At 37.5% G+C, this 72089-nt stretch overlaps 5 protein-coding genes, 1 non-coding gene and 1 pseudogene across 6 annotated transcripts; 4 read left to right on the top strand and 3 right to left on the bottom strand.

The window, feature by feature from the left end:
- The first annotated feature begins 1062 nt into the window (after positions 1 to 1062).
- On the top strand, positions 1063 to 3520 carry LOC113778535 (G-type lectin S-receptor-like serine/threonine-protein kinase LECRK3). The gene has a single exon (XM_027323973.1). The coding sequence runs from the start codon at positions 1091 to 1093 to the stop codon at positions 3437 to 3439; it is 2349 nt and encodes a 782-aa protein (XP_027179774.1). The 5' UTR covers positions 1063 to 1090; the 3' UTR covers positions 3440 to 3520.
- A 3585-nt stretch (positions 3521 to 7105) lies between these two features.
- Positions 7106 to 8233, bottom strand: LOC113776903 (annotated as a pseudogene).
- A 4087-nt stretch (positions 8234 to 12320) lies between these two features.
- LOC113777824 (translocase of chloroplast 159, chloroplastic-like) lies at positions 12321 to 16525 on the bottom strand. The gene has a single exon (XM_027323035.1). The coding sequence runs from the start codon at positions 16294 to 16296 to the stop codon at positions 12583 to 12585; it is 3714 nt and encodes a 1237-aa protein (XP_027178836.1). The 5' UTR covers positions 16297 to 16525; the 3' UTR covers positions 12321 to 12582.
- An 11291-nt stretch (positions 16526 to 27816) lies between these two features.
- On the top strand, positions 27817 to 30268 carry LOC113777519 (G-type lectin S-receptor-like serine/threonine-protein kinase LECRK3). The gene has a single exon (XM_027322634.1). The coding sequence runs from the start codon at positions 27836 to 27838 to the stop codon at positions 30173 to 30175; it is 2340 nt and encodes a 779-aa protein (XP_027178435.1). The 5' UTR covers positions 27817 to 27835; the 3' UTR covers positions 30176 to 30268.
- A 19237-nt stretch (positions 30269 to 49505) lies between these two features.
- On the bottom strand, positions 49506 to 50072 carry LOC113776902. Its single transcript, XM_027321951.1, has 2 exons — positions 49700 to 50072; positions 49506 to 49636 (listed from the first exon to the last, which is right to left on the bottom strand). The coding sequence occupies exons 1-2, from the start codon at positions 50070 to 50072 to the stop codon at positions 49506 to 49508; spliced, it is 504 nt and encodes a 167-aa protein (XP_027177752.1).
- Positions 50073 to 54211: 4139 nt separating this feature from the next.
- Positions 54212 to 54318, top strand: LOC113778956. The gene has a single exon (XR_003469418.1). It is a non-coding gene; the product is annotated as a small nucleolar RNA R71 (small nucleolar RNA).
- Positions 54319 to 59891: 5573 nt separating this feature from the next.
- On the top strand, positions 59892 to 63399 carry LOC113776901. Its single transcript, XM_027321949.1, has 3 exons — positions 59892 to 60369; positions 60611 to 62664; positions 62782 to 63399. Exons 1-3 carry the CDS (start codon positions 59892 to 59894, stop codon positions 63397 to 63399), a joined length of 3150 nt encoding a protein of 1049 aa, XP_027177750.1.
- Positions 63400 to 72089: the final 8690 nt, after the last annotated feature.

The raw sequence follows: 72089 nt of genomic DNA, 5'->3' as shown, positions 1-72089 counted from the left end.
TGGCATTGATTAGGACCCCTTAATTTACATTCAATTGTTTCTTTCACACTCAAACTAATTATATTTAAATGCAGAACACCTGATCTAATAATATAGTTCATAATCTCAGTATCTCAAGTATAAAGGCCGTGCTGGTGGAATAAGAAAAGTAGGGTCAGAGGCTAAAACTTCAACATCAAGTTCAGCATTCGAAGGTGCAAAATCGACTCTCTAACGCCTCTCACAGACTTCTAATTCTTCAGAATTGACCCCTCTAACGTATGTAGTACAGCTTTAGAAGTATTAATAACAGCGGGCAAGGGTAGTACTAGGATGGTTGACAGCATCAGAAGTCCTTGTGTTACATTCCTTTTTTTTTTTTAACGAGAAAGGGCTAATAAATCATTCAAAAAAGTTCGCTCACTAGGATTGTACTTTATTTTGTTTTATATTTGATAAAATATCTCTCACGTAACCTTATAGGTTTTTTCTCCAAAAAAATATACCATCTAATATGTTAACAAGATTGAGTTATGGTTAAGGTTTTCAAAGGCTTCAGTAAGATGGAACTGATTCTTCAGAATGCTAATTGTGGACCATAAAGGTTGTTGGAAATCAGAAATGGGTGGCTTCCAGATGATATACTTAATGCGGAAAAATTAAATCCAGTTTTGTATAGTTAAAAGAATGGTAGTGAAAGGTTCAAACTGAAAATAATGCACAGGAATTAGGATCCGTTGAAGAGCAATTTGTAAGAATTTTCGTAAGATCCAGTAAAATCTGAAAGACGATTAGTCCATCAAAACTAGGATTTCTGTGGACATTATTGAAGGAAGATCCCCCAGTCTTTACTCTGCATGGTAAGTTCTCTATAGAATTTCAGTACAAATGGTAGTTGACATTGTCAATTGTCAACAGAAACATTTATTGCTGCTGTAGAACTGCCAATACAAATTTTTTCCCGGAAGACCTGAGTCGTTGCAAAGACTTGAGGAGTCAACCATGCCAAATCTCGACGCAAGTCTTATATTTATACTAAGAAAGCAAGTAGGATACACAGAAAAGCAAGAGAAAACCGGCTTCTCTTCTATTCCATCTCCAATTTCCATACATGGCTGCTTTTTTGTTCTTCGTCCTATCATCAGCATTCTATTCAGGAATAGCAGCTCAACAAAGCCCTCTTAACATTAGCTTAGGTTCTTCTCTAACACCCACAGGCAACTCATCATCATGGTTGTCGCCATCTGGAATATTTGCTTTTGGATTCTATCAGCAACGCAATGGCTATGCTGTGGGCATTTTTCTTGCTGGAATTCCTGAAAAGACTGCAGTTTGGACTGCCAACAGGGATAACCCCATTTTTTCTAGCAATGTTTCGCTGATTTTGTCTACAGATGGCAGGCTCATCTTGCGCCTGCTAGAAGGCCAATACATATCAATTGCTAATCCTTTGGAACCCATTTCTTCAGCTTCCATGTTGGATTCTGGAAATTTTGTGTTATACAATTCTGAAAAGGAAATCATATGGCAAAGTTTCGAGAATCCAACTAATAGTTTATTGCCCGGTCAGCGATTGGCAGCTGATCACGAGCTCATATCCAGTGCTTCAGAAACTGACGATTCAAGAGGAATTTTTCGTCTGAAGATGCAAACGGATGGACACCTTGTACAGTACCCTGTGGGCACAACAGATGTAGCGGAAAATTCTTACTGGGCATCTGGAACTAATGGAGACGGTCCAAATATAACTCTAAATCTCCAGGATGATGGGCATCTGTACTTGATCAATTCAAGTGTTAATATAGTGAAGAATCTTTCTGATGGAGGACATCCTCAGAACAAGATGATCTATTTGATGAAGATTGATGTGGATGGTATTTTCCGATTGTATTCACATTCGTTAGATCAGATGGGCAATTGGTCGATCCTATGGGAATCTTCAGCTGATAAATGTGATCCTAAAGGCCTTTGTGGGTTCAATGGCTTCTGTACAAAACTGGATAACTTGGTTGAATGCAAATGCCTTCCTGGATTTGACTTTGTCAATCAAGGCAATTGGAGCTCGGGCTGTGAGAGAAGTTTGTTTGCAGGTAGCTGTAATTCCACGGATCCAATGGTCAATTACACCATTGAGTACTTGGAATCTACTATATGGGAAGATAACCCCTTTTTCATATTGGAAACAAACACGAGAGAAGATTGTGCAAAGATTTGTCTTGAAGATTGCAACTGTGAAGCGGCATTCTTCAAAGATGGACAATGCAAGAAGCAGAGGCTCCCATTGACATATGGAAAAAGAGCAAGTGACTCCAATATTGCTCTAGTCAAGGTAGGAAAACCTGCAACTAAGGATGAAGGTGTAAGTGAAATTCACAATAATCCTCCCAAAAAAAGAAAGGAAGAAGGTCGTTTGTATATCCTGATTATTGGGATTTCCCTTGCTGTTTCTGGAGTCCTGATCTCTGTAACTGCTGGAGTTTATGTTTGCAGAATTAAGGTATCAGCATATAAGCAGATATCGCAAATTGGAAATGTTGAATTTGTGCAGAATGTAGCTCCAACAGCCTTTAGCTTTGCTGAACTAGATCAAGCAACGAAGGGATTCAGAGAAGAGTTGGGCAGAGGAGCGTCTGGGGCTGTGTATAAAGGGATTTTGCCAAATTCCAAGAAGGTTGTGGCTGTAAAGAAACTCGAGAAAGTATTAGCAGAAGGGGAAAAGGAGTTTCAGAATGAACTCACAGTGATTGGGAAAACACATCATCGTAATCTTGTCCGGCTACTGGGCTACTGCCTTGATGGCACTAAGAGGCTTCTAGTTTACGAGTATATGAGCAATGGATCATTGGAAAATATCCTGTACAAACCAGAGAACCGCCTGAGTTGGGATGAAAGAATTAGAATTGTCCGTGACATTGCAAGAGGTATTCTTTACCTTCATGAAGAGTGTGAGACACAAATCATCCATTGTGACATCAAACCTCAGAACGTACTCATGAATGAAAACAGGTGTGCCAAGATTTCTGATTTTGGGTTGGCAAAGATATTAAAACATGATCAAACCAGAACTTGTACTGCAGTAAGAGGAACAAGAGGTTATGTTGCACCAGAATGGTTCCGGAACTTGCCCGTGTCAGTAAAAGCAGATGTTTACAGCTTTGGAATTATGCTATTAGAGATCATATGCTACCGAAAAAATGCAGACTGGACCTATTCTGGGGATGAAGCTATTCTTGAAGAATGGGCTTATCAGTGTTTCGAGGCTAGGGAGCTATATAAATTGGTTGGTGATCAGGAGGTTCTTGAAGTGAGAGAACTGGAAAGAATGATCAAGATAGCTCTCTGGTGCATCCTGGATGAGCCTGCTCTTCGTCCATCCATGAAGAAAGTCGTTCTGATGCTGGAAGGAACTGTTGATATTCCAGTTCCTCCAAGTCCTACATCTTTTCTAAGTGCCATATAATTGTAGTTTGTGTTTGGTTTTTTAGCGTCACACTATTACCTTAAATCCTTTCATATCGTGGCAAAAGAAAAATTAGTTGTAGGATTCTGGATAAGTGTTTTTTCCCCCCTAAGGCTTTTGGATTGATATCCAAAAGGTTACTATTATTTTACAGTTTATTACCAGTCTGTCAAAATATGAGTTTCTGATTGAAGATTCTATACCACTCTGAGCCAAAACACTACGGCATCTTAGACAACCATGTTTCAATTAGCCGAACAAGATTCAGCACACCAAATTAGCCCATCATGCTGAAAAAGTGGAAGTGCAAAATAAAGAAAACCACAATTTAAAAAATCAATTGGAATTTGAGGTATAGTTTTACAACATCATCGTTTCTTACTCGGGCACTGTCTAGAGCTGCAGCTTGAATGTTGGTAACTGTTGGACATAATTGCGGTTGACTATTTGCACAAAGAGAAGTCGATGAAATCTTGGTTTAGTGATCAAAATCTTGAAGAGTTATTAAATACTACGAGTTTTTTACTAAAGTATTACAAGTTGCGAGTTTAGACTATTCTAACTTCATGATAGTGTTTAGGTTAGTGGTAATTGAAGAGTTGTAAGTTAGGTTATATGAGTCTTATACATATTTAAAAAAAAAAGAAGAAGAAAAAAAAAGAAAAAGGTTTCTTGAAACTTCTCTTTGAGCGTGCTGATAAAGAGATTAAAGGAAATGTTTACGTTAAAATGAAAAATTTTCACAACCATATTGTTATCTCTTTGACGGGTTAAATTTTCAAATTATTTAGATTCCGAATTTGTTAAAAGGCAAAAAAAAAAAAAAAAAAATCTGCCTATAAGGTGCTAGTTTCAAGGCTTGGTGAAAATTTCAATACATTTCAGGTACTAAATTGTTCAAATTTATTACTGCAGTTAATGTTGCTCATAATATAATAATTCGAAAAATGTTCACCTACTAGGATTGTACTCTATTCCAGTTTTATATTTGATAAAATATCTTTCACGTGACCTTATAGGTTTTTCTCCAATAAAAATATACCATCCAATACGTTAACAAGATTGAGTTATTGTGTGGACTAAGGTTTTCAAAGTTGTCATGAAGATGGAACTGAATTTTCAGAATACTAATTGTGGACCATACAGGTTGTCTAGAAATCAGAACTGGGAAGCTTCCGGGTGATATGCTTAATTTGGAAAAATTAAATCCAGTTTTGTATAGTCAAAAGAATGGTAGTGAAAAATTGGAACTGCAAATAGTGTGTAGGAATTAGGATCCGCTGATAAATGGTCTGTAAGAATTTCCGTAAGCTCCATTAAAATATGAAAGATGATGATTAATCCTCAAAACTAAAATTTCTGTGGACATTATTGAAAGTGGATCCCCAAATCTTTATTGCTGCGACTCGCTCTGACCCAACCGATATTGACCAATTCGAACCGTGATGCATGGAATCGTCCAAAATATCCGAGTCCACTCGAAATCCGATATTTTTTTTCAAATTATGCCTTTTTTGATATTTACTATTTTTAGTAATATTTTCAGATTTTTGAAAATTTTTATGTGTTATAATGTGCGTATCACCCGATATCCCACTGATATGCTGTGACGGATGTGAAATAATCGTGACTGTGACCCGCGACGGTGAACCATGGTTATCAAGCGAAGGTCGGGTAATTTTGCAGCAACCATGAAGCAATGACATTATTATTGTTAATGCTTCTAGCAGTACTTCCTCGGCTTCCATGTTGGATTCAGGAAATTTTTGTCATATACAATTCGGATAAGGAGAATAGGAGATTGTTTGGCAGAGCTTTGAGCATCCAACGAAAACTTTGTTACCTGGCCAGAAGTTGTCAAATGGTCAGGAGCTGTTTTCTAGTGCTTCTGAAACTGATGATTCTGTAGGAGCTTTGATCATCCTTACTTGATCAATTCAACTATATCGTTAATCTAACTGACGGAGGATATCCGCAGGATGGAAATATATATCCCCCAAAACTTGATGTGGATGGTATATTTAGACTCTGTTCGTACTCATTAAAACTGGGCATAAGGTTTGTGTTAGGAAATTGGCTTAATTTTTTTTAGGCAGGATTCTTGTTTTGTGTGGAAGTAACTAGTTTCCTAATTAGTTTTAGTTATTTGAAGTAGTAATCAAGAAATTTCCTATTTTGTTTAGGATTAAAAATTATTTTCTATTTTGTATAAGCTTAGGAATCAGAATTATTTCCCGTTGTTATTTGGATTTTGGTCAAATAATGTTCCTTATAAATAGGTGGGTTGACATACTACAAAGAGACACATAAGGGCACACAAGAGACGACATGTAATTTTATACATGGGTGGTGAGAGAGGGTTCTTAGGAGATGAGAGATAGTATACAAGGGTTTAGGGGAAGGGAATGATCAAACAATGATTAACAAAAATTATCAAAACAAATGATGTGCTCTAATCTAAAATTAAAGTCTTAAAACCAAAGTTTAATAGGTGATAACTAAACACTAAATTTTTTTAATAAGAAGAGACAAAATATAAAGCAGAAGATGAAAATTAGCTCATGGACCAAAATCATATAGTCATTAACTAAATTCAATAAATAAACATTAACCCAATAAAAAATAACTCAAGAATTTTAAGATACAGATTTTAGATTAAGAACAATTGGCAAATTAATAATCATAAAAAATAATCTAAATCACAATTTTAAAATAAGTATCTGTGTCCAAATAATGAATGTTTATGAATCAAATTATAAAGGAATTGTAAAGGAAAAAAATTAGACTTGCCTTTGAAAAAATGGAGTTTTGGGAAGAGTGGATATTTGAAATGAGTTGAAGGAATGTGGGAAAAGATGGATGCTTGCTTGTTGGTTAGGTGTTGGCTTTGGACTAACATATCAAGTCGATCGCAAATAAATATAATTCTAAATATGATTAAATTTCTTTTTTGTTTGTCAATTATTTGTTTCTTTACCTTAACTAATATAAGTACATACTAAATACATTAAATTTGTAATAATGAAATTTAGAGTATGTATGTTTGTATGTATGCATGCATGCATGCATGCATGTATAAATGTATGTATGTATATGTATATGCGTATGCGTGTGTGTCTATATACTAGAATGAGCTAAAACTTGTTGAGGGGACAAAATGATAGAGGTCAAATTTAAATATAAAATATCAGAAGTTTAGGAAAATTTTGCGGGTAGGGCGGCTGGCTGCCCCTGCCTACCCTCCCTATGTACATCATTGCAGCAGGGGACAGGGGAATTTGAATTCAAGATTTATGAATTTTTATCCAAAAATAATATTTAACTATATATCTATTGTTTGTGGATCAAACATAAAGCATAAAAAGGGTTCGTTTAGTTGCATACATAGTTTGAAAGGATGTTTCTATGCTGTCTATTATTTAGAGGGAAAAAAAAAACAATTCTCAGTTCTCTTCTTTCATCACTAATTAGATTAAGTGCAAATCGTTCTAGTTTATGAGCAAGCATGTACGGAAGTGCTACATGTAAATGAAGTTGTCGAATTTATGCTCGTGGCCAAGTCAGTATGATTAACAAGTCTACGAAAATTTATGGCAACTATTCAAGTATTAACAGAATTTAAAGCCTTCAAAGAGAAAGTGTGTTGCAAAAAAAAAAAAATTAGAATTATGTGGAACTTAAAAATGATGTAGGACTGGGAGGATCTGGAATATCAACAGTTCCTTCGGGCATCGGAAGTACTTTCTTCATGGATGGACGAAGTGCTGGCTTATCCTGGATGCACCAGAGAGCTATTTGCAACATTCTTTCCAGTTTTCTCGTGTCAACAACATCCTGATCACCAACCAATTTATGCCGCTCTCCGGCTTTGAAACAGTGGCAAGCCCAATCTTCAAGAACAGCTTGATCCCCAGAAAAAGCTCCAGTCTAGACTTTTTCAGCAGCATATGATCTCCAACAGCCCAATTCCAAAGCTGTAAACGTCTGCTTTAACTGTCGCAGGCATTTTCCTGTGCAACATAGCCTTTAGTTCCTCTAAAGTTTGTGTAAGTTCTTGTTTGATCATGCTTTAATAGCTTTGCAAGCCCAAAATTAGAAATCTTGGGACACCTGTTTTCATCCATGAGTATATTCTGAGGTTTGATGTCACAATGGATGATTTTGTGTCTCACATTCTTCATGTAAGTAAAGAATACCTCTTGCAATGTCGCAGGCAATTTTAGTTCTTTCATCCCAACTCGGATGGTTCTCTGGTTTGAGAAGGACGTCAGCCAATGAACCATTGCTCATATACTCATAAACTAGAAGCCTTTTAGCTCCATCAAGGCAGTAGCCGAGCAGCCGGACAGGATTGCGGTGATGTGTTTTCCCAATCACCGTGATTTCATTCTGAAACTCCTTTTCGCTTTCTGCTAATACTTTCTAAAGTTTCTTCATAGCCACAACCTTCTCAGAATCTGGCATAATCCCTTTGCACACAGCCCCAAATGTTCCTCTGCCCAACACTTCTCTGAATTCATTTGTTGCTTGCTCCAAGTCAGCAAAAGTACAGGCCCTTGGAGCCACATTCTCAAGAAATTCAACATTTCTTGATCGTAGTAATATCTGCTTATAAGCCCATACCTGATTTCTACGAACATAAACTCCGGCAATTACAGATATCAGAACTCCTAGAACAGCAAGAGAAATCCGAATTACAGGGACAGAGACACGAACTTCTTCCTTTCTGCATTTTAGAGGATTACTTGACCTTGCCAAGAGCAATATTCGAGTCAATTGCTCCTTAAGGTTCATAGCACATCAGCACTCCATAATTTCTCAAGTCATGATGACTCATCCAAGAAGTTCCTTAAATTTGCAATTATAGAACCTTAAACTCTATTTTAAGATGATATTTGAGAAGCAACTTCATCAGATGACAAATCCAAAAAAAATTCCTTTAAAATTTGCAATTGCAGAACCTTAAACTCTGTTTTAAAAGTTCAAACGTATCACATAGTAGGCTTAGTTTGCAAATTCAGGAACAAACTTCAAGAATTTCTGTGCAACTCAAATATAGATCAATAACAGTAGTTAAACAAAGAAAGTTCATAGCTTTCCTAACTTATGTCACAAATCCAAACAAAATAAAGAATAATACAAAAAGAATCCAGAAAGCGGAGGAGAGCCTTCCAGATTCTGAGAAACAGAACTGCTCTTAAATTCTCAACTAGCTTTTCTGTTGAATTCCTTCACGTTTGCAAAGAGGGCAAACATTCTTCTTCATTAACCACCTTTTGATGCAACCGGCATGGTACTCATGCCCGCATTCTAGAGTTCCAATTGTCTCCCCATTCTCGTACTCGCACTGGCAAACTACGCAAATTTCAGGTTGTTGATCAGCAAGTGTTTGATAATTTCTGATTTTCGGATGCTCTGAGATGGCTGCTTCCGGCAAACCACTATTTTTACTAATCCTGTCTTCTGGAACCAATTGTTGCAGGAACTCAACAATTGGGTCATCAGCAGGAATCAAAGTCGTGACGCTGGCAAGATTTCCTTCCTCATTGACGAACTCTACATCCAACGCAGGTAGGGGAGTATCATCTTCTGGTGCAAAGCTCGCGCTCAATCGTAAGTGACTATTTCGTCCATGATCAGATTCTTGAAGCTGGTTCTCAAGTGGGTAGTGCTCCTCCGCATCCAAATCAAGTATGACAGTCTCATCTTCTGGTGCAAAGCTAAAACGGGAGAGGAGTTCCGGTCCCTGATCAGATTCTTGAAGATGGCTCCGGGGCAATTGGAGGTTTTGCTCTTGATTAACATAGTAATTGTTATTCTGATCATAGTACATCGCTCCAGCAGGATAACTGTAGTAGTATTGCAGAGGGCCAGGAAGAAAAAAATCGCGAGAATCGTAACCTGGCTGAATGAATTGAGGATAAACTGGGAAGTCATAAGCTGACGGAACAGGGTAAAAAGGAGTCTGATCAGGCAAGGCGAAGAAAACATAATGTCCGTCGTAAATTCCCATGTTTTCTCGAATCCTTGGCGGATAAGTTTGGTAGTCATGATAATGCTGATGAAGAGCAGGTGAATAGAACTGCTGTTGCTGCATTTTTCTCGGAGGGGGTTTTTTCAAGAATGATACTCCAGTATGAATCATGTGAAACTAACGTTATGAACTCTAATTCTTATATAGGAATTGCAGACTCCAGATCTGGTTAGGACATGGATTTGATTTGAATTTTAACGGAAAAGTCGAAATCAATTCGCTTAGGATAAGGAACACAGGTTTTGGAAACTTTCCTTTTTTTCTCATTACCGTCAAAGAAGAAAGCGCGCTTATGAATGGTGCTCGCGGCCAACGCCTTTAAGTCATCCAACAACACAATGTTAAGAAGGCCCATATCAGATTGGACCTCGGGCTGAGGTTATGCACTCAAACTCAAAATATTCTAAAGAAAAAGAAATATTTGGCAATTCTGCATATTTGGTTAAGTGAAATTGGCTCTTGCTCTTTCCTTAGTTTTTTTTCTTTTTCCCTCTTTTGTATCAATTAACCTGTTAGGTAGACCCTTTTATTAATTAAAGTTTATTGATATCCTATAATAAGGTTTGACTTGGGTCAATATGTTATTTTGACTATATTATGCTGATGAATGTTTCTTGCCCTTTTTTTCGTATAATTTTCATTTTGGTTTGAGCAGTAGAATTTAGGGTGCAAGAGAGTAGCTCGATGCTTAACTTGTGAAATTTCGACTCAAACTTGATTACTTGGCTCAATTTGATCTTGTTCGAGTAGTAAATTGAATCGAGTTTTAGCTTTAAAATGCTATGTTCGCATGTCCCTAATCAAATATTATTTGTTATTCAATTTGAATTTTTATTTTCAGTATTATTTAATTTTTCATTTGTTAGCTTTTATAGACTCGATTACATTTCTATGTAAAATCATCGTAAGGATAAATTACAGTGTATTATATAGTGTCTTCAATACCAAATTGACAATTTCATATATCTCTAGATGATTTTTTTCAATTTCAGAATATATGATAAAAAAAAAAGACTTTAGGAGATTGACCCGGAGTTGTATCCATCGATGAAGGTGTAATTCCTAGTAATCCTCCCAGTAATCCTTCGAAGAACGATAAAAAGAAAGTTCATGTGGGTATCCTAGTCATTAATTGAGATTTCACCTGCTGTATTTGAACTCCTGATGTCTGTAGTTTTGGGGGTTTATGTTCACAAAATTCAGGAATTGGCCTATAAAGGATATTGCAAAATGGGAATGTCAAATTGTTGAGGATGCCTCCTAGGGCCTTCACCTTCACTGATCTAGAGCAAGCAACAAATGAATTCAGAGATGAGTTGGGCAGAGGAGCATTTGGTGCTGTATACAAAGGGATTTTGCCAAATTCGGAGAAGGTATTGGCTGTGAAGAAATCACAGAAAGTATTAGCAGAAGGGGAAAAAAGAGTTTCAAAATGAGATCAGATAAATATTGAAGAACACACCACCGCAATCTCATCCAGTTGCTTGGCTTCTGGTATATAAACATACGAGTAATGGATATTCTCTTCAAACCAGAAAATCACGCTGGTTGGAACGAAAGAATCAGAATTGCTTGTGACATTGCAAGAGGAATTCTTTATTTACATGAAGAGTATGAGACACAAATCATCCACTGTGACATCAAACCTCAAAATATACCTATAGATGACTGCAGGTGCGCGAAGATATCTGACTTTGGATTGGAAAAGCCATTAGATCATGACCGAACAAGAACTTATACAGGGGTAAGAGGAACAAGGGGTTCCGTTGCACCAGAATGGCATTGGAATTTGCCAGTGACAGTTAAAGCAGATGTTTATAGCTATGGAATAGTGCTGCTAGAGATCATTTGCTGTGGGAAAAAAGCAGATTATAGACTGCCTGAGGATGAAGCAATTCTTGAAATGTCGGCTTACAATTGTTTCATGGATGGTAAACTGCGTAAATTGGTGGGAACGAGGAGGTTGTTGACATGACAAAACTAGAAAGAATGATCAAAATTGCTGTCTGGTGCATTCAGAATGAGCCAGCCCTTTGTCCATCCATGAAGAAAGTTCTTATGCTCGAAGGCACCCATGGACATTCCAAATCCTCCCTCTCCAGCTTCTTTTATCAGTGACGTATAATTCAGGAATTGTATTTCAAGTTTTATTATCTGTTTCCTTCGTGTTGCATAATTACCCTGTTCTGATGAGAATAAACTTCTGTTCATGGCCTGCTATTTTTATGTGTTGCTTTAGCCTTGTGCATTGGCTATTAAGGATCAACATCTCCTAGCAAGTTGGTCCACCATTGCGTAGATCATCTCAATAGGAGTTCACCAATTATTATCTTGGATGGTACTAACTTCTGGACAATCTTCCCACGAAACTGTTGCTTTGACCAGTTTCCCCATAGGGCATTTTAATCTTAGGGTTAAAAACAAAAAAATCTCCTGTGATACATGTAATACACAGAAAAGCCACCGTGGTTTCAAAACATACAAAACGACATCTCATGTTTTGAACTAAATTATAAATTAACAGAATTCGTTAAACTTAACGAAATCTGATAAACTTAACGGGATTCGATAAACTTAACGGTAAACTTAACGAAATCCGATAAGTTTAACGGCTAAAACCGTCAATTTCATTAAATTTAACGAATTTTGTTAATTTATAATTTAATTCAAAATATGAGGTGTTATGTTTTGAAACCACAGGGAACTTTTTTACATATTATGTACACCATAAGAGGCTTTTTTGTTTTTAACCCTTAATCTTATGACAGTCAGCATACCAAAATAATTATAAATTTATGATATTACTGTGATCAGTACTTAGCATCAGAGAGAGGGACGAAATCCAAAGAATCATAGCAAAATTCATGCCTTCGATGATAATCATAATGAATTCTGGTACCAAATTTTCGGAGTTGAAAAATGAAATTATACCCTCTTAGTTCCATCTCATATTCAACATCAAGCCAAAACATATAAATTCTAGTAATGAGCTGCAGTTCTAAACTAGATGACATAAATGTTACCCAACAAGATGACAAAAAAAATCTGCAGAAGCTCCAAAATGAAGCCGTTTGGTATTGATCAAGGCAACACCAAGTGAAAGAGCGAGCTAATACATCAATTGCTTCTCGCCAACACCAGGACACAGTTTCTTGTAGATGGAAATTACAGTCGGGATGACAGCTGCGAGTGCAAGAGAGAGATGTTCTGAACTGCTCGCCCTCACTGTAACCTGTCCACTCAGCTTATTATTTATTCCTGCACGCACAGCAACTTTTGAACCACGCCCGACAGAGAACTGAGCTAGACTGTTGAAACCTAGAGCCAAGTCCCCCCTCCATTTGATCACTGACATGCTGAATGTGGATTGGACCTGGCCAATAGGAAAATCCTGCTCCCTGCGCTGCAGCTCAAAGTTGGCTCCATAAGCAGTGTCCTGCTGAGCTCTAACAACCCCAGCGCTGCCTACCAAGGCATACTGCTTGCCCAATGTAATCTGGTCTTCAATCTTGATCCCAGGGACCACGTTCTCCCCCAAGAACGTTATAGATACCCCACCAGCGGTCCTGTTCTTCTTCAAATTTTTGAATTTGGTTTCACCACGGACAACATATGCAAGCTGCTTTCCAATACTTTGGATATCAAATCCTGCCATGCTTGACACATTCTCGCCATGCTTAGCAGCAATAGAGGAGTCCAAACTAATGCTGAAATCTTTCTTATCTTTTGTGACTTGAACAGTGACAGCTGCTGGAAAGCGATTCAGAATAGCCAAACTGTTTTCAACATTGACACCATCATACCCGCAATCATGATCCCAGCTATGGGTATCCAGAACAGGCCTGGCTAGAAACTGTGATGTTGGCTCTAAGAATCGGTATCTGTAGGCAGGATTATCACCATCGAAAGAAGGAGGCAGCACCATGTCAGGTAATGGAACTGCCACGGGAGCTGCAGCTGCTGAATCTGCATCTTCTTCTGTGAAACCATTGACAATCTCAGCATCCTTTCCCTTTGTTTTCATCTCTTTCATTCTCTTCAGTTCCTCTTTCCATTGTTTTTTCTGAAGGAGCTTCACCCGGTAGTCATACTCGTCAAAGTAGGCCTTCCTCTGCTCTTTGCTGAGCTTTGCAATTTGAGCTTTCCTAAGAGGCCTGAAAGGAGGAAGCTGGTCATACTCATCTTCATCATCATTGTCTATGTCTGACAAATCATCCAGGTCGATATCAGAATCACCAATCTCCCCACCCTGCTCAGTCGAAAGCTTTGGGTGTGCACGGGACTGCAACATTGAAGACAACATATATGGAAGAGGCGGTGAGCGAACCCGGAATCCAAAGAGCTTGCGGTGGTCAAATGGATCTTGAGGCTTTGAGAGGGAACCTGCTTCTGACAAAATCTTCATTGAATAGCATAACAACAACAACTGAGGTCTCCAAGTTTGGCCGTTAGGTAGCACCTTCTGGCCTTCCCTGTTCCTCCGACATGAAGGATGGTTTTCCACAAGTGAAACAGGATTCATAAGGCTTGGACTCATCATGCGGAGATCACCTACAGCTTGCCCAATAGAGTGCTGAACAACATGAGATCTTTGAGTAACAAAGGCCTCATAACTCATAGGGGAACCAGATGGTCCATCTGGAGGTGCAGACGCAGCATGCGTGAGGGTCACTATAGCACTTCGCCAGGTTGAGGATCCAAGAGAGCCAGATATGGTCCTCAGTAGTGGCAGATCATTGAGGTCTCTTGTTTGAGCGTCCAGCCTGTCCACATAAAGGACAATGTCTGGTGGATTTTTCTTGGTCAATTTCTTCACTGAGGACAAGATACTGCGGTTGAAAGACTGTTCCATCGCTGAGCATTTGAGGCCAGGTGTATCAAAAACCCGAAGCTTCACTCCATCCACAAATCCAGATATTTCTTTCACAGTAGTTGTGGCAGGCTGAAATGCGTCAATCTGAGCCTTCTCTTCCCCAAAAATTGAGTTTAGCGTAGCACTTTTTCCCACTCCAGATTTGCCAAGAACCAGTATGTTCAAGGAGAAGTCCAAATTATCTTTCTCCTCTGCTTCAAGCTGCAGCGCCATTGCTTTGGCAGCTTCAGTGCTAAACAGTTGACCGCTTTGCCTTCCTGCAGCAAGAGTTAATCTGTAGATAACTTGTGCTGCTACTGATTCATCAGTTGAAAGCCCTAGCCTGTGCAGAAGCCTCAAAAATTTCACTTGGATCTGCTGTAACCTCTCCAGCTTCTTCTTCTCCTCATCGGTCAAGTTGCTCTCAGATTCTCCACTGTTTGAAAAAGTGGACGGAGTAAAGATGTTGGGGCGGTTTGATCGGGGAGTAGGTCTCAAGGATCGCAATGAAGACCCCAGACCTGCAGGGCGCTCTACCGAAAACAGCCTAGATCCATCTTGAGAGGTTATTGTGATACTTCCCCCATCTGAGTCAGCACCAGTCGCAGCTTTCAAGAGGGCTGCTAAGGCAGCAGAATCAAATAATTCTTTGTTTTCTCCTTCTTCATCAGTGTCCACTTCATCATCAGAGTCTGTGACAATTTGTCCATCAACTCTCTGTGGCTGATCCAGAGAAGTATCAGCACCTGAAAATGAATTACCACCTGATCCCCGCTCCAACTCCTCAATGAACTGTTTAGCTGCTTCAGAGCTTCCAAATATCATACCATCATTATCCCCATCTGAAATTGAGCCTTCAAGGCCAGCTTCTTCCCCCATCTGAATCTTAGCTTCATCTTCTGCTTCTACTATTTCTGGAGCATCATGAATTGATTTCGGTTTATCATGCTCAGGCCAATGAGAAATGCCAGACTCACTTTTTTCCAATCCATCATCCTGAAAGCTGACGTACGTTCCTTCGTCAACAGATTTGCCAGCCTGAATTTGATCTCCACCTAGTAATTCCTCAGCATCACCACTGCTCGACACAGTGCCATTTTCTTTAGCTTCTGATACAGCCAATTGCTCCATTCCAGTCTCAGGAATCCCTTCAACATTCTTCTCTTCCATTGGTTGAGGACCATTTTTGACGGTGGAGGTATCAACCGCTGCACTATCTGACTTATCATGATTTGCAACTTCACAGGCATTGGTCACAAGTGACGCTTGTTCTGGTTCCTCTCTTTCACTGTCATTCACTAATAGTTCCAGGTGTTTTGATTCCTCCTTTTCACCGGCACTAGTTCCACTCCTTTCCCCAAAACTCTCTATCGTGCCCCCTTGACTATCACCACCACTCCCATCCAAATTCGAGACCGAATCCCCAGCAAAGACAGGAGGAGCTTCAGGCTTCCCCTCCAAGCCCTCGACAACACTTTCATCCAAATTATCAGAAAGACTATCCCCTACACCAACAGCTTGAGATTCTTTCACCGGCTCGCCCTCACCTCCTTCAACATCCTTCCCACCCTCTAATTCCCCAACTTTATCAACATTTTCGACATTATCACCAACTAAAACCTCAGAAGCAGCCCTATTATCATCGATTGGGACAGATACTTCCGACGAAGCCGCAAAAGGGCCGTCAGAATTCTCCCCCGCAAGGCCGTCGGATTTTTCTTTTTCATCAGGGCCCACCACAAATGGCTTCTCCGAAGCCATATCAAAATCCTCCTCACCACTCACAAACCCCTCATCATCAGAAGCACTACTAAAATTAACTTTACCATTGCTACCACTACCATGAATATCAGTATTCAAATTACTACCAACCTTAGGAGCAGTATCAATATCAATTTCAAAACGAGTATTATTATTAGGAGAAGAACCTGAGACCGGAGAAGACGCAGCAGCCACTTCCTTCGAGTCCATTGGAGCTTGAGAGCCTCCCTTGGCTTCTGCAACTAATATATTGAAGGGTGACAAACTTTGCCCACCTTTCGATGGTGGGTTCTTGCGGGTTTCGAGTTTAGGACGTTTCTTGATAAGGGTTTCCAGGAATGAAAGGAAGAAGAAAACAGGAGACGTGAAGAAGATAAGGAGACGAAGGATAAGGTTGCTGGGAGGACTGAGGAGAGGAGAAGGGGTTAAGAAGAAGAGAATTTGGGGTTTTCAGTTTTGAGATTTTTGGTGCCCGATTTTTTTTTTTGGCGTTTTGAGGAAATTCGGAAACGCTTCCTTGTGGGACTTTTGTTCCTATTGATGCTGATTTATTTTTACTCGGAGTTACTGTCAATTGGGTTAATCACGATTTGCCCCTTGCAAGTTTTGGGGAGTCACATTTTAGTGCTTTACATCTCTCACTTTGCCACTTTGGATATAAATATATATATATATATCTATATATATATATGAGTAAATCTTATAAACACTGGATAGTGTATACACTATTATCGTTGGATTTATGACATGTGTGTAAAAACTAAATTTTAAATTTAAATTTTACATAATTGTCATTTATCCAATGTTGACAGTATAAGATATATATATATATGTATATGTATGCATTTTACCCAGGGATTTTGAAACCTTTCGAAAACGCGAATAATACATTTGAATACTTAATAGTTCAATTATTCTTATGGCAAAGTGTGAATTTCTATGAAATTCAGAGGAGCTATTTGTATATTTCTGAGATTTATAGTAGTGTAGTTCTATTATATATATTGAGAATAAAGGGTCTAGTAATATAAATGCCCAGCATTTAATTTCTTTTTGTAGATTTGCAGTTCAATTTGGGTTTATGTAGGTGATTATATAATGGTTAAAAACCAACCATGCTTTATTTTAATCATTTTTTTTTTTACAAATATCTCATTTATTTCTTGAAAATAAATTTATATAGTTTCAGAATAAATCAAATGTTATTTCTTGAAAAATGCTCTAGATGTTATTTTAATAATCTATGCTTTTGAGAAGGAGCTAGCGACTTGTATTGGTAAATTTTTTTTTCACAATTAGCCTTATTTGTCTTAATCTCTCAATCTCTTTTTAAAGTTATATGTATTAACCTTAAGATCTTTGATCTCAAAGAATAAAAAGGAAATGATGTATGCCAAAAAAAAAAAAAATGGTGTCAAACATTTTTTTTTCTTGTGCAATGTTTCACACTTTTATGTTTAAAAGCACTACTTTCAAATTTTGTATTTCAAAATGTAACGGTAAATGAAATATCACCAAAATTGGGAGTAAAGTGATCGTTTATAAAAACTTTAGCACTCTCTAACCCTGAAAACTTTTTTTTTTTTTCAAGGAAGCTAACCCTGAAAACTTACATGAACATTTCATACGGACATAATAGTTGTAGAAAAAAAAAGTTAAAAAAAAAGTATAGTTGTGGAAAAGTATGATTTTTCCTATAATTCACGATAATAAAGTGTATATTTTTTACATTTATGGTAGTGATAAGTTAGTACTATATTCAAAGATTGGAGGAAGATTAGTGACATAAATACCAACATATAATTTCCTTTGTGCTTAATAACTTGCATTTCAAGTTAAGAATATGTAGCTGGTTATATCATGCTTAAAACCAAATATTCTTTGTTTCAAACTATATTTGACAAATTCCTCATGTAATTCTTGAAAACAAATTTCATATAGTTTCACAAGAAATTCAAAATTCTCTAATGTTGTTTTTATATTGTCTGTTTTCGAGATGGAGCAAGCGACTTATATTGTTAATTATTTTAACAATGCTTTTTTTTTGGACTAAGTTAACTATTTTTTAAACATTTGACCAGTCTTTATAGGGGTCAAAATATAAATTTTGGATAGTAAAGCATGATCACTCCTAAAGTTTAAGGGATAAACTGTGATTATCACTTGTCACTTTTGCAATTTTAGGGTATAAGTAAGATAAAATGAACCATATACATTTTTCAATCTACAATCTAGTAATTGAAACTACACTTATTGTTGTGGGTTATGATTTGGCTATCAAAACAAAAATTTAAATGTAATGTTTGAATATTTACATCTCTCTATTATTAGGTTGCACAAACTATTTGTAACTGTTGAGTGTGTTTTTGTATCCCACATCGGAACTTTTATAAAGAAGTATCCCTTAAATTACTTTACCATCGATCAAGAGAGTTTTGGAGGGCCCGCGGCCCAATGTGAGAGGAGTTTTGGTTTAGCATTAAACCAAAAGAGCAAGTCATGGCCTTTGAGCCATTAAGCATCTAGTGTTATTTAGGCTCTTTTGTGTTTTTAGTTTTAGGTACTTATCTGTTACCTCTTCGTCCGTGGACGTAGGTCAATTAGACTGAACCACGTAAATTTTGTGTTTTCTCTATTTGATTTATTTGTTTTGTTATTGTCATTATTGAGTTGTCAAGAATCCTATTATTCTCGTTTATCAATTTTCTGATACCAGACCTAACAGTAACAACATTATGAACAGTGCTGGACACCTATTAAACAACCATGTAGATGACCAAAAAAATCAACAATAACAACCGGTGTTGCAATTAAAAATTCTCAGCTTGTGAAACTCGCTGGCTGTCTTTTCCATGCTACTTTGTACCTACATATATGTTATTAGGATCTGGGGGTTAACAATTTATGTTTCGTACAATTTCACAAAAGTTTACCTCTGGTATAAATTAATAAGATTTTCGTATAAGTCAGGTCCAGTTTGATGTAAATAAGGTGCAGTTCAGTGTATGTTGATTTCTTATCATTTGGTGTAAATCAAGTATTGTTCGATATAAGTTAATTATTATCATTTTGTGTAAATTAAGTATAATTTAGTGTAAGTTGAAAGTAAATTATTAATTTGCACCAACTTATATGAAATGGAACTTGTGAGCCCCGTTTCCACGTTAGTAGATGTTTCCTACAATTTTTTTTTTTTTTTACTATATCCCACTAATACTAGTGCATTAGGTGTCATAATGGGAAATTGGAACCCTGCAGTTCCAATTCTATTTAGTTATATAAACTAATAAAATTTCGGTGTTAAATGATACAATTTTAATATAAACATGAATTATATAACTAAATTTGTGAGGAACTCACAATTGTGCCAACAGTTATTAGCTTACACTGAAATTATGCCAATTTATACAATTGGACGGAATTGGATAGAACTTCAACCGGAGAGACCCAAGATCCATCATAATTCATAATGCTCGATTTCCTACTTGGACAAACCATTGTCAATTGGCAAATAAATCTTAGCATTTGACATATTATCAACTGAAATCCTGTAAAATTGACCAAATTGTTTTACTCAAGAGATTAGGAGTGTTTTCTGATCGCTTTTTTTCTCAATGAAAATAAATACTTAAACCCTAAAGGCAGTTTTTAACGTAAACAAAATTAATAAATTTTGCTAATTCGGAATAGCAGCAGTCCTAAACTTTAATAGAAAGGAAAAAGGCTAACCTCACAAAGAAAAGGAAAAAAGAATAAAGAAAAGCAAAAACGAAACAAGGAAACAATGCGATAATATATTGAAAAATATTTTTATGAAAAAGTAGGGACAACAGACTTAATCGATAGATAGTGGAACGAGAAAAAAAAATGAGAATAAAGAATGATACCTTCATCTCATTATCAACATAAATCAAGTAGATTTTACGATCTCTTTTGGGTATCATACTCGTGAGAGTCGTAATCAATTCTTTTTGGGTATCATACTCATGAGTCGTAACCGTGTAATTTATCTTTTTTTCAAAAGGTAAACAGCAAAGGGTATTCTGGCTTCATTGGTGTTGTCGACATTATACTGAAAATGCATTTTGTTCGTTTCTTAGGGGCTGAGAGTTTGAGATTGGGTTTCCAAATGCCCATTTGTTTTTTAGTTTGAGGTGTCCAATGTTATTCTATCAAATGCCAAAACCCAAAAAAATTACGTGTATTTACTGGTTCCCTCTCATTTCTCATCTCTAACGGATGGCCAAACTTTTATCCTCCTAGGATTATCTTCAACCTTCAACACTACATAAAACCAGGGAAAAAATTATTTCAGTCGAATACAAGAAAGAAATCCTTGATATTTGTTTGCCTACTTTCTGTTTCCGCTTAACCAGACGGGGCCGATTGCTTGAATGCTGTTTGCTTAGGAGTCTTACAAGCCGGTCAAAGAATAATAAGAGTTTTCTTGCTTAAGAAAAAAGAGAAAGCAAAAACTTTTGAGTAAAAGATAAAGAATAAAGAGAAAAAAAAAATTCAAGTAGCTTTAAGATTTAAGGAATAGAAAGAAAATCCAAAGCTGGCTAACCACATAATTCATAATCAACCAATGTTTTCTTTTTTGACAAATCATAAGCAATGAATCCGACAAAAGTGTGATTAACTCAAGAGTTTTGTTGCCTTAAAAGAAAAAAAAAAAAAGAAAAGCAAGCAAAAACTCTTAAGTAAAAGAAAAAGAATAAAGAGAAAAAATTCAAATAGGTTTAAGATTTAAAGATTGAAAACAAAATCCATAATCAACTATTGTTAAGTCCCTGGTCAACTAACCATATAATTTCTTTTTGGACAAACCAAAAGCAACTAACATAAGAGACCCTAAAGGCTTTTACTTCACTTAAAAGAAGACGGAAAAAAAAACTTTGGCCACGCAACCAGTCAGTGGGAGATTATATATATTAGAAATCGTCATAAAGCAAAACCACAGTTTGGAAGCCGTGGCAAAAGCTTAATAACAGCTTTGTTGCCATTGCAAATAGTTTTTGCCAGGAAATTATGACAATTCTGAAACAGTAGTGATCAAAGAGTCAGTGTTATATATATATATATATCATGAACCCTTTAGCAATGGAAAATACAACGTCTTGGTCCCATGATAAATACCTTTTGCTAATGGTTTGGTCCTGTTGTCATAAAACATCTTGTTCTCATGACAAATACCTTTTGCTTCGATGACTCCAACTTGAAATTGGTTACAGATGAAGCATTGTATCAATTACGCTACACTTCGTTGTCATTATTATATTTTTTTAAAAGCTATTTTCTATGATATTTAGACCTGTTCTTACATAATCAGCAAAGGTTTGCATAAATGAATCCTTTACATAGTGGATACATCATTCATAGATTAATTCAATCCATCATACTAGTACCAAAGAAAGAAGTACTAGAAGTGCCTTAAACTAAACTCACAAAAAAAAGTATCAATCTTTATAAACGAGTGGCAGTCATTAACGCTATCTCAAGCACATAATTAAGTTACATAGAACCCAAAAAAAAAAAATTACATAGGAGGAAATAGCTTCCAAGCGATGTTATCATGCACGGACCAAGCATGCACTATGCTTTTTGCCATGCCACAGTTGTTCTTGACATTCTGCGGAAAAATACAAGGCAAGTATACATTGAAGACAACTAAAATATCAAACAAAAGGAAATGTGGTTATTTTCTTTTTAAGTGTAACTGTGTAAGTGGGAGGTTTCGGATTCGAGATTTTTCACTTGCACTCCTTCAACCTCCCATACCAATCAAACCATCCCTTCCTCCAAAAGGAAACGTGGTTATAAATTGTAAAGAGCATAATGGTCATAATCAATATGCACTCCAGAAATTTAGCTTTAAACTAGTGATACTGCTCATTTGCTTAAGAACTCTTAACCATAAGATAAGATGCTCCAAAAATGCAATTGAGGTTGGTCCAATAACCAAAGGAGGGTTGTTAAAGTGCTTATCACTGTTTCGTTTAGGGTTCGAGTTTTGAGATTGATGGTTGGAGATGAAAAACACATATGACAAAAGTAAGAAGAATTTAAAGAAGTAAAAAAAGGTGCCCTAAAAACACAAATACTAAAAAAGTTGATGGCCCAATCTCTCTGTCATATAAGTAGGAGTCATCCCGGCCCACAAGGAATTGTAATCTCATGCCTATGAATTAGGGGTGGGCACGGGTCGGGTACCCGACTCATTCACCATTTGGCTGACCTGACCTGCACCTTGCGGGTCAGTCATTTTCTGACCCTTACCCGCCCAGCATATCAGCGGGTACCTGATTATAGGGTACCCGCTGAAATAGGATCGGGTCAGCGGGTACCCGCCCCGCCCCGCCGCCCCATTTATCATTTATTTTTTAAAAAAAAATGATTTATACTAATTTAATTTTATATTTTACACAATCATCTAAGATTTAATAATTTTTTTTCTCAAAAAAGGTTTCCCACTAAGAAACAAGCATGTGAAGAGACTATAAGATAAAGGCAAAAAATTAAAAGAATTTAAAATCAATAAAAGTTTGAAATAAGTAGCACAATTTTTAATATATATGTTCCACATTAATTAAACTTTTTTCTATAAAATATAAGATCATGACATCTATAGATGAATTTTGTAAATAAACTATAATCTCTCATATTTGTAATGCAATTTGTTCAATAAAATTACTTATTTAGTTCTAAATTATTATTTTATAGTGTGTGTATAAAAATAAAAATAAAAAATATATATATGCAGGGCGGATCGGGTACCCGCGGGTTTTTAATTATGTGACCCTAACCCGCCCCACATCTTAGCAGGTACCCGACCCTCTTTTAACCCGATCAAATAATAAAAATCGGATATCTTAATTTTCGGATCGGATCGAATCGGATATGACGGGTTTTCGAGTTAGCGGATAATTTTGCTCACCCCTACTATGAATACAAAACAGAAATCAGCAAATTGGGAGAACATTCTTGAAGAGAGAGTTGATGGCCCAATCTCAACGTCATTTAAGTACCTACTCCCCACCCCACAAGGAATTGTAATCTCGTCCGTAATGATAAAGTAATCAAACCTCAGATACTTTTAATACTTGCCACATTCACTATTCCATAATGAGACCCTAGACTTGAATATTTGTTGAGATCATTCATCCAGTCGAAAAATGTATTAAGTTCCAACAAATGACACTTTCTTCAACTGAAGATTGTCAACATAGAGCTAATAAAATTGACGGATGAAGGCCTTGGAGTTCTTGAACGTGAAGAAAACGATTTCTAGTATGTGCGTGTATACATAATGAATATTGATTACTATTTAACTCTAAGAAAAATATACTTTTGGTTCCAAATGTTTGGATTGTGTGCTGAATTGATCCTTAATATTTCGATCAAAACAAATGTGGAGTCAAAATTTTCTAATTTCGAGCAGATTTAAAACTGTTGCCGAGAAAGTATAATATATAATGGTCAAAATTAAATTGAATATAGTTCAAAATTTTGACTTTGATTTTTGGTCCCTAATATTTGAAGTTTTGATCAATATGGCCCCTTATATAAAGTTTGCAAATGAAAAATGTGAATTAAATTAATTGCATGATCAAAATGAGTGTATAAACCTTGATATTAAGGATTTAAAAACCCCAGCTTGAAATATAAAGGAAATACAGCAATAACACGTACACAGAAACTAGTGAATTGCAAGCACTCTGCATTGTAGTCTTGTTTTCGATTGCTTCAAATTTTGTAAAATTTGATTATGGAAAGTGATTATAGAGAATAATTAAAACCAGTAAAAGCTACTTTTTTTATTAATTATGAATTTTAGCTTTTTGGTTATTAAAAATCTATAATCTAAATAAAAAAGCAAATGAGAATATCACAAAAAACTAATTATCCAAAATCATAATCTACAATCAGTTAAAATAAACATAGGCCTTGTTTTCTGTTACTTTAAATCTTACAAAATTTGATTACAGAAACTGATTATAAAGAATAATAAGAATCAGCAAAAGCTCCTCTTTAAGTGGTTATAGATTTTAGCTTTTTTTGTTATTAAAAAATCCATAATCATAATATAAAAGTAATTGAAAATATCACAAAAACTGATTATCCAAAATCAGAATCTATAATCCATTAAAGTAATCAATTGACAACAAGCCCAAATTTATCAATCCATGCGAAATCAGTTTTAGTGCTAAGCATTAAAGGGTATACATTATAATTAGTTCAACGATGACCAGGTGATTATCATGGTATGCTACCAGTAATTATAAACAGTGACCTTAATAATAACTGTGGAGGGCTTAATTTGGTGACTAATATTGAGACCTACTGGACCAAGAAATCTTGGGATCAAATCCCCCTTCTGCTCCCCTGCTAAAAATTGTCTTTTTTAAACAAAAAGCAATGACGTTAATAAAGTATTTTTTGAAGACCTAGAAATAAAGTTTGTCAGAAAGAGCTATAAATCAGAAGTATGTTTATAAATTATAATCATGCCATTCTGTTTCCGTCCATGCATTGCGGAGAAAATATGCAAATATAAAAGCTTGAATGATGGACCCTAGGAGCATGAACTTGACTTCCTCTAAATACTTCCAATGCAGGGCCAATTAGCAGTAAAAGACCAAATTAAGTAGGAGTTAATTAACAGAGCAAAGTGAGAAGGAAAAAGAAGAGAGAAAGAACTAACAGAATGAAAATTTATCCCGCTCCAATTCCCATATTTGCAACCTTTAGGAACCATTGCTGTGCTTCCAAGACTTCTTTCTTGTTTTGAGCTGTTTTTAATCTAAAAAGTCAACAAATTGGGATTTGGGACAATTACAATTGAGGTTTTGATGTGATTACTTTGTTATAGCGTGAATATTGTTTATGTACACCAGCCCAATATATGAGTACAATTATGATTATACGCATATACTAAATTTTAAAAGAAATACAATAAATTCACTAATTGCAAAAAAAAAAGAAAAAACCAACCATATCGTCCCAGTGGCCAGTTCCGATGTCAAGTTCAAGGTTTGAATTCTGAACTTAATAGTTTGAGATGAGAAGGGTATAAGGAGGAGTGGGAGGACGGAAAGGACATGGAGAGAAGTGGAAGAATAAATTAAACGAAAAAAAGGACTCAATTATATCTATCTTAATCCCACTGAATTCTTGCATTGCTCTTTTGTCAATGACACTATCCCCAAAATGTTTCTCATGTTGCAATGTTCCTTCGTTAAAACATGTTACTAGTGTTTAAAATAGGATGAGAAGGGTATTATATTTTGATTTAGCAATATGTTAACCACAAAACCATAAATTCCTTATAAATAATCACATTAAGCTAAAAACCAGAAAATAACAGCAGTCCCAAACTTACTGACCCACACATAGGCCTTTCAACGGTCCGGGTCTGGATCTGTGAAATTATTGCGGGTACAGGTAGGGATTTAATTCCGTTACCCGGACCCGGATCCAGATCCATTTTGTCAAACAAAAAAACGGGTTGGATACGGAATAAAGTATTCCGCCCCGTATTAGACCCATATCCGGATATAAATGGATTAATAATTTAAAATATTTATATTTATCAATATAATTTGATTACGGTGATGTATTTGAGTAAAGTCAATTTGATTTCTTTTCTTATTTGATTTTTTTTTTGTATTAGTTAGAAATTAGTTTACAAATATATTTTTTTCTCATTTTTATTAGAAATTGTAAGTTTTGATAATTTTTTTCGGGTAGACTCGACCTGGATCCGGAACATAGAGTAGAAGACCCGTCGGGTAAACGGGTCGGATCCGGGTCCGTGTGTGGTATTCTGAGTCCGGGTCCGAAATAATGAATTCCGGCTTGAATCCGGCCCGTTGACAGGCCTACCCACACACACACATTGCCATAAGTTTTGAGTTCCAATGTATCAAAGGCATCCTATTTATCAAAAAAATTCACATAAAATGAGTACAAGCTTTTTTTTTTTTTCGAAATTACCCTTGAATACTCGTAAATTCAACTAATTTCAGAAAAAGGCTTGGCAAATGCAATAAAAAGGAGAAAGTTGATTTTAAAAAATTTAGTTATGCAAAGCTAACGAGGTAAATAATGAACCAAGCCATTGAGAGAATAAGCATGCTTATTCCTTAGGAACGTTTTAGAAAAATATTAATGTTTATTTGGGCTAATTAAGATGTAGAAAATTATAGTCTAAGCATCATACGACTTATACGTCATACATAAATTAAAAAGATTGCTCTCTTCCTGATTTTAAGAATTTCAATATTTGTGTCTGGTGCATAGGTATATCGTATTTTTAAAGTCGTTTTTTGGTTGATGAACTCTTTATCTTTCGGAGACTGTTAAATGGTTTTCATGCAGCCTACTACATGATTACTAGGCGGGGATATTTCTCTCCCTTATTTATTTTGCAAGTTCAAGCCTTTTTTTCATAAGATAAATTTGTTACTTCACTTTTTTTTTTCCATATAAATTTCTCAATTGTTTGTTACAACCAATTTAACTCTTTGTAGTCTGCCCTACAAATTTTTTTTTTATTATAAATTTCTTTCACGCCATGGAATGGTAATTTGGGAATGACAATAATACTTTTAGGGCTTTATAGGTATGGGCTTCATCATTACATTGAAAATGAAAATAAGGGAGGTAAACGTAATATTGAAAACTATAAGAGAGCCAAATAAAATTGTCGGAGATCTTAGAAGGGATTTATGCAATTATTCTTTATATAACATATCTCTCACGTGACCTTAAATTAAGTAGTACATTCTTCTATCCGAGGGAAAAATCAATGCGGTTCGGTTTGATTGTTATATATTTTACATTATTTGATATACAATGATATTACGTTATTATAGTAGCTATAAAAGTGATGTAAGTAAAATACTTGATATATATTCAGTACAACATTATAATATACTTATATATCAAATATATGAACACAAAGCAACTGCACATAACACAAGTCCTCGCCCCTATCCAACCGGCACTACTATTCTTAGATTTGAATGGACAGGAATGAAGTACAATTGAGTATACTGGGTCATAGCTGAGATTTTCTTAAGCTCTGATCAAAGATGGAACTAAATTCTGGACCCCGTTAGGCTGTTTGGACATAAGAAGGGAATCTTCCTGACCATTCACTTTACGTTAACAATACAAGTCCAGCTTTCTTTAGGTTGAAAAATGACGCCCAAAAGTTAAAATTGCAAAGAGCCAACAAGATCTCTTGTTGAAAGGCTATTTATAAGAGTTTTCTTAAGGTCATTAATTTCTGAAAAATAAATAACTATCCCAATTGTGTAGTCCTATTTGGGATAGTTATTTAAAGGCGTCATTTGATGGCATGACTTTATTTTTAGCCACCATTTGTCTTTAGTTTACTTATCATAAAATTACTTAAATACACCATTCCAAATGGTGGCTTTAAGAATTCAGAAATTTGGACTAATTACAGAATTCCCAATAAACATTGGAATTAGGTACTCTACCAACCTCTGGACTTCATTTGCCATAAAAAGGAGTAGAAAAAGAAAATGAAATAACCAATTTTCCTCATGCAAGCAGGAGGAAAACGAGTACAACTTTTCTGCCAGAGCGACCTGGTCTTTAGTCTTTACCAAGACTTTACGAGTCAACCCTGCACTTCTCTGTGCAATTCTTTCATATATCAAGCAAGAGATAGTAGTGATCAGCATACAAAGCCTTTCTTCTTTTTCCAAGTACATTCATGGCTGTATTCTTACTCTTCCTTTTATCATCTGTATCCTGTTTAGCTACAGCATTAGCTCAACAAAGCCATCTAAATATAAGCCTTGGTTCTTCTCTAACACCTACAGGCAACTCATCATCATGGTCGTCGCATTCAGGTCTATTTGCCTTTGGTTTTTACCAGCAAGGCAATGGCTATGCTGTTGGGATATATCTTGCGGGAATCCCTGAAAAAACTGTAATATGGACAGCCAACAGGCTCAGCCCTGTTTTTCCAAGCAATGTTTCGCTGGTGTTATCGAGCGATGGAAGGCTCATTTTGCAGCACACACAGGGCCAGGACATCGTTATTGCTGATCCTTCTGAAAGCATTTCTTCGGCTTCGATGTTGGATTCAGGAAACTTTGTCCTATACAATTCTGATAAGAAAATTGTATGGCAGAGTTTTGAGGATCCGACGAACACTTTGTTACCTGGTCAGCAGCTGGCAACTGGTCACGAGCTGTATTCTAGTGCGTCAGAAACTGATGATTCGATGGGGATTTTTCGGATAAAGATGCAGGATGATGGAAATCTGGTGCAGTATCCTGTGAGAAAGCCAGGCTCATCTGGATATGCCTACTATGCATCTAACACATTCGGAAATGGTGTCACTCTGAATCTGGATGGTGATGGCCATCTCTACTTGATCAATTCAAGCTTAACTATATTGTCTAATCTAACCAAAGGAGGATATCCTCAAGATGGAAGAGTATATATGGCAAAAATTGATGTGGATGGCATATTTCGATTGTATTCATACTCTTCAAATCAAGGCAACAGGTCCATCTTGTGGGAATCTGTGGAGGATAAATGTGCTCCTAAAGGCCTATGTGGGCCTAATGGTTTCTGTACCATGATGGATAATGTTGCTGAATGCAGATGTCCTCCTGGATTTGACTTTGTAAATCCAGGAAATTGGAGTTCAGGCTGTGAGAGAAATTTTACTGCAGAAAGTTGTAAATCTAATAGTATTACCAATGTCAAGTACGAGATTAGATCATTGGCAAATACGGTATGGGAAGATAATACATTTGCTACAATGGAAACAAGCACACAAGAAGACTGTGAAAAGCAGTGCCTTGATGATTGCAACTGTGAAGCAGCATTTTATAAAGATGGAGAATGTAGAAAACAAAGGCTCCCATTGACATATGGGAAAAGGACAAGTGACTCGAATGTCGCTCTGGTCAAGGTGGGTACACTTGCATCCATCAGTGAAAGTGTAATTCCCAGTAGTCCTCCAAAAAGCATCAAAAAAGAAATTCGTGTGGATATCCTAGTTATTGGGATTTCACTTGCTGTTTTTGGAGTCATGATCTCTGTAACTGCAGGGGTTTATGTTCACAGAAATCAGGTGCGAGCCTATAAGAAAATAACGCAAAGTGGAAATGTGGAATTTGTGGAGGATGCGGCTCCAAAAGCCTTCACCTTTGCTGAACTGGAGGTAGCAACAAATGATTTCAGAGAAGAATTGGGCAGAGGAGCATTTGGTGCTGTATACAAAGGGGTTTTGCCAAATTCAGGGAAAGTAGTTGCTGTGAAAAAACTAGAGAAAGTATTAGTAGAAGGGGAAAAGGAGTTTCAAAATGAAATCAGAGTAATCGGGAGAACACACCACCGCAATCTTATCCAGCTGCTTGGCTACTGCCTTGATGGAAATAAAAGGCTTCTGGTGTATAAATATATGAGTAATGGGTCATTGGCGGATATTCTCTTCAAGCGAGAAAATCATCCTTGGTGGGATGAAAGAATCAGAATTGCTTCTGACGTTGCAAGAGGAATTCTTTATTTACATGAAGAGTGTGAGACACAGATCATCCACTGTGACATCAAACCTCAAAATATACTAATGGACGACAGCAGGTGCGCGAAGATATCGGACTTTGGATTGGCAAAGCCATTAGATCATGACAGGACAAGAACTTATACTGCGGTAAGAGGAACAAGAGGTTATGTTGCACCAGAATGGCATCGTAATTTGCCAGTGACAGTTAAAGCAGATGTTTACAGCTATGGAATAGTGCTGCTAGAGATCATATGCTGTCGAAAGAATGTAGACTCTAGGTTTCCTGAGGAACAATCCATTCTTGAAGTGTGGGCTTATGATTGTTTCGTGGATGGTGAACTCCATAAACTAGTGGGGGAGGAAGAGGCAGTTGACATGACAAAGCTAGAAAGAATGATCAGAATTGCTTTGTGGTGCATCCAGAATGAGCCGACACTCCGACCATCCATGAAGAAAGTTGTTCTTATGCTAGAAGGGACTGTTGATGTTCCAGTTCCTCCCAGTCCAGATTCTTTTTTCAGTGCTATGTAATTGTATTTCATTTTCCTAGCATCTCTTCTTTTCTTCTGTTGTATTATCTCCTGTTATGTATGATGATATTAAACTTTTGTTCTTGGTCTGTCATTTTTTTGTGTTTCTTTAGCCTTGTGCATTGGCTTTTGAGGGTCAACATCTCTCCAATTTTGGTCCACAATTGTGTAGATCTTCTCAACTCCAGCAGATGATCCAATCAAAATTCTGACCTCAGGCCGTATAAAACACATTTAAGCTATTGAACCATTGAAGCCAATGCAAATCATCATCATAAAACTTTTCTTTTATGCATTTTCCATCAACAAACGGTAATACTTTTCAGACTCTGCACATATTTTGAAGTCTTTCCAGAACTCAATTTTCTGCTCCTGAACTCCTCAAAAAGGTACTCCATAGGATGTGCACATCATAGTTTTGAAGCAGAACAAAACTAGATTGTTTAGAGCATGATCAGCAAAATATATTTAATCGGAGCTGATCATTCTTTTTCGATTGTGGTTCAACTTTCAGCAGTGTAGAATCTGTAGATTCAGAATCCCAGAAGAGCAATGCAATAAACATTTGAATACGAGAGGAGTCCATCAATAATATTCATCTTAAATGGTACAGATGAACAATCAGAAATTAGTATAATGCTAAAAAAATTCAGGAAGGACAGGCAAACTGAAGAATTTCGGTGAATTTGGCAATGAGCTATGACCATAGGATTAGGAAGGAGGCATGGGTAGATGAACAGTTCCCACAAGCATCACTGCATCAGAACTTGCTTCATCAATGGACTAAGTATTGGCTCATTTTTAATCCACCAGAAAGCTACTTTCATCCTTCTGTCCAGGTTACTCGAGTCAATTTTTTCATCGTACAAGTCCATTCTTCAAGAATAGTTGATGCTCAAGATGGCTCCAGTCTAGACTCTTTTGGCAACATGTAATCTGATCCAGCACCACAATACCTCTCAATCGTCAGATATCAGTCAAGGTTCTGATCTGGACATGGGGTACCAGTATCTTTGCTAGACCAGAACTGGAGATCTATGATCCATGGACTTCTATTCTAGTCCATGAATATATTTTGATGCTTGATATCACAAATTGATGACCATGTTAAAAATTCATCACTAACATGAATTCTCAGTGGCCATAACAGGCCATACAAATCTTTTCAAGAGGATGCATTATATATTCAGCCTACCAGTAGCCTTATTTGATCTGGAAGAATCGGCAATTTTGGGAACTGGCTGTGCTTTGTACACTTTATCTAGTAATTGTATTTGTTACTGTATTTGGTAATACCATGACTGGTTGTCTCTACGATCGGGGACTCATGAGTTGAGTTGTGTGATATTAGAAATTTTCATGTTTATATCTGTTTAGACATGTCGTGGCTTTTAACTGCTTTTTATGGGTGAATTCTAATTTATATAGATAAAGTACTTCACATTTTTGAGTACAACAATAAAACAATGAAATTGCACACCAGTAATCACAAGTATAACAAGAATACCACAGTAGGCTGAACCAAGTTCCCAAGATTTCATATATTGAGAGACCTTTGTAGATAGTCCAAAGCGCTCTCCTTCCCAACTCTTCTTTGAACGCACTTGTCATATGTAAATCACCGTGGAGCAATGTCCATTAATTCATTTCTCCTATTCCATGGATATATAGATTTATTACCAAGATAAATAGAGAGAGATAAAATGTGAGATAACAATAATCAATGGTTTACATGTAAAAATTATAGGCTCACAATTAGGGATGGCAATGGGGCGGGGGTGGGGCAGGGGATCTTTCCCCCGTCCCCCGCCCCGTTGTCAAATAACTCCCCCCGTCCCCCGCACCATCCCCCTCCCTTGCCCGCCATCCCCCGCCCCGCCCCCGCCCCGTTTCCCCCATGGTCCCTCGTGGTCCCCCGCGAGAAAAGAAATCAACTTACGAAAAGCAAAACTCTCCTCATATGTTCAAACATTTTTGAGAACTAACAGGAGAGAGGAAGAATTCCCAAACACTAACAAAAAATACTAAGAACAGTTAAAATCCAGAAATAACAAAAGGCAAAGATCAATGGAAAACATAAAAGAGAAAATAAGCAAAATGAAGGGAAAAACAAACCCATGGTTTGTTGGAACTGCTTATAAATGATATCATAGGCCATAGAAAGAATTCTTGTTCTATTAGACTCTCGTATTTACATTTTTATTAAGGTTTTTAGACAAACATCTTATATATATATATATATATATATATTTATGCGGGGGATGGGGCAGGTGTACGTTGCCCCAACCCCTGCCCCGTTTTAAGGCGGGGGTAAATATTTTCCCCCCACCCCGCCCCGCCCCGCCCATCCCCAGCCCCATTTCTACCCTCGCGGGCGGCACCCCCCCATTGCCATCCCTACTCACAATGGGTAGATTCGATCTTCAAAAATCCAATTATTCAGATTGAGTCTTTAAAAACTGGATCTACCCAAAATTTGGCCAAAACTGTAACGCTGCTCATGTCGGTTTGAATTCTTTTTTTTTTTTTTAATCAGCAACGATACATCGTATAACCTACTATATCCTAATTTAAGAGGAGGGGGAGCCTAAAAAGGCTTGTGTTAGGGGCTAGTAATGGATATACAGATCCAACTAGATTAAGAAAGTGATATGGCACTACTCTTAGATTTTTTTTTGCTGCAGGTGAGATTTGAGAGACATGGCAATTTGTCAATTTGTAGAGAATCACTCTCGGTTATAGAAACTACTTCTTTTTTTGAGTATTTTACTATGAGGTAAAAATTCATCGTTAGATGCTAGAATAAGATTTCTTTTTTGTCTTTTACATGTAAAATTTAAATTTCATATTCAAATCCAAATTAATTTTTATGCATCTGAAGGTCAGTGTAAATAGAAGATTAATCCTCAAATAAATCATAGACACACTGACTTTAAAAGTTAAAGACACGTATAAAACTCTTCGCTACATTTCATCACATGAGATGGGATTTGATAGACACCTAAAACGTAGGGAGTGAATATTTTAAAGATGCCTAAAAATTAGGGACACTGATACCTAAAAGAACCCAGCTACAAAAAAAAAAAAAAAAAAGACTCAAAATCATGATATCCCTTAACATAGACACAAATATGAAATCCCAAAAATAAAAAAATGAATCTTTTAATTTATTTCTATTGTTTAAGTGTATTGTTGTTTAGTATAAAATTTTCATACCTAAAATCTAGACATTTAAGGAAATAAAAAATAGTGATAGACTTGGGAAGATTACAGCACATATGTAGCTTTCCCTTATTCCTTGTTTACATGGTAGACTACTACCAATACCATAATTGACTAAGGTACAACTGAGCTACGCATAGATACAGATATGAAAATTTCTAAAATCAATTATATGTACAAGAAGTGGGAATGAAGCTTCCCTTCCCCATTTATGATGAAATGCTAATCATATGGCTCCGCTGATGTCCCTATTCCTTCAACCGCCTGGGTGGTTGAGACTTGAAAGAACTGTGTAATTTGATCACTTCAAGTTCATGTTATTTGCCCGCCGTGGCAGGAAACATATTTTGGTAGTAGATGCCGTGTAACCCAATTTGTTTCGTGCCACAAGATTGAGAAATTAAGTGAGAAATTTTATTTGATCATGTATATGGTATAGATTCAAAATCCCTATGTACAATACGTGCATGAGATAATATGAGAATTTATTGCCATGGATCAGAACATGTCTCTGAAACCACATGTCACTTATATATTTTGGTAGTAGATGTTGTGGAACCAAAAAGAATCACAGGTCACTCAGTTGAAATAATATTAAAATCAAAATATAAATTCTCATAATATAAATTAAAATTGTAAAAAATGTAATATATAAACTCTGTACGCGCACACATATATAAACTCTCATAATATAAATTAAAAGTGTAAAAAATTAAGGGGGCCAACTTTATTTTACACAAATATTTATACAATATGAATTGAAAACTTAAGTAGGGCTATGGCCCCTATTAGCCTCCCTTAGTTCCATCATTGATTTCAATGGCGTCTCAATTTCAAATTTGTAAGATTATAAAGGAGAAAACAACTGATCACAAAACAAATCTTACATCATAGTGATCCTACTGAAATATTTTAAAAGGTTCAGCAAATTTACTTCCAACAAATACAATTCTCGCTAAACATTTTTCTATAGTATGAACTCCATAAAATTCAATAGAATTAATTAAACCACTAATATTATTTTTCATACTAAAAGTTGATTGGTATAAAAAATATTTGCACATTTGTACAAAAATATCAAATCGAATGCATAATGTTTGTAAGTATTTCATTTTGAAATCAAATAAAATATGTAGTTACATTTATTTCTATCCATATATCATTCATTTTCTAATATAAATTTATATTATTATTTCAAGATCCATCTTCCGCAAAAACGCAGTTTTTGAATGATCTACACACTTTGTCATGCTTTCAACTATTATTAGACAAATTTAGATTTTAATTATATTGGTGCAAAACTTTTAACTTTTTAAAAATTTACCGTCTCTTTTAATTTTTTTCAATAATGTACGCACGAATATTCATACTAGTTTAGTTTGTATCTGTTGTATGGTAGATACAAATATGAGAATCTTTAAAATTAAAGATGTGGGTCATAATTTAGTTTGTATCCGTCCCACGAATCGTGTGTTGCTCGGTATAGGATTTTCCTAACTAAATGACGTATAAATTTTGTACTTGTCCTATGAATTCTGTGTCGCTCAGTAGGCCTGTCAACAGTCTGGGTCCAGACTCGGACCCGGAACGAATCCGTCAAATAATTTCGGGTACGGGTAAAAATATAATTCCGTCATCCAGACTCGAATCCGGATCCGTTTTATCAAACATAAAAACGGATTGGATACAGAATATAATATTCTGACCAGTATTCCGACCCGGACCCGAATATAAACTAATTAATAATTTAAAAAAATATATATTTATCACTATAATACTCCAACTTTACTTCAATTTGTTATCCAAACAGGCTAAACCCTAATGCCCCATTTTAGACCAGCACCGCGTGTCTCTCTCACTCTCTCTTCTCTTTTGTTGTCCCCAATTTTAGCTGTCCCCTTTCCAAGCTTCAAAGAGGAGCAAGGCAAAATCTAAGCTTCCAGTCCATCGCCTCTCTTTCTCATCGGCCCCGGGCAATTAGTTAAAAGGAAGGAAGGAAAGAAGCGGTTGCAGTGCCCAAACCAATTTGAAAAAAAAAAATCTGAAAGGATCTATTTGCAGTGGAAAAAGCCAGATTGGGTTTTGTTTTGCTTTTTTTCTACTTCTGGGTCTGTTAACTGTTAAGGAAATAGAACGGAGAGGGAGTTTTTCTTCTCTGAAATGTAAATACGCTACTACATAGATGGATAGATAGAGCAAAAGAAAAAGAAGCAGAAGAAAGAGAAGTGAGAGAGCAATTATTGTTTAGTTGGTTTAAATGCAGTCTGCAGTGGACAGGATTGGTGGGGACCGTGGGGTATATTCATCCTCCATTCTTCATTGTTCATTCCTGCGGCTGCTTCCTTCATCATTTCTACTTCCTGCTCTCCAAAACAACAATTAAGCAACAGGAGGCACTTTTATCACCTCGATTTCCCACCTCTAATTTTCTACTTCGGACTTTCTTTACGGGATTGCTCTGCTCACTTCTATTGATGCATATTTTCCCTTTGTTTAAAAAAAAATTAAACCAATTTCTTTTATTAAGGTGGTTCAGCTTTGTACCGTCTCTCTCTCTTTATCGGGTAGACTGACCCGGATCCAAGACCCGTCTAGACCCGTCAAATTCGATTCCGAAACATAAAGAAAAGACCCATCGAATAAACGGGTCGAATTGAATCCAATAAAGTATGACGGGTCTGAATCCGAATTAATGAATTTCAATCCAAAACCTACCCGTTGACAGATCTATTGCTCAGTATAAGATTTTCCGAACCGAATGGTGTGAAAATTGAGGGAGCCTGCTAAATGAAACAAATTTAGATACTCAATTACAAAAATGCCCTTATGATGTATTTTGCCAACTATATATGCTTGGTAAAGAGAGATGGCAGAGTGGGTTCAGAGATAGAATTGGAATAGGAGTCTAACTCTAGGAGTAGAATAAGTTCAGTTTGCCTTAGAGAGTCTAGGGTTAGGAATTAAATAAAAAAAAAAAAAACTTTTCTTGGCATAGGGTGAAGTTTCTTGTTATAAAAGTTTTTTTTTTCCTAATGTTCTTGTCTGCTGTGTAGATTATAAAGGTAAAACCTAAAATCTAACAAAAATTGCCTTGCTTTGGTCGAGTGTGATTTGCAAAATCTTCACCAAGTGAGAACAGCCCTATATTTTGATTTGCAACGTACCTTTTTTTTTTTTTTTTTCCTTTTTTTTTTTTTGCAACTATTTTGCCCTGCTTTAAATTGTCAGTCTTATGATGTTAAATTTATTCCTGTACCTTTTCCTTATCTTATTTTATCTTAAACTACATAAAGCCGGAAGCCTCATCTACAGTCAATTGTTCTGGTTTCCATGCAATTCGGGTGCTGATTTTGGACTTTTGTGTCTTTTCCTCGATTCTGCTGGTCATTCTTCGCCGCGCTGCTGCTCTCATTTTCTTGAATTACGTCCTTTTTATTCCGATTATGCCCTTGTCTCTCGGTTTCATTGCAATTGTCTTGCTGATTTTGGCCTTTTCTGTCTTTTCCCTGTCTCTGCACTTGATTCCTTTTTCCATGTATCGCTTTTGTCCAAATCCCTTTTCTACGAAATTTATATAGCCCCGCAAATTTTGCCTTTCTCTATGAAATAAATATGTTCATAAGAATTTTGTCCCTTTACAAATATTTACATTCCCAGCAAAATCAATATATCCAGAAAAAACCCTTAAATATATCCCGAAAAATTTGCTCCAATTATGCTGCTTTCAATTATCTTCCAATTATGCCGCTTTACAATATCTGTTTCTTTTAAGTTACATGAAGTTATGGGTTATATTGAATTATTACTATGGAGCTTTCAAGTTTTAACATTGGGTGACATAAAATAAATATAACAAATACGCAATTATAATAAATTACATGTTCATCTGTAAATGAATATAAATACAACGTACTTATTTTCAAAAATGTAAACCATTTCTGGTGTCTTTCAAAAATCTTAGTTTCATCCTATTTCCTTGGAACATTGCATTTATTTTTAAAAAAATGATATTTAATTGGATATTTCCCTCAAAAAATAAAAGATTGTTTCCTTCTATATTCCAGGTGTTAAAATTCCTCAGCTCTTTCATTGTCTAATGGACATTTAATGTACCCACGTGTATCTTTGATATTCAGCCTGCTTTATAGCCACGTACTATTCATCCAACTGGATTGGTACTATTTTGCTTTATTCCAGGTTTTAAATTACTCAACTCTTTCATTGTCTAATCAACATTTAATGTACCTACGTGTTTCTTTGATATTCACTCTGCTTTATAGCCACCTGCTATTCATCCAACTGGATTGGTACTATTTTGCTTTATTCTTTTCACATCAATTGTCTCTCACTATCTAATCTACATTAAATCCATGCACTCACTTATCTGATACTTAGACTTTCTATAGTATTCAGATATCTACTACGAGTTTATTCTTCCCGCTTACTTATCTATCAGATCTCTACTACACTCAAATCTCTGCTTTTATTCACGCTCATTATTTCACTTCCTTTCATCACAATATCCTTCTCGCCTGAGCTCAGCACTCTTTACCCTACTGCATTTTTCTCTCCTCCTTATTTTCTGTTACTTTACTGCATCTTCCTTCCTGCGCCTCCTCGTTCGTAAGTTACCTTCTAACTCTTACCTTTATTTTTGTCAGCCTTTCTATCTATTTTATAATTACTTTAGTTTTTACATGCATCGTTTATATATCTTCTCCATCAGCATTCTGCTTGCATTAATAACAATTTTGCCTCTTCCCATTGTCACCCCTTCATCAGACATGCATTTATGTCATTAGATGTTATTGCTCTTAGTATTTATAACCCTGTATTTATATCTCTGCTGCATATCTTTTTTTCGTAACAGATTGCTTGTTCTTTTGGTCATCCCTTTTTTTTAACGGCCTTCGCCATGTTTTTGCCCACTGGATTATATTCTTCTAATTTCCATGTTATGTATGCCTTATTTTCTTTGCTGTCTCTTGTTAATCTTCTTTTATGTTATTATTTTCGCGCACAATCTCAGAAAAAAAACCTTTACATCCGATCTTAGTCATTAATATATGACAGGTTGTCAGCCTGTGCAATAATAAAACCTGCTCAAACTAAAAGTAATTTCTGTAGATAGTGGTAAGTAGGGTCGAATCCACAGGGACTGGGAGTAATTGTTTCTTCTCAAGTTCACAGTAACAAAGGGGGTGTTTTTGTGCAGAAGGTGACAATAAAAGAAGTTCAAATAAAATCTAAGAAACTACTAAAAATTAAATAACAAATTACTAAAATCAAATGAGTGATAATTAAAAATCTAGCCAAAAAATAACTTCAGCAATGGTGCACCTAATTGATCATCGGAACAAAGGCAATTCCAATTATTTATCAATAAATAGGTTATAACTACCAAACAAGCGATGGCAATCAAACCCCTCTTACTGTGTCGGTGATCAAGGTACGCCCGTTAATCACTGCTCTAATTGAGAAATAATCCTAGGTACGCCCGTAGAATTTAATTTCCCAATTGCCTTACGTATTAGAGGAGCCCTATTCTAACCAAATAACGCACTAGCAGGGTTATTTTAGATTAGCCCGCGTATTCCCCTGACACAAACCTAATCATGCCAGTTGTCACTATTTTAGAGTAATTAAATAATTACGGATTTAACACCCTAATTGACAATAGATTATTAAATTAACTAATTATCCGGATCCAAGACAATCAATTAATTAAACAATCATAAGCACTACAATCAGGGAATATGCGAATATCAATAAATAAAAGAAAAAGGTAAAATTAAATCGATCTCATAATTTTTAGGCAAACCAAAGCCTCAATTGTCCCTTGACTAGACAAAGGGGTTTAGCTCATTGCTGATGAGGAAAACCCATGTAAAATCAAAGCATCAGTCGCGGCCATAGTATAGAAATTTAGGAAACTTCAATTCAATCGAAGGAATAAAGCAAAGTAAGGTTACAAAGGATGATTTTGTCTTCAATGCTCCTGACTCACGTAGGAGGTAGCCACAAAAGATTCCAAGGAAAAGTCAAAAGCTCTCCACTACAAGACGAAGGAGACCAAACGGTCAAAGGAAAAGCTAAACTATAAAAATGAAAAAAACTAAGAGGGAAGCCAGCTCCCTACTGTGCGGCGGCTCCCCCAGGGGGAAGAAGAAGACTCCTCACTTCAGCCCTGCGTTCCTCCTTTTAATGCTGCCCTCTGCGAATTACCAAAAAGGCCTTGTATCTCCTTATTCTAAAAATGCCCTCGATTGCCTGCTATGTGAACTCTTTCCCGATAACTGTCAAATTGGCCTTTATTGTAATATTTTTGTTCTACTCCCTGAAATAATATAAATTACGAAAAGTGAGTAGAATCTACTAATTAATTCACATCATGTCAAATAATAGGGAAAATTAATAATAAAATAAATGATAAAATTACAACCTATCAATTTCCCCCACACCTAAACCATGCTTGTCCTCAAGCATAAGAAAAGTACACAGACACCAAAATTTGATAATGGTCATTGCTCTATCCAACAAATTGCCAAGGTACCAAGAAAAATAATAATCAAGCATCAATGGTCAAGTCCAAGAAACATCACTCCGGTTAGCTTCTAAACCACAAACTCCTCTAATTTTAAGTTAACTAATCTAAGAAAAAGGAATAACGCATAACATTTATCAGCAAATGGTCCAACTATTAACCAAAATCTCAACATTAAATCCATAATTCGGCAAGCTGACTTTTATTACACACTAACACAACCTTCACTTTGTTTCACAATTTTTTTTCTACTTTTCTCTCTCTTTTTTTTTTATTCCTTTTTTTTTTCAATAGTAACAAGAGACTTAGTCGCTAGCCATTTGAGCCTTTTGACGCGAACTCCAACATTGGCCAGATGAAGGAGCCCGGTTACTCAGCTTCTATCGCCACGTGACCACGTACTCATAGCAATTACTACTTTTTGACGCGAGAATCAACACTTTTGGTGAAGATCCCCGGTTACTCGGTAGTAAATACTAGCGGAGTACAGTCAACTCTTATTCACAGCTAAATAATCACAAAAACTCAATATAACACAAGAACCAAAAGAAAACTTGCATCAGTCAGCCTCATTTTCAAACATGGAGAACTAAAGTTAATAATCGGACCAATTCACAGGAAAATGCCAACAATCATTTCCAATGCCTAGAAAAGTTAACAAAAAATTATAAGAGTAAAACAATCATCGATATTCACCAAAAAGATGTTCTTGGATTCAACTACATTAACTTGACACCCTTTTATGATTAAAACTTGGCAAAAGTAGAAATAGAGGCAATAATCCAACATCAAACCTTGGCATGCACTTACGAGCCAATCACTAAAAAGAAGAAAAAGAAAATGAACAAAAGACACTAGCACCATAACTGCTCCCCCCCCCACACCTAAATCCTACATTGTCCCCAATGGAGGAAATAAAGCAATTAAAGTGAAAAGGACAACGAAACTTCCCTCTCGAGTAGCTAAGGGGTCGGCGGGAATGACGGAGGGGAATCGATGTGGTGAGACATCAATTCAACCAGCAAATGCAAAACTCTGTCCACCCAAAATCTCAACAAAGTCTCTAATAATGTGCTAAATCCAGCAATATCAGTTTAGGACTTCAGTAATAGCAGCGCAGTCACAAGCCCTTGGTAGTCAATCAGATCTCTAACCAAATAGAGTTAACAAGTACTCGCACCCTTACCATTGGTGCAAATCGCAATTCAAGTTCAATGAGAGTTCTATAGCAGAGCAGATCAGTAGTAAAGCAATAGCCCCAAGTATTAATCTAGTCACAAGAAAGATTCTAAACCTCTAAAGAAGAGCAACAGGCGACTAGAATTCTAATGAATAGAGCAAGTAGAGGAACCGTAGGTGGGAACCCAGTCCACCGAAGTCAATAAACAAACCCAGGAAACAAATAAGTCCCGCAAATGAGTCAACAAATTGCACAAATGATCAGACCAAAATCACAGACACTGCTCCTCCAAATCCGCAATATAAACCAACATCCAAAATGTCCTCAAAAACTCGATTAAAAACTACTAATGCCAACAAGGAATGCAGTTGCCGAATTAAATCAACCGAAATTTCAACAAGCACAACACTGGCCGAGATTCTTCCCAAAATATCACAGATAATTGTTAAAATTCCAGCCCACCCAAGAACTTCAACAATTGCACCCAACTGGAGGAAGCAATGTAAATAGCATAGAAACTTCCCAATTTAACAAACAAGTGCAATATTTCAGCTTACCCAAAATTTCAACAAATGGCTCCAGTTGGCCAGTCAAAATCTTAATTCAAAATCAGCAATTTCAATGAAAACGGCTTAGATATTGAACACTACAAGCGCAGCCAACCAGATAGAGGTACCAAATTAAGGTCTAATTACTCCACCAGTACCACAGGTATAGCAAAATAGCACAATAATACGAAGGAAAATAGCACAATTGCTAGCACTGGTGCACCGCACAGTTAAGGCAAACAACCCAATTGCCACTCCAATCTACTGACAAACCCCCAAGTGAATCCAATACATACCAAAAATTGGAAATTTAGTAGCAAATACCTCTCCCAGTGACCGAATGAAGAAATCAAAGCGGTAGTGTCAAGGAGGACAGCAGCGGTCAATGAGGACAGCGGTTGTCAATGGTGGAGCAGGAGCAAGCGGGGTAGCGGAGTGGGTTGAGGTCCTCTGCTTGGGCGCAAGACGCGGCAGAATAGACCAGGGCTGCGAGGGAGATGCACAGAGCAGTGGCTGAGAAGCTGGTTGGCGCGCGGAGGAGCTGTGGGCGACGTGCGCAGGAGAGGCAGGCGTCAGCTGTGGGCTGCTGTGGATCCCAGGTGGCAGTCAACGGCGGCCGTGGCCGTCGCGTGGAGTCGCAGGCGGCCGCGTGTCACCCATCGCGGGAGTGGACGGCGGCAGACAGAGCAAAGAGGCGGCGGGCCGGCGCGAGGACTTTGGGGCGCGGCCAAGGAGGAACGGCGGCGCGCGGTCTGGTCGAGGAAGAGGGTGGCGCGCGGTGGAGTTGGAGATGGCGGTGGGCACGGGCGGCGGACAGAGCAAAACAGAGGAGAAGAAAGAAAGAAAGAAGGAGAAAGAAAGAAAAAAAAAAGGAAAAAGGAAAAGAAAAAAAGATTTTTTTTTCTATGGAAATTAATTTTTAAATTTTTTTTTTTTTGAATTTTGGAAACTAAAGCTACGGTGATAAGAAAATTTTTTTTTTGTTCTTTCCTTTTTTTTTTTTTTTTTTTTTAATCCTTACCTTTCCGCGGTGACGCGGGCACGTCAGAGGGGCAAGAGAGCTCTCAAGTTTCTGATCCTGAGCTTCTGCTCGTCATCACGCGGGCCCGTCACGACTGAAAGACACCTACAAATCATCAAAAACAAAAATTGAAACCCGAAATCAGTCAAATTCAAGGAAAACATATTTAAACTATCACACGAAACCAACAAACAACTAAAAGAAACAATTGGGTTGCCTCCCAATGAGCGCCTTTCTTTAATGTCTTTGGCTAGACATTATCATGTTTTGTTCATGGAGGATAAAATCGTGTGGCTCGTCTTAATGCTTCATCCTCTATATAGTCCTGATAACCCTCGTAAATAGAATAATCCTTGAGCATACGAGCTACGGGCTTCCATGGACTAGTGAATGGCGCCAAACGAGTCGATGATAATTTGCATTCTCCATTCACTCCTCCCTCACTTGCATTTATTGGTTCAAGATATCTTGCCATCGCCACTCTTAATTTATTCCTGTCATGAAATTCAAAATTTTCTGGTATAATAAGGTCAATTTCATTAACAGGAATTGAAGAATAAAAGTCAGGAGAATATTGATGAAGGAATGGAGGAGATGTCACCGCATTTGGAGATTATTCACTGGATTCATTCACTTGAACGAGTTGCGGTTGGGGTTCCATTTCTTCCTTTTCGGATTCTTTTTCAACTGCATCTGTAGATCTCTCATTTTGACACTCTTGCATCTCCTCATCACTAGTCAAGCAAATTGCACTCTCATTTTCTTCTAGATCAACAATGATTTTCGAGGGCAATTCTTCCATTTGAGAAGCCCATCGATTCATTCTGGATGTCAATAGACATAGTTGATCTGCCAGATAACTCATTGCATCCTTCATCATCTCATTCCTCATTTGTGTCTCCTGTTGGAATCGGTATGTATTAATAAATAATTCACCCAATTCCTGAAAAGACATACCTGATATGGACGATGGTTGTTGAGACTCTTGCTGTTGAAAATTCATTGGCCCGGTCGCATAATCAAAATTGAAATTATCCCACCATCCTTGATCATATCCGTTTGAATAAGGGTCATACTGCATTTGATATTGGGGTGGAAAATCTCCAAAAGTATCAATTGGAGCACTTAGATTATCTTGAAATACGGGACATGTGTCAGTTGAATAACCTGAGTCAAAATAAATTCCACAATTTGCAACAGTCCATTGATCATTAGGAAAAACATGAGTCTCATAACCCCATTCAGGAACAAAATCCAGTCTATTATCAAAATACGGAATGTTAGCTGACAGGTCGTCGAAGCCTGTGCAATAATAATAATAAATATAGAACCTAGCTACCACTAAAAGCAGTCAATAATTAATCCTAGGTACTGGAACAGGGACTCTAGGTGTGCAATGGGTTACTTGATTCACCCTGTTCCCGAAGAGTTTGCTTTACCCGATATACCAGAATTAATTAGTTGACAGAAATTACTAAATAGTAGACAGTGGCAAGTAGGGTCATCTCCTCAAGGACTGGAGATATCTGTCTCTTTTAAAGTCCAATTGATAAAGGGGGGTTTCACCGGAATGTAGCTAAAAACAATTAAACAATTTACTTAAAAATGAATAAATCACTAGCACAAATATAGTAGGAATTAAATCAAGAATAAATAAATTCTAGCCAAGGATACAACTACTCAGGCACAGTCCATTTATCCGATCATTGATGCAAGAGAGGTTCACTTAATTTATTAATAGGCTAGTTATAGTCATCGATGAATTCTAATGACCAATTTTTCCTTAATTCATAGATGACCAAGGTACGACCATTAATCACCCCTAACCAGAAAAGTACTCCTAGGTACGATCGTAGGAATTAATTTTTCAATTGCATTAATAACCAGAAAAACCTAACCCTAATCAATAACACGCTACGAGGGTTATTTAAATTAGATTGCACGTTCCCCTAATGTGTAAACACACCAGTTGCCACTAATATTAATCAATCAAATAATTACGGATTCATATTGACTAAATTGGCACGAGATTAATAAATCACATTGAACATCGGGCCCTTGACATCCAATTAATAAAATAATCCCATGAAAATTAAATCAAACAACATGCACATATTAATAGATAAAGGAACACGTGAAAGCTAATTAGATCTCACAGATTTTCGGGACTGCGCCGTCGAGTTGACCCTTGACTAGATGGAAGACTTAGCCACGCCGCATAATTAAATCACCACACAAATTAATAAAATACGAAAGCATTGCGTTTTCTATTAAGAAGCAAGGAATAAAAGGTGTTTTTCCCGTTGGGGAATATTGTCGAACACCTGGCGTGTATCAGAGGCCAGTCCAAGGAAAGGAAAAGAAAAACTAAAGACTAGGCTAAGAAACTAAACTAAGAAGCGGTCCCTTGCTTCTGTACGTTTGTTCCTTTTAAAGAAACAAAAAGGGAGTTGACCAAAGTCATCTCCTCTGCGGTCTCACCACAATTAGGAAAAACCCAAAAGAGATTCCAAGCAGCAGTCACTTTACGTGTTTTTTTTTCCTTCTCAAGCCAAAAGAATGACTAAGGCTTCAATTTCCGTGGGCCAGGCCGACTCCATGTCTTCTCTCCAGTGGTCCCCTTCAATTGGCACAAGTCTGCCGAATTTCTTTAGGCTTTGTACGTTGTCTGCTTTTGGCCAAATGACTAGTGATCTTTATTCCATGGGCTCCCACCGAATTTGAGAAGATGAATTACCAATGCTAGGTCCTGCTGAATTGACCCTTAGTAATATGCTCTAGAGAGTCCCTCCATTTGGTAATATTTCTGCTTCACTCCTGAAATTGATTCCAAATACCAAATATGAGTAAATATCAGCAATTAACATAATATTTATCAGGGATAGAAGGGGAAATTAATAATAAAATTACTATCAAATTATACCCTATCAATTCCCCCCACACCTGAACCATGCTTGCCCTCAAGCATGGGGACAATTCAACTCAACACAGGCTAACTTTCACATTATCATTGCCAACTGTGCTTATACCAGAAATCAAGATTTAGTGGCTCAGTGTCAAGTCATATCCCCCTCGGTTAGCTCCTAAGTTCATAGACCTGTCCAACTCATGGCTAACTCACCTAGGAAATCCAAATATTAACTAGCAACAGTCAGTAATTAAGTTAACTGGCAACCAAAATCTCAACATTACGAACCAAGGATCGGCAGGCCAATATGATCATAAACTCACATATTCTCCACATCTGATTTTCTTTTTTTTTTTCCTTCTGTTTTTTTTTGTTTTGTTTTTTTTTCCTTTTTTTTTATTGCACGAATAATGCTTAGTCCCGAGCTATTCAAGTCTTTTGACGTGAATTCTGACATTTTTAGATGAAAGAGCCCAGTTACTCGACCTTTCATAGCTCCAGGACTATTTACTCATAGATATCGCCACTTTTTGACGCGAGAGTCGACACTTGTGGTGAAGGCTCCCGGTTACTAGGTGGCGACACTAGCGGAGTATAGCCATATGTTATTCACCATAAAACACCAAGATACCAAGTACTTACAGATCATAGCCTGGGTCATGTCCTAAATATGGAGAACTAAGGTAAACAGGAGACCAATCTACACAACAATGCCGGAAAATATTTATATTGCCTAAACAAGTTAGCCATAACTTGCACCAAGTCGTTAAACTCAAAATATTCACCAAGAAAGCATGCTTTTACTAGCCACCGAACTCAACTCATAGTATAAACTACAACTAACGATAAAGAAGTGAGCTGCCAACATATTCACCAAGACAAAAGTAAGGGAAAATCACCCAAAAGGGATAAAGGAACAACGCCTAAACAGAAAACAAGAGGAAAACACAAAAAAGAAAAACGAAAAACTGAAAATATCCAGCACCCAAACTGACCCCTCCCACACCTAAATGACGCATTGCCCTCAATGTGAAAAGATAATAGCAGAAAAAAGGAAGGGGCAACGGTACTTCCCTGAAGTCGTCAAGACAAGGGAGGGTTAGGCGGAAACTGCGGAGGGAACCCGGCTTGCTGCATAAATGCCGCTAGATTCTGCGCCATATTGTGAATGTTAACGTCCATGTGCTTCTGCCGCATCTCAAGCCGCTCGACTGTGTTGCGGAGCTGGTTCCATTCCTCAACCGTATGGGCGGAAGGGGGGAGCGGAAGAAGAGGGACCGGGGTCACCGCCCGCCGTGGAGGTACTGGCAAAGGAAGAACGAGGAGGAGGTCTAATTGGTCCAGGGGGAACAATCTCCCACCCGTTATCACCCTCCCGGACCAAACCCATTCGCTCCAAGCACGGGATGTCCAAGGGCTCCATTCGACAAGCAACATGTAAATCAGGGTTAGAGAGATCAAGCAACTGCAAGTTAACAGCCAAATGGGTGATATATGACCCAAGAATCAAGGGACGCTTCTTTTTTGTCAAAACAGACTTAAATTGAGTAGCGAGCCAGCACCCCAAATTAACCTTAATATTATTATGCATACACCATATGAAAAAAACTCTGGCTTGGACAATATACCCGAACTATCCCGCCTACCCGAGAAACTATATGCTAGGAAGCGCTGGATGTAGCGAGAAGCCGGGTCCTTGATGTATGAGCTCTTGGTCTGGCGAGGATCATAAGAAGCAGGGTCGACGGACAATGCCTCCCACAAACTTCTGTAACGAGAGAAGAAAGGCTCGATGTAGTCGCACGCACTCTCGGCATACTCCCGAGAGGCGGCATAGGCCGGATCAATAAAGCCAAAAGCTAAATTAAACTCCGTAATGGACTGGTGGAACTCCTGGCCCATCAATCGGAAGTGAATAACATTGGGGGGGTAGACGCAGAATAACCGGTAGTGATGGTGAACTCAAAAGTGGCATAGAACTCCCTAACCAACTCAACAAAGGCCGGGAGCTCAACAATACCGGAATATGGGCGCCACCCAATGCCATTGATCAAATGGTGGAAGGATTCGCTAATATTTAGAAGGCCCATGGTGGCGGCGTCCAGATAACGGCAGGGAGTGATCTGCCGCTCACAACAAACAGCATATCGCTGCTTGTCGGCGGTCTTAGTGAAGTGCAGATTTCTCCCAAAATGTGCAGGGTCAGAAATATGGACGCCCCTCTGTCTCCCAAGGCGAGCTCTCCTCCCAGAGGAGAAAGGTTCGTGCGAGGGGTCAGAGGCGGGAATAGTGGGTGGAGGTGTTGGAGGTTGTGATTTCCTAGGTGTTTTAGACTTAGAAGAAGATTGGGGCTTCACCATGGTGACCAACAGGCAACCCAAAACAATAGAGTAACCAGCAAATGCAAGCGTCACGGGCGCCCCCAATAAGCAAATATAAGCGTCATGGGCGCCCCCAAATGTAACCAGCAAACGCAGCAATTCACCACAAAGTAATTGAGAAAGTTTAAGAATTCAAGCAACAAAGTAACCAGTACCACTGGTGCTCAGACAGGAAAGTATGAAATTCAACGGAAGCTCTTAACCAAAAAAACTGAAACTGTAAAATAAGCAGGGAGCTTCAAATAGGAGCCACAACGGTAAGCCAAAAATCTCAACCAGTACCACTGGTGAGTCACAGGGAAAAACTAAAGCAAATGGCCAACTCAATAATGTGATCAATGCCAGAAAATATCCCCAGACGGAGCAGCAAATAAACGTAATTTTTTCAAAATTGACCCTAGAAAATACCTAATTCACCCCCTAAATATCGCAGCAAGTGCCCCAAAATTAACCCCAGCAAATGTCTAAAATTAGTGCCTCCCAAATTCCAACAAAAGACCCACAAAACAAAGAACGCAAATTCCAGCAATTTAAGGACCAGAGAACTTCTAATTAAGGTAGAAATTGGAATACCTCCACCTGCCAAATTTGGGCAGGTGGTGACGCGCGGCTGGAGGAGATGTGCGAGGAGCTGAAGTGGAGGGAGGGCTGGCGTCGGCGGTCTCGGCTGGGCAATGCGAAATTGGCGGCGACTGGTCAAAATTGGAGAAGAGCTATGGCGTTCAGCGGCGTGCGGCTGGCTCTGCGGAGGCGTAGCGGACAGCACCGCTGGTGGAGGCTGCAAGCTGGACGGCGTGCGAGCTGTCGTGGAGGCGGGCGAGCAGGGCCGCTGGTCGAGGTGGGGCTGGGCTCACGAGCGGCAGCGGCAGCGGAAGGAAAAGAAGGAAAAACAGGGCAGCGGGGAAGAAGGGAAGAAAGAAAGAAAGAAAGAAGAAAAGAAGGAAAGAAGAAAAAGAAAAGAGAAGAGGAAAGAAAGTTTTTTTTTTTTTTTTTTTAATCCTCCGTATCTTCATCTTCATTTTTCATTCATTTTTGTATTATTTTATTTTGTTTTTTTTAATTTTAAATAATTAGAAAAAAAAATATAATAAATAAATAATTTTTTTTTTTTTAGAATTGTCAAACATGGCGTGGGCATGCCAAGATTAGAGAGCATCCACTGATTTCGAGAGTTACCTTACGCACTTTAACGCATGCCCTCCTTGCGTGGGCACGCCAAGAATCCATTTTCTCCCAGTGTCGCGAGATGTTGAGACTTTACCAACACGGCGCGGGCACGCCAAGATTAGAGAGCATCCACTGACCATGGAACTTGAACTTAGACGCTTAACGCGTGCCCTTCTCGCGTGGGCACGCCAAGATTACCTATCCTGATCAGAGTTAGAAAACACCAAGAATGACAAGCACCCACGTGAGAACCGACATGATTTAATAATTAAGCACTGAAACAACAAAATTAATAATTGGGTTGCCTCCCAAAAGCGCCTTTCTTTAACGTCTTTGGCTAGATGTTGTCCAAAACTTTGCTTAAACTAAGCAAATCGAGTCCTCTAAGTGCATCATCTCCACCCGCTCAATTGGAAAACCTTCATAATATGGCTTGAGACGGTGCCCATTCACTACAAATTTCTTCTCAGTTTTCAAATTTTGGATCTCGACTGCACCATAATGAAAGACATTAGTCACAACAAAAGGGCCAATCCAACGAGAACGTAATTTACCTGGAAAAAACTTCAATTTGGAGTGGTACAGTAGAACTTTTTGCCCACACTCGAATGTCTTCCTTGAGATCTGTTGGTCATGAAAAATCTTACTCCTCTCCTTATAGATTACTGCATTCTCATAGGCTTCATTGCGAATCTCCTCCAATTCTTGTAACTGTAGCTTCCTTTGAATTCCGCCCTCTTCGATATCCATGTTGCATTGTTTGACCGCCCAAAATGCTCTATGCTCGAACTCGACAGGGAGGTGGCATGGCTTCCCAAATACCAAACGGTAAGGGGACATGCCGATTGGTGTCTTGTACGCCGTTCTATATGCCCACAAGGCATCTTCAAGTCTCACACTCCAGTCCTTCCTATCAGGTCGAACCATTTTTTCCAAAATCGACTTGATCTCCCGGTTTGATGCTTCCGCCTAACCGTTTGTCTGCGGATGGTAAGACGTGGAGACTTTGTGCAAGACACCGTACCTCCTAAAAAGTGCAGCAATCGTCTCTTGTTGCAGAAATGGGTACCCCGATCACTTACAATTGCTCGCGGCATCCCAAAGCGACAAAGAAGATATTAGACTTGATGAATTCTGCAACTACTTTGGAATCATTAGTACGGGTGGCCTTCGCTTCCACCCATTTTGAGACATAATCCACGGCAAGCAATATATACAAAAAATCAAAAGATGAAGGAAAAGGACCCATAAAGTCGATACCCCAAACATCAAAAATCTCAACAAAAATCATTGGGGTTTGGGTCATTTGATCCCTTCGAGAAATATTATCTACTCGTTGACACTTATCACATGACTTACAAAATAAGTAGGCATCCTTAAAGAGGGTCGGCCAATAAAATCCACTCTCTAGAACCTTACGAGCAGTCCTCTTTGGTCCAAAGTGGCCTCCACATGCGAAAGAGTGACAATAAGCTAAAATAGATTGGAATTCATTTTCACTTACACATCTACGAATGATTTGGTCGGCACCACGTTTCCAGAGGTAAGGGTCATCCCAAATGTACGACTTTGCGTCACTCCTCAATTTGTCCCTTTTTGCCTTAGGCCATCCTGCAGGAAACTTGTCAGTAACTAGAAAGTTAACCATATCCGCATACTAAGGCAAAGACAAATTAATAGAAAATAAATGCTCATCGGAAAAAGTTTCTCTCAATGGGATATTATCTTCTACGACTTGCACTCGACTTAAGTGATCTGATACCAGATTTTCAGCCCCTTTCTTATCCCTGATCTCCAAGTCGAACTCTTGGAGCAGTAGTATCCACCTTATCAGTCGCGGTTTCGCCTCTTTCTTAGTCAACAGATACCGCAGGGCTGCATGATCAGAGAAAATAATAACTTTAGCACCAAGTAAATAGGACCGAAATTTCTCTAAAACAAAAATTACAGCTAAAAGCTCCTTTTCGATTGTCGAATAGTTCAACTGAACTCCGTTCAACGCTCGAGAGGCGTAGTATATAGCGTGGGCTGCCTTCCCCACTCTCTGTCCCAGCACCGCATCTATGGCATAGTCGCTGGCATCACACATGATCTCGAACGGTATGTTCCAATCAAACGCCCTTTTACATGACTCATCGAACTCGAAGGGTACCTCTTTCTACAAAAGTTGGAATAGGGGCGCTCCAATTTTGGAGAAATCCTTTATGAATCTACTGTAGAAACCTGCGTGATCCAAAAACGAACGCACCTCCCGCACACTCGCGGGGTAAGGTAAAGTCGATATCACATCTATTTTTGCCTTATCAACCTCAATACCTCTAGACGACACCACATGACCCAAAACTATCCCGTGTTCGACCATAAAATGGCATTTTTCCCAATTGAGCACGAGATTAGCTTCTATGCACCTTATCAAAATTAATTTCAGGTTATCTAAACAGTTATCAAAACTTTCCCCATACACACTGAAATCATCCATAAAAATCTCAATAATTTTCTCAACATATTCTGAAAAAATACTGACCATACAGCGCTGGAAGGTAGCAGGTGCATTGCATAGCCCAAATGGCATCCTCCGGTATGCGAATGTTTCAAACGGGCACGTGAAGGTAGTTTTCTCTTGGTCCTCAGGTGTGATAGCAATCTGGAAATAACCTGAAAAGCCATCCAAAAAACAATAATAAGCTCGACCTGCTAATCGCTCTACCATTTGATCAATAAAAGGAAGGGAAAAATGATCTTTTTTCGTGACGGCGTTCAATTTCCTATAATCTATGCACTGCCGCCACCCAGTGGGCTTACGGACTGGCACGAGCTCACCCTCCTGATTTGATTCTACCGTCACCCCTGCGTTCTTTGGGACCACCTGTACTGGACTTACCCAAGGGCTATCTGATATAGCAAAAATTATCCCCACATCCAGTAGTTTTAGGATCTCTTTCTTCACTACCTCCATCATGAGAGGATTCAATCTCCTTTGAGCCTGCCGAATAGGTCTAGCGCCCTCCTCGAGTCGAATCCGATGCGTACATACCGCGGGGCTAATTCCCTTGATATCGGCTATAGTCCACCCTATCACCTGCTTATGGTCCCTCAAAACTCGAATCAATTTGTCTTCTTGGACTGTTGATAAACTGGCGGAGATAATCACTGGGAGTGTCTCCCCCTCACCTAAGTACGCATACTTTAGGTGTTTTGACAGCGGTTTCAACTCTAAGACAGGCGCCTGCACCACAGATGGAAGTAGCCTTTGGTGAGTTTCAGGTGTAAACACGGGTGCGAGGTCATACCTTATCTTTGTGGCTGGCAACGTCTGCAACGCTCCAATCACACATTTGAGCTCTTCACTCAACTCTATCTCAGCGGTCATCTCTGACTCGAAGTGCCTGGTCAAGGCAACTTCCAGCTCATCCCTGCCTTCAATTTCGAAAACTTCACGTACAGTAGAGTCAATAGCATTTATAGAGAAGACAGAGCTAGCATGTGATTCTGACGGATACTTCATAGATTCGAAAATGTTAAAATGAACAATCTCACCATCAAATTCCATAGATAGGGTGCCCTTATTAACATCTATTTTAGTTCGAGCTGTGCTCAAGAAGGGTCTACCTAACAGTAAAGGTGATGGGTCGTGAGAGTATTCATCATCCATATCAAGCACGTAAAAATCCGCAGGGAAAACCAATTCATTAATTTTCACTAAAACATCCTCAATCAACCCGTCAGGGTATGCATTGGTCCGGTCAGCCAGTTGGATTATTATTCCAGTGTCTTTCAGAGGTCCTAACTTTAACGAGGCATATATAGACTTGGGCATCACATTAATTGAGGCTCCTAGATCTAACATAGCCTTTCCAATCAAGATATTGCCTATTCTACAAGGAATAGTGAACATACCTGGGTCACCGCATTTCGGTGGAAGCTTTCGTTGCAGGATCGCTGACACATTTTCTCCCACTACCACTCTCTCATCTCCCTTCAATCGCCTTCGGTTGACACACAGGTCCCTTAAAAATTTTGCGTATCTGGGTACCTGCCTAATCGCATCTAGAAGAGGAATATTGATCTCCACTTTGCGAAAGATCTCTAGGACCTCTTTCTCCTTGTCCTGCTTCCTTGGTTTCTCCAATCTACTTGGGAAGGGAGGTGGGTTGGATCTAACTGGCATGAGTGGGTCCGGGATTACTTTTGAATTTTTATTGTCACCGCCCTCCTCTTCCAACTCTTTTTCAATTCGATTTTCGTCCTTGTCCTTAGGAATCACCGGGTCAGGTCCTTGGACCTCCTTGCCACTTCTCAAGGTCATGGCGCTAACATTCTTCGGGTTTAATTCGGGCTGAGACGGCAATTTACCTTGGTTTTGGTGGTCCAAGCGGTTGATTGTTGTGGCCATTTGACTTATCTGATTCCTCATGTCCTGCATTTCGGAGTCCGTCCTTTGCTGATTTTGCGTGAGGGTTGCCATCACTTGTTTCATCATCTCCTCCAAAGATGGACCAGAGCTTGGGGGCGGAGGTGGTCGGGGTTGGTACTGCTGCTGGTACCCTGGTGGCTTATTTGGCACGAAATTAGACTGCCTGTTCGGTGTATAGTTGGGCTGCCTATTTCCTCCATAACTGAGATTTGGGTGGTCCTTCCAGCCGGGATTGTACGTATTCGAGTACGGGTCATAGGCTCTTCTTGGCGCGGGCGCGTGACCAGTCATGTTCACCTGTTCTGCAGTTTCTTCCTGAAGCATTGGGCACATGTCAGTAGAGTGTCCCATACCAGTGCAAATCCCGCACACCCTGGCCTGAGTTGCTCTCTCTACAGCCAGTTGCCTCACAAACGAGGTCAACTTAGTTAGCTGCTGCTGGACAGATGGTGTCTCTATCTCGTTCACCTTGCGTATTGGGACATCCTCTTTCGTACCGAATTGTTGTGAATTTTCTGCCATCCCCTCTATTAGCTCCCGTGCTTCCTGAGGGGTTTTGTTCACCAGCGCCCTTTCACTTGCAGCATCAATTATGCTCCTGTCTCTGAAAAGGAGCCCCTCATAAAAATACTGTATGATCAATTGCTCACTTATTTGGTGTTGGGGGCACCTGTGCAACAAGTTCTTGAACCGTTCCCAATACTCATAGAGTGACTCCCCCGGATGCTGCTTGATCCCACAAATTTCTTTCCTCAGACTTGCAGCCCTGGACGCAGGAAAATATTTATCCAAAAATTTTTTCTTCAATTGGTCCCACGTGGTGATGCTACCTGGTGACAGGTAGTACAGCCAGTCCTTCGCAGAATCTTTCAAGGAGAAGGGAAACGCCCTCATTTTTATCTGCTCTTCAGTGATTCCCGGGGGTTTCATACTATTGCACATGACATCAAACTCCTGCAGTTCCTTATACGGCTCCTCACCTGGTAAGCCATGAAAAGAAGGTAAAAGATGAATTAGACCTGATTTCAATTCAAAGGAAGTGTTATCACTCAAACTCGGGAAAGTAATGCATAAAAGCTGCTGATTTAAATCAGGAGCAGCCAACTCCCTTAATGTTCGTGCATTAGCCATGGGGATTTCTTCTTGCTCTGAATCACTCGAAGTGTTACCAAATGAATTTGTTGGTTCAACTTCCAGCTCAGGTCTCTGAGATGTAGCACTGGAGTGCTCCTCTCGGAGCTGTCTGGTTTCTTTTCTCGTTCTACGCGCGATCTTCTCTACTTCAGGGTCAAAAAAAATTCACCTGTACGAGAAAACCGAGGCATACACTAGGAAAATACCAGAGAATTAGAACAAAAATGAATTTAAAAAGAAACAAATAATAACGCCAGTCCCCGACAATGGCGCCAAAAATTGACAGGTCGTCGAAACCTGTGCAATAATAATAATAAATATAGAACCTAACTACCACTAAAAGCAGTCAATAATTAATCCTAGGTACTGGAGCAGGGACTCTAGGTGTGCAATGGGTTACTTGATTCACCGTGTTCCCGAAGATTTTGCTTTACCCGATATACCAAAATTAATTAGTTGACAGAAATTACTAAAAGTAGACAGTGGCAAGTAGGGTCGTCTCCTCAGAGACTGGAGATATCTGTCTCTTTTAAAGTCCAATTGATAAAGGGGGGTTTCACCGGAATGTAGCTAAAAACAATTAAACAATTTACTTAAAAATGAATAAATCACTAGCACAAATATAGCAGGAATTAAATCAAGAATAAATAAATTCTAGCAAAGGATACAACTACTCAGGCACAGTCCATTTATCCGATCATTGATGCAAGAGAGGTTCACTTAATTTATTAATAGGCTAGTTATAGTCATCGATGAACTCTAATGACCAATTTTTCCTTAATTCATAGATGACCAAGGTACGACCATTAATCACCCCTAACCAGAAAAGTACTCCTAGGTACGACCGTCGGAATTAATTTTTCAATTGCATTAATAACCAGAAAAACCTAGCCCTAATCAATAACACGCTACGAGGGTTATTTAAATTAGATTGCACGTTCCCCTAATGTGTAAACACACCAGTTGCCACTAATATTAATCAATCAAACAATTACGGATTCAATTGACTAAATTGGCACGAGATTAATAAATCACATTGAACATCGAGCCCTTGACATCCAATTAATAAAATAATCCCATGAAAATTAAATCAGACAACATGCAAATATTAATAGATAAAGGAACACGTGAAAGCTAATTAGATCTCACAGATTTTCGGGACTGCGCCGTCAAGTTGACCCTTGACTAGATGGAAGACTTAGCCACGCCGCATAATTAAATCACTACACGAATTAATAAAATACGAAAACATTGCGTTTTCTATTAAGAAGCAAGGAATAAAAGGTGTTTTTCCCGTTGGGGAATATTGTCGAACACCTGGCGTGTATCAGAGGCTAGTCCAAGGAAAGGAAAAGAAAAACTAAAGACTAGGCTAAGAAACTAAACTAAGAAGTGGTCCCTTGCTTCTGTACGTTTGTTCCTTTTAAAGAAACAAAAAGGGAGTTGACCAAAGCCATCTCCTCTGCGGTCCCACCACAATTAGGAAAAACCCAAAAGAGATTCCAAGCAGCAGCCACTTTACGTGTTTTTTTTTCCTTCTCAAGCCAAAAGAATGACTAAGGCTTCAATTTCCGTGGGCCAGGCCGACTCCATGTCTTCTCTCCAGTGGTCCCCTTCAATTGGCACAAGTCTGCCGAATTTCTTTAGGCTTTGTATGTTGTCTGCTTTTGGCCAAATGACTAGTGATCTTTATTCCATGGGCCCCCACCGAATTTGAGAAGATGAATTACCAATGCTAGGCCCTGCTGAATTGACCCTTAGTAATATGCTCTAGAGAGTCCCTCCATTTGGTAATATTTCTGCTTCACTCCTGAAATTGATTCCAAATATGAGTAAATATCAGCAATTAACACAATATTTGTCAGGGATAGAAGGGGAAATTAATAATAAAATTACTAACAAATTATACCCTATCAATAGCAGCCATAAACTATATAGAATAAAAAAAAATGAAAACAAGTTGAACTCAAAAAGAAACAAATAACTAGCGCCAGTCCTCGGCAACGGCGCCAAAAATTGACAGGTTGTCGCCTGTGCAATAATAAAACCTGCTCAAACTAAAAGTAATTTCTGTAGATAGTGGTAAGCAGGGTCGAATCCACAGGGACTGGGAGTAATTGTTTCTTCTCAAGTTCACAGTAACAAGGGGGGTGTTTTTGTGCAGAAGGTGACAATAAAAGAAGTTCAAATAAAATCTAAGAAACTACTAAAAATTAAATAACAAATTACTAAAATCAAATGAGTGATAATTAAGAATCTAGCCAAGAAATAACTTCAGCAATGGTGCACCTAATTGATCATCGGAACAAAGACAATTCCAATTATTTATCAATAAATAGGTTATAACTACCAAACAAGCGATGACAATCAACCCCTCCTTACTGTGTCGGTGATCAAGGTACGCCCGTTAATCACTGCTCTAATTGAGAAATAATCTTAGGTACGCCCGTAGAATTTAATTTCCCAATTGCCTTACGTATTAGAGGAGCCCTATTCTTACCAAATAACGCATTATCAGGGTTATTTTAGATTAGCCCGCGTATTCTCCTGACACAAACCTAATCATGCCAGTTGTCACTATTTTAGAGCAATTAAACAATTACGGATTTAACACCCTAATTGACAATAGATTATTAAATTAACTAATTATCCGGATCCAAGACAATCAATTAATTAAACAATCATAAGCACTACAATCAGGGAATATGCGAATATCAATAAATAAAAGAAAAAGGTAAAATTAAATTGATCTCACAATTTTTAGGCAAACCAGAGCCTCAGTTGTCCATTGACTAGACAAAGGGGTTTAGCTCATTGCTGATGAGGAAAACCCATGTAAAATCAAAGTATCAGTCGCGGCCATAGTATAGAAATTTAGGAAACTTCAATTCAATCGAAGGAATAAAGCAAAGTAAGGTTACAAAAGATGATTTTGTCTTCAATGCTCCTGACTCACGTAGGAGGTAGCCACAAAAGATTCCAAGGAAAAGTCAAAAGCTCTCCACTACAAGACGAAGGAGACCAAACGGTCAAAGGAAAAGCTAAACTATAAAAATGGAAAAAACTAAGAGGGAAGCCAGCTCCCTACTGTGCGGCGGCTCCCCCAGGGGGAAGAAGAAGACTCCTCACTTCAGCCCTGCGTTCCTCCTTTTAATGCTGCCCTCTGCGAATTACCAAAAAGGCCTTGTATCTCCTTATTCCAAAAATGCCCTCGATTGCCTGCTATGTGAACTCTTTCCCGATAACTGTCAAATTGGCCTTTATTGTAATATTTTTGTTCTACTCCCTGAAATAAATATAAATTACGAAAAGTGAATAGAATCTACTAATTAATTCACATCAGGTCAAGTAATAGGGAAAATTAATAATAAAATAAATGATAAAATTGTAACCTATCAATATACCTGCTTTGAATTTTCATTCTTTCTTTCTTGCTTTCATCCCATGCATGCTCACTTTATCTTTCACTGTATATGATTTTATTGTGAATACTTTTCCCTGATTGTGACTATTTTCCGTTTTTATTGCAGGCTTTCTTACCTTCTTCTGCTTATTCCATTTCTTCGCAGCTTTTTGGTGCCAGATAAAAGGTGATCCATATCATCTTATATTGCGCTTCCTACCTTATTTAATGTTTATATCTTGCTGCATCATATAAAATTGCTATTTTTTATTATCCTCATCTCCTTTATATTTCTTTCTACTTCTGTGCTCATTCTTATGTCTTCCCTGTCACATTGCTTGTCACTCCCCATCTTATTCATTAGTTATCCTACATAATCATCCATGCAATTAATCATACCAGATATCTTTGTATCCTCATTACTTTTATTTAGTATGCCTCGAAAGCGTAAACTTTGCTCTGAAGATGAATATCGCATCCAAAATAACCAACGACGACGAGACAGATATGCTGCAGAGATAATCAGACGACACCATCGTGCTACCCAGATAGATACCAAAACAATAGAGTGTATTCCATTTCACCCAACGGCCACTGCTGATATTCCGGATACTCCTCCTCCTGATTCTTTACAATATGAAGGATGCTTAATTGATGTCCCTATATATACTACTGCATCAGCAGCTAGCACTTCTTTGTCTCATGGATTTCCTGATCCTCTCTTGCCATCTCCATCTTTTGTTCCGAATGCCTCCTCATGCTTTCCTTTCTCTGCTACCTCACTTCCCCATATAGTGGATAGCTTATCTGCATCAACTATATCTCACATTGATCCATGTATCCACTCACTCCTTAATTCTTCCATATATTTCTTATTCCCACTTATTACTCATTTCAATAATAGCTAAAATACTAATTTCTTCATTTCTATATGTATATATATATATATGTATCTAGACTATCTTCCTGCAGCCAGTGATCCTATCTTACAAAACCTTTCCACTCCATCACTATCTGATGCTACCAGCAACTAGTTCAATTGTCCCATTTATACCTGTACGTTTCCTATGTATTTCAACTCCCTCAATAGCTACTGAATATTGTATCATTACAATACGTATCCATGCTACATTCTGGATTTCTATCAATATTATAGCTAAAACTATAATCATCAATTTTCAGCACAGTCACCAATCCTGGCAGAACCATTGAATTCATCCCTCTCCATCCAAAATCAGAGTGGTACACCAATAAGTTTTCCCAATATTTTTATTACTTTTATCTCTCTATATAGAATAGAAAACTTCTTCATTTTCATATCATAGCTCATACACACTCATCTTTAATCCTTCTAGCTCCAACACGTCGCAGAAAAACTATACCATTGCTCCAGCAGATACCATTAGAACCAAGCATCTTACCATCTGTTCCAGATTGTCCACATTGTCATGCTAAACGCTTTTACATGGAACCACCAAGATTTTGTTGTGCATTGGGAGAAATTCGCCTAGCAGAAACAAAAATGCCAAATAAGCTACTGCAACTCTATAGAGGAAGCACTCCTGAAGCTATTGAATTTAGACAATGTATCAGGAGCTACAACAATATGTTTGCCTTTACATCATTAGGAGTTCACTATGACAGAGAACTCAGCAAAAGAAATAAAGGCATTTACACCTTTTGAGTTCAAGGACAAATCTATCATTTTGTCAATCCACTCAAACCTTCTGATGGTGAAAAGGCAACAAATCTCCAGCTATATTTTTATGATACAGAACATGAAGTACAGAATAGAATGGTTCTTTCAGCCAAGTTCAGGGAATCAATTGTTCAGCAGCTAAAATCTGTTCTTGATGACAATCCTTATTCTGTATTTATCAGAAGATTAGCAGATATTAAAGACTTGGATAGATACAGAATTTTTCTCAAGTCTAATCCTGGACTGGATCAACGTGTATTCAACATTCCTTCAGCATCTCAAGTCGCAGCAATTTGGTTGGATAACGACACTCTTAATGGAGACAGTTCAAGAGAAATTGAAATATGTACAAGAACAAGAAACAGAAAAATAGTCAAACAACATTATGGTTGTTATGACACATTACAATACCCATTGATATTTCCTTCTGGAGAGACTGGATGGCATCCTGGAATCCTTAGAAAAACAAGAACTCAGATTCTTCAGGACCCTCATCAGACTTGTGAAAGAGAACATTTGATTTCTATTAATCAATGCACTGATATAGAAGAAGTACTCACTGCAGAGCAAATTGGTATAACTATATCTACAAATCTTTACATTTTTTACTTCTTATTTACTATAATATAAAATAGCTCATCTTTACATTTTCTTTATGTTAACAGCTGCTAGAAAGAAAAAAAAGCAGAGACCAACTGTTTCATGCAGAGAATATTATGCCTACAAGTTTCAAATGCGAGATGCAGACCAATCAAACTTACTACATATCGGCCGTCTATTCTAGCAATATTCTGTTGATACTTATGTGAAGTTAGAGACATCACGCCTTGAATTTCACAGAAATAAACAAAACAAATTGAGGACAGAGGCTTATCAGGGATTACTAGATGTCATAGCAAAAGGTCACACAAATGGATCAGATGTGGGAAAACGCATTATTTTGCCTGCAAGTTTTATAGGAGGACCAAGAGATATGCGACGGCGATATATGGATGCCATGACTCTGGTGCAACGTTATGGAAAGCCAGATATCTTCCTCACAATGACCTGCAATCCATCTTGGCCTGAAATAAAGAACCATTTGCTTGAAACAGATGAGGCTCAGAACCAACCTGATTTGATTACACGAGTATTTCGTGCAAAGATAGAACAATTGAAAGAAGATCTTTTCAAGAAACATCTTATTGGTCATGTTGCTGCTTACACATATGTTATTGAATTTCAAAAAAGAGGTTTGCCCCATGCTCACTTCCTCATCATTCTAAAGCAACAATCAAAGATGTTTTCACCTGAAGAGTATGACAAGATCGTTTCTGCAGAGCTTCCTGATAGGCACAAATCACCATACCTATATTCTCTGGTTATAAAACACATGCTTCATGGACCTTGTGGATCAATGAATCCAACTAATCCCTGCATGCGGCAAAATCACAAGTGCAGAAATAACTATCCAAAGGATTTCTCAGAGTATACAAAGCATGGAAAAAACTCTTATCCTATATACAAGAGACAAGATGATGGCAGAAAAGTATATATCAGAGAACACGAGCTAGATAACCGATGGATTGTCCCTTACAACCTATATCTCCTTGCAAAATATGACTGTCACATCAATGTTGAAATATGTTCTGCTATTGAAGCTGTGAAGTACATCTATAAATATATATACAAAGGTCATGACAAAGTGATGTATCAGTTGACAGCAGAACAAGCAGATAAGATCATTGATGAAATAAAAAATTTCCAGTCTGCAAGATGGGTATGTGCTCCTGAAGCTATGTGGAGGATCTATGCTTTTGATCTCAATGTTATCAGTCCATCAGTGATTTTGCTTCATCTCCACCTTCAAAACTGCCAATCAATGTGTTTCGATGAGAGTCAGCCTTTAACAGATGTAATCCAGGATGACAGACTTTCCCGAACAATGTTGACAGAATTTTTTTCAATGAATCGAACAAATGAAAATGCAGAAAATCTTAACTTGCTATACAAGGAATTCCCTCAGCATTTCGTATGGGATCAAGATGACAGAATATGGTATACCAGAAAACGAGGTCAAGTCATTGGTCGTGTAATAACAGCACATCCAATTGAAGGAGAAAGATATTATCTGAGAATGCTCCTCATGCATGTTCGGCGACCCACATCCTTTGATGATCTAAAAACAGTCAATGGTTATCTAGCTTCCTCATTTAAAGAAGCTGCAGAATTACGAGGATTGCTTCATATAGACAATGGAGCTCAAGACTGCTTATCAGAAGCTATTGTTTATAGAATGCCACAATCTTTGAGACAGCTATTTGCAGTCATCTTAGTCCACTGCTCCCCACCTGATCCACAAAAGTTGTGGTCACAATTCCAACCATTCTTATTAGAAGACATTGCAGCAGACTCATCTTTATCAAAAGATCAAATCATCACAAAAGCCCTTGCTTCAATTGATCACTATTTGCAGATAATGGGAAAAAGCATAAAGGAGTATGGCTTCTCAGATTTTATTCCAGATGTTCAATTCATCGATCCTACAAAAGAAATACAAGCTGAACTTGCAATACCTGTGTCCAGAGAAGATTTGACAGCAGTTTCTATGCTCAATCCTGGACAACAATTTGCATTCGATAGAATAATGCAAAAAGTGAATACAAATACATCAGCTGCATTCTTCATTGATGGCCCTGGTGGCACAGGAAAATCTTTCCTTTATAAAGCACTCGCAACAATTAGATCAAGAGGCGACATTGCATTAGCAACTGCAACATCAGGAGCAGCTGCATCAATACTTCCAGGAGGCCGTACTGCTCATTCACGCTTCAAAATTCCTCTCCATCATGAAGCTAACAGCACATGCAATCTTTCTAAGCAAACTTCAGTATCCCAACTGATCAAAGTTGCAAAGCTCATAATATGGGATGAAGCAGCAATGGCCAAAAAATATGCAATCGAATCCTTTGACAGATTGCTTAGAGACCTGTTAAATTCTGATTAGATTTTTGGTGGAAAAATCATTGTTTTCGGTGGAGATTTCCGGCAAACGCTGCCAGTTGTCAGAAAAGGTCAAAAGGAAGATTACATTTCTGCATCAGTTGTAAATTCATATGTCTGGTCCCAGCTTGAAAAAATACAGCTAACTCAGAATATGAGAGCATCTTTGGATCCAACATTTTCAGATCTCCTTCTAAACATTGGAAATGGCACAGAACCGACCATTGCAGATGACAAAATCAAGCTGCCTTCTCATATGATCATCCCTTTCATTAATGATCAGGCATCCTTAGACACCCTCATCACTGCTGTTTATCCATCCTTGTCTAGCTTTTTACCCGGTAATCTTGCACTCATTAACAGAGTCATTCTCAGCACAACAAACGATATTGTCCATGAAGTCAATCAAATTTTGATCCAAAAATTCCCTGGAGAAGAAGTCAGGTATATCAGTTTTGATCAAACAATAGACCAAAGCAAACAAGCCGATCACGGTGACTTCTTAAACACTATTCACCCTCCAGGATTGCCCCCACATGAACTGATTTTGAAGCGCAATTGCCCAGTGATACTCTTAAGAAATCTGAATCCTGCTGAAGATTATGCAATGGAACACGTTTGATTTGTTTGAATTTCAATAAAAATGTTATTCATGCTGAAATTTCAGTTGGAATTCATTCTGGTAAACAAGTTTTCATTCCTCGTATTCCATTGCATAACTCTAATGATGAATCATACCCAATACCTTTCAAACGTACTCAATTTCCAGTTTCATTGTGTTTTGCAATGACAATTAACAAATCACAAGGACAAACACTTGATTTTGTAGGATTGTATTTGAAAGAACCAGTATTTTCACATGGACAACTATATGTTGCCCTCTCAAGAGCTAAAATTGCTGATAATGTCAAAATTCTGCTTAGACCTATTTCTTCTGATTGTCTGTCCAATGATTGTACACGAAATGTAGTTTATCAGGAAATTCTGGCAGCTGCAGCTCATCATTGAGTATTAAACTTGCATGTCTGTAATTACACATACCTATATTTATTCCTGTCTATATTTACATATCTTTATCATCAATAACATATTCTTCACTTTTTATGTTGCAGATATGGAACACAAGTGCACTACTGTCAGTAAGCTCACAGGCAAATCAAACGATTGGATGATAAAAGTCATCCTCATTGAAAAAACAAACATCTTCAGAGGAAAAGACCAAAACACCTTCCAACGGTTCATGTTTCAAGATGAACAGGTAAATTCCATTTCTAAATTCCTTTTATTAAAAAAATATCAGTCATAAAACTAATCATTAATCTTCCCTCCCTTATCTATTATCCATTACTACCTTCATTTATCACCAAGTTTCAATCAATTGATCACTGCTTTCTTTCCAGAATGAATCAATCCAAGCAATTGCTTTCACCAGAGACGTAAACTATGCAAATAGCAGGCTTGATCTTTACCATACCTATTACATTGGCAATGCTGCTATCTCAGCAATCACTGATCAAAGAAACCAAGCTGGTTTTGTACCATGGCAGCTAACCATAAGCAAAACAACTTTCATCAAGAAAGCACAAAAAGAAAATGAGCTGAGCTTGCACAATCGGTTCCCCTTAACTTCCTTCTGGGATCTTGACAAATACAAAAACAATGATTCCATCAGATTCAGTAAACCTCCCTTTACTATTATCATTTATTCAGCATACACATATATGTCTTACATTCTTTTATACTAACACTCCTTATCAATTGAATGTTCTTACGTATGCAGATCTCCTCTGCTGCCTAATTCAAGCATTTCCAGAAACTATTATAACTACAGCAAAAGGGCCACGCGCAATTCGCAGATTCGTTGCTGTTAATCCTGAGTAAATTTTTTATTTTTCATATATGAAAACACTCTTCCACAAAACTCATCTATTCATTCAATCAGTTTTCTATATAATAAATCCTCTCCTCTCCACATTATCAATCATTCATATAATAAATTATCTCTCTTACATATTGACATCTATATATATTCCAGATGTAGACCAATGATCTTTACCATGTGGGAACCATATATTTATATTGAAGGAATTCAGCTCATGAACATTATTCACAAATGTCCAATAGTCTTGCTTGTCCGACCAAAGATCACAACATACCATGGTTAGTATATTGCTTATCACTAAAGTCATTATTTACTAATATAAATTTAGAATATCTATATTGCTTATCATTATTTACCAATATGAATCTACACTATTTGATTTACAGTAATATAGATTGTATATCATACCTCCTACAGAATCATATATCTAACCAAATACTTTGTTTTCTCTTCTTGTTTTCTCTTTACAAATAACAACTCAAGGAATTGATATTGCTACTCGTCCCAATAGCACAATCATCATTGTTCCACCAATACAACAGGCAGCTTCCCTCCAAATTTGGTATGTATCTCTTTCTCTCCTGCTCTTATCAGCCAACATTTTATCATTAACAAATAAATATAACAGTTCCTAACAAACTCAACAAATATGACAGGTGTGATGAAAATAAACCATACATTGAAAAAGTCATCACTCAGAGGCTCTATGAAAACAGCAATCAAAAACTGATTGCTCCACCCCAGACTCAAATCAGACCGATCTCACAGATTCTTGCCTCTTCAGAACTGGTAAAATACATCTTTTCTTTTACCTGCTCTCTTGCAAAAAAGCTAAATACACAATTTACTTAAAACAATCATGATTTACAAATTTCCCCCTTTTAAATAGATCAAAAATTTCTGGATCAAAGGAACTCCATTGATAGCCAACTTTGAGCAGAAATTTTTTGTTCCTAGCTGTGCTACATGTGGTAAATCAACAGGAGCAATGATGGATATTGAATTTGACTGCAGCTTCTGTGAAACAAAAGACAACAAGCCAAAACCAAAGTATCTATTTCCCTTGAATCAATTACATAACTGTTGCTTTACACTCTTTCTAATATACATCATCCTAATCTTACTCCTCTCCTCTTTATAGAGCAAAGCTCCAACTTAACATACATGATGACACTGGCTACTTGCCTGCTACCGTTGAAGAAAAATATGCAGAAGCTCTGCTTGACATGACTGCGACTGAAATCTATGATAGATATATCAAGGTATCTATCAAGTCATTATTACCTATCAAGAAATCATTCAATGCACTTGATTTTTTTTCATTACTCAATATATATTTCTTTTCAATAATGCAGAACATCCCAATTCCTATTGATGTTATCAATGAAAAAATTCAGCAGCAAAGATTGATTTGCGAGATGAGATCATATCTACCATCTCACAGACAATTTACCCCTCTTTACTTTCTGGCTGCTTTCCTTCCTGATAAATCATCACCTCATCCTCTTCTCGAACACACAACTGAGGAAAAAACCCCAGAACCAGAACCAAAGCAATTGATTCACACAATGTCTGCATCAGAGGAGCTGATAACCCCAACCACTCCTCCTGATCAATTTACACCTGCTGTCACTTCCACCTCAATTTACACAAACATTACTTCAGCTGGATCTTCCACATCCCAGGCGACTGCTCTTCCTGAATCTAACACTCCAACGCTGCCCATATCTGCCAAACGTAGCTTAGATGACCAGTTTGACCAGGAATCCAAGCATCAGAAGATCACATGAACTCTAACCAAATATCCACCCATGTCGATACTTTTGATTCCCTGCAGCTATCAATCACATTTTGGTGTCATCTGCTTTATGTACAAACCAAACCTAAAAAAGCAGCATATATTTTTGTTTGATACCTCATCAATCACATGTAAAGCTGCATCATAAATATAACACTATGCTTACATTAACTTATCACTTTTCTTTACTCCAATCCGTTTCCAACAACTCACCATAGCAATCTATTCACATGACAACAGTTTCATTACAATACCAACAAAATAAAATAAATAAATTACTCTTCTCTTCCAATATATTACTATATCTTCACATGTCTAACAAACCAACAAATAAAAAGATATCCAAATAACACAAAAAAAAATTCCCCACTCATATAAGATACCATACATCAATAACAATCATTATCAATATAAGAACTACCTATAACTAAAACCCAGAATCCCAAAACCTCATGGCAATACCTACTTTTATAGACTGGACACTAGAAACAATAGAAGAAAATAACCAACTCATCATCTGCTTATTTTACCTTCATACTATTAATGGACAAGCACTTCAAGTAATCCAAGCAACCCCAACATCCAATAACACATTTACATATGAAATCAGTACCAACTTCAGGAGAGCTATAGGTTCCACATTCACTGATCCCAATCTTCAACACTGGTCATCACACTTCGATGCAGTAAATTGGCTCACATCATTCATATCTGAATATCCACCGACAGAGCTAATATCAAGTAAGTTTTTTCCCCTCATATTCAAAAATACTACATTTAACATCCTATTCTCTAATATATAACCTATTTATTTTCCACTAACCAAATACAAAATATCCATCTACAACAATCTCAGGTTCCCCACCAATCTCATTTCTCGTTGAGTATAACCAAGCATTTCCAGAAGCATTGGTAAACTAATATAACTGATACTTTTACATCTCAATTTTCACACATCTTATATTATAACCAATTCTTTTTATTGCAGAGGATTAATCCATCATTTTATCCCCATTTAAGAACCTGTTGGACAGACACAATGATTATACGAAATGGAAATCGCACATGGTTCATCAAGCTGGATACAAGCTTTCAACTATCTGGATGGAACAAATTCATACAAGACCACAATCTAGAACATCACTCCATTCTTCGATTTTTACACATAGGATGTATGGTCTTCAGAGTTGCCATCTATAATCAAAATAACTGCTTAGCTTCTCATGAATGGAACATCCTTCTCAATCATTCAGAATCATCCATTGGATGCAGTAAGCAATACATTTTCAATAAAACAATCCCGCCTCTCTATTCCAAAATACACTAACACTTCCATTTCTTATAACTGCAGCACTATTCACAGAACAAGAGAGACTAATGACTCATTTCTCATTTTATATAATGCTAACAGCAAACGATCTCGAATCTTTGGTCAGTTTCCTACAAATTACATTCCAATGAATATAATACATACACCACATTACTCATCTCATTTCGTATTACTCTTCCATTTTTCCCCTGCTTTATATCTCAGGTACTTACTGATGATATCCCATCAAATATACAAACAAATGACATGGGAATAATCAACTGTTATCATGCTAAAACTCGATGGATCTTCCAACTTGAAGAAAAACAAATAACAGAAGGCTGGCCAACATTCGCGCAAAAACACTTCTTGCATGAAGGAAGTGTCATCCTCTTCACCTTGCTAAATGAAAACAACTACGATATCCAACTCTTCAGCAGAGACTTTATCCAAGAATCATAATTAAACATCTTGCCTATACCCTCTTACACATAACAATTATAATCTTGTTTATCCTTATATTTCTCCTATTGCTATTTGTCCTACGATATTTGTCTCAATATAATATATTTTTTTCCAGTTACATCATGTATAATTTTGTTTCTATATATAGGCATTTACTATAGTTTTAAACTAAACTTTTTTTAAAATTTTGGTCTTCGATCACATATTCTTCAATTTTTACATTTTCAAATATTACTGAAATAACATTTCTGTAATACACAGAAATTATCCTGTTTTTTTAAAAACAATTAGTCATATCAATACAACCTAATAGAAAGTGGCAAAATTCATTTATATTTATTAGATACACAACAAATTTTTATTGATATATATATTTTTCAAAAAAATTGTACTTTTTATCAATTTATATATTCTCCACAAAATAAATACATATAAAAACACAAATAATGAATATGTATATTTTCCACCATCTATATACCTTTATATATATCTATATATATATTTACCACTTTATTTTAAATGATAGAATCATTTAATTTTTTTAATCTATATACTTTTTGTACTTTTCTTTGTTTGTTATATTTTTATATATTTACTTATATATCTATACATATGTATGTGTAATATGACATTTATTTAACAATTAATCTTTAAAATGTTTTATATGATAATATACTAAAAATAATAGATACACAAATTTAAATCCAATACAACTACATCACAATTATCAAATCTTTACATCACATTAATTTAAAAAAATCCAGTACAAATCACATCAATTTCCCTATATTTATTTACAAATAAAAAAAACTAATATACCACTCATCTATCCACTATTGCAACTCTAATATTATACAAAATACTCTAAATCTATATCACTAAATAAATCTTACATTATACTATAACAATCAATAATGGACACCCCGCGGAATCCGCGGGGCACCAAGCCTAGTATTCTTTTAAACCTAAAGTGTCAAACACCAAGCCTTGTTGGGCGGGGCATGCGAAGGACTACTACACCAAGCGATCGCAGCAGGAAGATTGAATAGCGTTGAGTTTGCATCATCTCAATATTTAAAAAGTAAGTTATTTTAATCTCCACACTATATTGACTAGTCTGGCTAGCATTGGCCAAACAAGCGATTTCCATATATGTCATATTATCTAAACATCATCCATCTCCATCTTTCAAGCTTAACGTAAAGAGCAAAAGTAGGTGTATTTTAAGTTTAAGAGTTGAGGAAGATATGAATTTGGTTTCGTATGATTGTATAAAAATCTTGTGTTTTTGCATCAAATAATTTGGTGTACAATTACATAATATTATAATTGTGTTACAGATATTAATGTACATGCATGTAACATTCCATGTACCGAGGCTATAGCAAGATAGTATGATTATACAACATAAATGTGTTGACTACTTGCTAAACTACCATCAACAATTCATTCGAATTTGGGGAAAGTACGATTGAAGTTTCTGTGTGCGGTTGTACGGTTATTGTATGTCTAATATGATTTGGTTTATAATAACATTATTTGGTAGCAACATTATTTTATAGTTGTACACGTTAATTTTGCTCGTGTACAGCAATTTAATATATAAATACAATCACTTAACTTTTAAAATAAGTACAATGGCTATACCAATTGTACTTAACCTCAGCCGTACCTGCCTGATCCCAATCCTAACTGTCCCAAGTTTCTTGTTCTCCTGAAAAGCCATCGCATTCCCACTTCCTATCAAAGTTAGCATTATCTACTTGCAGCCTGAAAAGAAGTATATAGATTTCTTTGATTATTTCTGTGGTGTGTTTGACTAGTACTTGTTATTTCTGTCTTATACTAGGAAAAATGCTCTCCTGGACTAGAATAACAATAAAATCTATGCTTAGAAAAAAAGGACCGAGTCTTTTGTTCTTTTGTGCTTTATGATTAGCTTCGTCTAGTTAATTTCAATAGTTGATAGGGTTTTAATCTGGATGACCACGACCTCCATTTGGCATTCGAGATGGAGCACCTGGACGTCGACTGCTTAGAGAAGATGGGTTGTCGAGCGCCTGCCCAATGGTTTCTACCAGTTTACCCCTCCGGGACCAGTTCGAGCCCCGGGTGCGCACCCTTCGACCCGAGCAGGGCCCTCTTCATTTCCGGGGTCAGCCGAGGACACGGCTGGGCCATCCTCTTCTGCGCCACCTCCACCACATGGGACTACTGAATGGCAGCAACTCCAGGAGCAAGTTCAGACTTTGGAGGCTCGGATGGTCAACGTTGACGCCAATGTCGCCGGCATGGCACAGAATTTGGCGCAGTTTCTGCTTCATACGGGCTTCGCTCCTCCATTTCCACCTCGCCCACCACTTTGACCCGACTTCAGGGAAGTTTGGTTGCTCTCTCTCCCACTTTTGCCGTTTATTTGTCACATTGAGGACAATGTGTCCTATAGGTGTGGGGAGTCTGATGAGGTGCCTGCGTTTTTTTTTTTCTTTTAGTTTTTAGTTTCTAGTAGTTTTTAGTTTTTAGTTTTATTTTTAGTTCGTGACTTGTCTATCTTTTGCTCATTTTCATTCTTTCTTGTTGGTGTTTAGCTCTCATGTGAATACCAGGATTTGGTGTTGGGATATTGCCTCTAATTCTACTTTTGCCAAGTTTTTTAAATGAAAGTGTATCGAGTTAATGTGGTTGAATTCAAAACATCTCTTTGGTGAATATCGGACTGCTTGACTCTTTTGATTTCTTTGATTAACTTTTCTAGACATAGGGAATGACTGTTGGCGTTTTAATGTGAACTGGTCCAATATTGACTCTAGTTCTCCATGTTTGGCAATAATGAGGCGAGCTGCTCCTATGCTTGGTTGTTAGTATTGTTATTTTGCATTTTTACGTTGTTTGGCTGTAAATAAGTTTGACTGTACTCCGCTATTAGTTACCACTGAGTAACGGGGGATCTGCATCTAAAAGTGTCGATTCTCGCATCAAAAGGTAGTACTTGCTATGAGTACGTGGTCGTATAGCGGTAGGAGCTGAGTAACCGGACCCCTTCATCTAAAAATGTTGGAGTTCACGTCAAAAGACTCCAACGGCTAGAGACTAAGTCTTTTTGTGTTAATGTTATTATTATTATTATTAAAAAAAAGGAAAAGAAAAGAGAAAAAAAGGAAGAGAATAAATAATCGAAAAGCTTGCCGGTTTATGGACTTAATATGGAGACTTGTGTGAATATTTGGACCATTAGTTGATAAATGTTGTGTGCCATTCCTTTTTCTTAGAGTAGTTAATTTAGAAATTGAAGGAGTTTGTGGTTTAAAGGCTAACTAGGAGGATGCTTCTCGGATTTTAATCACTAGTGCTCGATATATGGTTTTTCTTGATATCTTGGCAATTTGATAGATAGAGCAATGACCATTATCAAATTTTAGTGTCTGTGTACTTTTCTTATGCTTAAGGGCAAGCATGATTTAGGTGTGGGGGGAATTGATAGGTTGCAATTTTACTATTTATTTTATTATTAATTTCCCCTATTACCTGACTTGATGTGGATTAATTGCTAGATTCTACTCACTTTTCGACATTTGCATTTATTTCAGGGAGTAGATCAAATGCCACAATCAGTGCTACTTTGACAAATCATCGGGAAAGAAATTAAATAGAAGGCTTGCAAGGGTATTTTGGAAAATAGGGACACAAGCCCTTTTCGGTCATTTGACCAAAGTCTTGTTTCCCCTGGAAGCCGCCGCGTAGTGCAAAGAAAAGACCCTAGGATGCAAAAGGGAAGATTGGAGAGGAGGAGAGGCATCTCATCACTTTTGAGCTTTTCGTCCTTTAGCTTAGCCTCACTTTTGACTTTTCTTCTTAGCC

This window comes from Coffea eugenioides, chromosome 7 (genome assembly GCF_003713205.1).
Source record: "Coffea eugenioides isolate CCC68of chromosome 7, Ceug_1.0, whole genome shotgun sequence".
NCBI lineage: Eukaryota > Viridiplantae > Streptophyta > Magnoliopsida > Gentianales > Rubiaceae > Coffea > Coffea eugenioides.
Note: the sequence above shows the minus strand (reverse complement) of the source record. Positions and strands in the feature narration are given on the sequence as shown.

Bases quoted from the DNA above. Each gene is read 5' to 3' on its own strand.
- LOC113778535 (XM_027323973.1), top strand. From the start codon at position 1,091: ATGGCTGCTTTTTTGTTCTTCGTCCTATCATCAGCATTCTATTCAGGA.
- LOC113777824 (XM_027323035.1), bottom strand. From the start codon at position 16,296: ATGGACTCGAAGGAAGTGGCTGCTGCGTCTTCTCCGGTCTCAGGTTCT.
- LOC113777519 (XM_027322634.1), top strand. From the start codon at position 27,836: ATGGCTGTATTCTTACTCTTCCTTTTATCATCTGTATCCTGTTTAGCT.
- LOC113776902 (XM_027321951.1), bottom strand. From the start codon at position 50,072: ATGGTTCGACCTGATAGGAAGGACTGGAGTGTGAGACTTGAAGATGCC. The intron at 49,637-49,699 runs GTAAATTACGTT...ATTATGGTGCAG, and splicing joins CAAATTGAAGTTTTTTCCAG to TCGAGATCCAAAATTTGAAA.
- LOC113776901 (XM_027321949.1), top strand. From the start codon at position 59,892: ATGGTTCTTTCAGCCAAGTTCAGGGAATCAATTGTTCAGCAGCTAAAA. The intron at 60,370-60,610 runs GTATAACTATAT...ATGTGAAGTTAG, and splicing joins ACTCACTGCAGAGCAAATTG to AGACATCACGCCTTGAATTT. The intron at 62,665-62,781 runs GTATCCCAACTG...AATTCTGATTAG, and splicing joins ATCTTTCTAAGCAAACTTCA to ATTTTTGGTGGAAAAATCAT.